The following is a 61,091-nucleotide window of genomic DNA, read 5'->3' as shown; positions in this document are numbered from 1 at the left end:
TCGACGACTGCAAGCAGATCGCGCGCGCGCACGCGCAGTGATGAAATTTTAAAAGTGAAAGATCCTGGGAGGGCGTGGCGCGTGGGCAAATAAACTGATGTGGATTTTAAATTATTTTATCAACTTGAAATACAGGCATATTTTTGTAGACGTGTTCCTAAAAATATGAATATATTTTTACGTTTGCATGTGATAGTTTTAAACCCGTGTTTAGACCCGTATTTCCCCGTGTCCGACCCGACACAGTTGGATATTTTTCACTCGTTTGAGCAAAATTTGCAGGTCAACCGTCCGAACCCGTGCAGGACTCGTATCAGGCAGACAATCGCCATTAGCTAAAACAAGTTTATTATGGTTCTGTTCCCGTTCCTGTGATGGCAAAGACAGTGCATACCCTTGACACAATATGCCGGTCTAATTAGCCGCACCATTTTCTGACCCCATGCTGCGCGCGCACCCAACCTAGGCGTTCGATGTTTACAAACATTGAAGGGGTCTATATACCCATTCTCTTTCTTTCCCCTCGTCTTGTTTGAGTATGACCCGTTTGCTCTCATCTTTTTCACTTATAAGCCCAATATTGTTATTGTGGAGTGTTATATTATTGCTTTCTACTGACCTTCTTTGTCTTCTGCCTCTTTGTGTATTGTCCCTGACTGGAATAAAGCGCTTTCACGGTAATCTCCTCTATTGTCTTGTTCATCGCTTCATATTCAGAAAGATCTATACTGCATTATTTTTTTATCCACTTCATATCTCACTTGGATGGCTACTCTCTATTTTGCTTCTTAAATTTCTCTGACATTCACACATGACCTTTTATTTATTGTTGACTTATTTTTTTCTGTGTATGTGTGTGTTGTTACTTTGGCCAAGTGACTGGCAGGAATCCCAGGTTGAAGCAAGAGGTTGCAAGTGTTTAGATGAATTGAATATTTCACTGACCCATTAGAGTGAGATGTGCTCTATTTATAGGCTGGATGGATGAGTTGGCTTAGCATCAATCGTTTTTCCCCCCAGATCTTGCTGAGTGAGAGTGAGGTGAAGGGGAGCATTATAATGAGAGGCAGAAATAAAATATCAATGAGAACTCGAAACAGAGGCTGCAGCAATGGAAAAGGGGAGGGGATTTTCTTTCTTTCTGTTATTTGAATTCAAACGACCAAATCTACTGTGGACCGAGTAGCCCAGTGGTTCTCAACTCCAGTCCTCGGGACCCACTGCTCTGCACATTTTGTATGTCTCCCTTATTTAACACACCTGAACCAGATCATCAGCTCGTTAGGAGAGACTCCATGAACTGATTTGAGTGTGTCAGATAAGAGAGACATACAAAATGTGCAGAGCAGCGGGTCCCGAGGACTGGAGTTGAGAACCACTGGAGTAGCCTATTCGTAGGTCCGACGCAGAATTCTGTAAATATTCATACTTAAAGGGATAGTTCCCTTTAAAATGAAAATTCTCACCCTCACGTTGTTTCAAACCTGTATGAATTTCTTTCTTCTGCTGAACACAATGGAAAATATTTAGAAGAATGTCAGTAACCAGACAGTTTCTGGGTCCCATTGACTTCCATAGTATATTTTTTTCCTACTATGGAAGTCAATGGGACCCAGAAACTGCCTGGTTACTGACATTCTTCTAAATATCTTCCTTTCTGTTCAGCAGAAGAAAGAAATTCAAACAGGTTTGAAACAACATGAGGGTGAGTATATGATGACAGAATTTTCATTTTAAAGTGAACTATCCCTTTAAGTATAAATCAGCCTTAAAGGCGCCACACGTTTTTTATTACAAACGGTGGGAACCATGTGAGACATATGCAAATATTTGTATTTGCTGCATTCTCGTTTTCTGCAGCGTTTTAGCAAAAGTATCTATTTTGCTGCTCGAGGTGTTTCTGTTGTCAAAATAACCATGTCTTAAAATAATTTCTTAGCAACACACACGGAGAGGAAAGAGCTTTAATGAAGCACGTTTGGCTCTAGATAAAAATATCAGAGGATGTAGCGCTGAAAGATCATTACTATAAAAGACCCTGAGCGCTAATGGTTTGGCTCTGGGTTCGGGCCAAATATCGAGCTCGTTGCCCTCTTCGCGGACAGCATGCCAAATAAGTGTGAACTCATGAATATGTAATTTTGTGTGTCTGTGTCGACCAACAGCATGCACATGAGTGGAATTGCTTTTATAAATTCGTCAACAAGATTTTTTTTTTTTTTTTTGCAACTTGCATATTAGATACAATATTGGACGAATTTCAAACAGGGTTTTGTGTGCTTGAAGGGCACTTCTGGAAAAGAACACTAGTGAACAAGTGAGCAAAAGTGAACAAGTGAATACCTTCACAAAAGGGCAATTTCACAAGCCCGTTAGTGAAGGGTACATGGCAAGCAATTATCACTTCAAGGAAGTAATTTGACAGTTTATGGTAATGCGACCCATGTAGCCTCCATGTGGTTAATTTTGAATGCATTTAAATCATATTTCATAAACTTTTATTTGCAACAACTACGTAAACATAAACGAGGCTGTGAGAGATAGAAGCACAGTGTGTTCAGCTGTTTGTATTGTTGTTCAAAAACATACATTGTTCGGCTCATGAAAATGTCAATCAAAAAAATAAAAAAAACTTTTAGTAGGCAAAACTCCTAAATTGTCAAAGTTACATGAGGACCTTAACAGTGCCTGCAATTGTAAAGACTGTAAGACTGTTCCCCACTGCTTCGTTTTCATCCGCCTTAAATTCAATGACGTCTAACCTGACTAAGGGATGCTCACTTCAATTGTAATTCAACCCTCGCCTGTTAGGTTTTCTATTTTTGCCCGCCAATGAGAATCATTCTAAACAAAGCCAAAGCAGAACCACATTGCAGAGGAACACATGGTGGCTGTGTTTAACTCTATTTTTAGATACAGTTCTGAACTTCCCTAAGCACTTCCCCTCGGGGGAATCTACTCATATGTACACATCAGGCAGATCCATAGACCACAATGCAACCCGATTGTGATAGCACAACAGGAACTCGCAGTGCTTGCAACTAATTTACCCACACACCTTATGATTCAAACAGAGGGAAAAGTACTTTGCAGCTTTAAGTTATTTAAATTAAGCAGTTTAGAAGAGTTATACTGAGATTAAATGGCATGGCTCCAGAGCAGATTCCAGGGCTCAGGGCGTTCCATTTAAACCCATAGCAAGGGTTCAGCCAGTGGTGGGCACTTGTGCAATATACCCAATGACATACATCCGAGTGAACGAGAAGTTAGAGAGGGAACGCCATAAAACACAGGTCTTAAACACAGCATGTGAAGCAGCTTTTTTAATGAATTGGTTAAGTGAATGATTCAATGACTCACTCAAACGGAACTGTGTAACAATGTATAAAGAGTCAATGAAAAATGTCCACCTCTATTGTACAGACTGACAGTCTTTCTGGACCAGTGTTAATTTCGTTGCAGAATAATTTTTGTTATTATTTTCGATAACTAAATAAAAAATGACTTTTGAATGACAAAAACTATGATGAAAACTATTGACATTTTCGTCAACGAATAAAATAGACGAAAATGTTAGGTAGGGACGATTTGGGAAGAGATGCAGTCAGAACTGATGTGATGTCCTGCGTTTGTGGTAGATGCGCATATAACAATTATAATAATTTGTTACATTTATATAGCGCTCTTCTGGGTACTCAGAGCGCTTCACATATGGAAGGGGAATCTCTTCAACCACCACCAATGTACAGCACCCATCCGGATAAAGCAACGGCAGCCATATTGTGCCAGAACGCCCACCATACACCAGCTTACTGGTGGAGAGGAGACAGAGCGATGAAGCCAGTCAGTATATTGGGATGATTAGGAGGCCATGATGGACAGAGGCCAATGGGCAAATTTGGCCAGGATGCCAGGGTTAAACCCCTACTCTTTTTCGAAGGACATCCTGGGATTTACGTCAAACGGATGAGATAATACTCCTGTAAAGGATGATATTAATATTAATACATGTCCATTTTTCATTCCCCAATAGATAGCATGTGTACAGTAGTCACAGTCCTTGACTTTGATCGAAATCATTTTCAGCAGAGTCAGTAGTCAGTCATATAAATGAATTTTCTTCAGCAGTACTAAAGCATCATCTTAATATGATTATGATTTCAGATTTTGGAAATACAAAGAAATCTTTTCATGTGCTTTTAGCATGCAAATTATAAATTCAATATCAGTGAGTAATATAGTTAATATGCACAGTGCTTGTTAGACAAAAAAAAAAAAGATACACCATCTGATATTCCATAAACATACACCTTTAAAATTGTATCTATGTAATATATGTAACAACAAAATTCAAAACTCAGAAACAGAACCGCAGATGTGTATAGAATTTTTCTGTTGATATTAAATTCGATTGAATCGCCTTACATTTTATTGCACTGTACACAGAAGGAAGTGGATTTAATATGGCACCACATTCTAATTCTAAAAATGTCTCTGTGGACAGTCAAATTTATGTTTCTATTAAAGCTGTCTGTCCTGAAATATTGAACTATGATCTAATCCAAAGGGCAGCTCTTCAAACTCAAAATAGCTATAAATATCAGCTGGCAAATGGTGCAATTTAATATAATAATGTGATGTTGTGGAAGTGACATGCAATTTTGGTAGTGCAAGTTAGTATTATTAAAATTACATGTGTTCGCATTTTTAATTTACGATATATTAATGTTGAATTTTGTCTTGACTGGTAAAACACCACAATTTCCCTCATGGGATCAACTTAATAATGCACACATATTACATAGTAAGCATGTCTGTGGAGTAATAAAAGCCCTATGTGGTAGCATTTTGCTGAAATGATTAAAAGATGAAATGACATGATGTATTACTTTGCAGTGATACACCAGCAGAAACTTCAATGCACTAGAGGATTTGTTCTTGCTTGGCACTGCAAGAGAAAAATGGGCATTATACATTTATTTCCGACAAGATACTTCATGAATACGTCATATCCAGTGCTGTTACTGTTAACTAAAACTACTAAAATTAGTTTTACAGTTATAAATAAGTTGCCATAAAATAAACATTACATGAAAAACTTAAAACGGAAATTTGAAATGTTTCCTAAAGTTTAAATAGAAGTAGGAACTAAGATTATTATAACTAAAAATAAATATAAATTAAAGGCAAAAAGGCATTAAACTAAAATTAAAAATAATAATTATTGTTAGAATAAACTCAACATCAAAACAGCTTTTGGTGTCAAATAATTTAAGTAAAAGGACTGACCAATAATGAGGATGCAGTGTTTCAGGGAACACATTTCAAGGTTGTCATGATGAAACACTCATTCATTGTATCATCATATAAGCTTTTTCTTTTTCTTCCCAAATCCTCTCAACTAGACCTTAACCAAACCTCAGGGGAGATCTTCTGAGTGAATTTAAGAACAAAGGTATTGATTTAAGAGCCAAGTAGACCTGTATTGAGTCAGAACCTGAACTAAGAATTAGATCCCTGTTGTTGTGTGTTCATTAATAATAGACTGTATTAGACAGTCTGCAAATAAATCTTTACATATTACACGGCTTAATGCATTCAGGGCTGGAATTTATCATTGCTTAACAATAAAATCTGCTATATTTCTTGCGTGCGATTAAACAGCCAAAAGGCCACTTCCAGAAAACAGAAGTACACAAACAAACATATTTGTAAGGCAGAGTGAAGTTTAGTAAAGCAGTCAGAAAAAACAATGACATACGGTAAAATGGAGTGATTAGTTGTAATGTTTCTATTTATAAAAATACAAAAGGATATAAGAAATCAGGTCAATAAAATACATACACTAAAACGATACCGCTATTCTGTGTTAATGATAACACATCAGATGTTTTGAAATAGTAAAAAAAGAACGAAAATATGAGATGAACGAAACAAGAAATAGAAAATATTATAAAAAACAAATATAGATATGGCTTCTTCAATATTTACATAGCTAAAAAGCCAGTGTATAAACATTCTGCAAATTTGCATGGCATCCCAGTAATCACTGAACTTGGCAGTTGTCGTTTTGTTTTGGAGAAGCGCTGAGCCATTCCTGTTTCTCAGGGGTCTTCTTGAAGCCGCGAGAGCGCCTGCTAGTTTTCTGCACAGGGCTTCCACAGCTGTTTTCCCGTGGACTGTTGGCGAGTGGAGATAGTAAAGCCGCACTGCTCTGGATGGCCTTAGGAGCCTGGACCTGAAAGTATATGAATAATGTCAGAAGAGAGCAACGCTGAGCTGTCAAGAATGCAGAGCAGCAATGTTCATCAATCAATCAATGTTCAAAACAACTCATACTGCAACTCTCTCTGGGTGAAATGCCAAGCTGAGGACAAGTGCAAAATGTATAAATATAAGATGTTGCAATCAATCAATCTTCTGTTCTCCCCTAACCCTTGACTTATACCCAGCATGTACTTTCTGGAGAAGAACCAGTGCTGAATAGTACTTGAAAATTGGCTGTGCTGGAAGCTGACTAATGGTTTGCTCATCTCGGCTCGCATCTGTTTCATTCAAAGTTCAGTTGTTGTTTTTTCTGTCATGTCATCTATTAATTAGGGCTGTCAATTGTATACTAATCTTTAGAGGGAATTAATTACATGATTTATTATTTAAATAAAGTCTAGAATGTGTGAATATATAATTAGACAATATAGATAGACAATTAAGGTCACAGTCACAATGACTTGAGACACTAAAGAGACCTGCCCAGTTCAATAGTCCATAAAGAGACCGGCCCAGTTCAATAGTCCATAAAAAAGACTGATACATAAAAAGTTCTGAAAATTTGGCTTTTGCTAAAAAAAAATATTTCACAAGGTCAAAACACCCTTTATTATACCACTTTTGAATTTAACGCATCCTTACAGATGGCAGAGAAATGCTGAGTTTCTTCATTCAATACTAACATCGCTTATTGCTAGCAGAGTCATAGATAAAGGACTGTAGAAAGTGTTATATTATATAAAGGTGAGGCTTATGCTTCAATAAATAAAAAAATAAAAATAAAAAAAGATTCTGGATTCAGCTTGTACTAGATGACCTGCTCTAACGAAATCCAAAATGAGCACTTTTGCACGTCGTATTGCGCTAATCAGCCCATTTTACGGTGCGGTTTCACAGAGGCGCAAAAGCAGACATAAGGCCGTGATATTAGAGGTATACTGGCCTAATGAAAGCCAATTTTTGAGCAAATAGATCTTTATTAATTCATGCACATCCATACTCTCGTTTTCTTCATAGTAAAATGACAGTGACACACAAAGGAAATAGGTTAGAGTATATAAAAAGTGATTATTATAATTGTTACAGATTGCAATTGCCTCACTATAACTCACAATCTTGCTTTTTTTTTTTTTATCAAAATGAGTGTCAAGTCAATTTTTTATTTGTTAATCAATATTATGCCACAAGTGCTAATGACCTAGCTTAACTTGTACTGAACCCGGATCATTCCTTTAAATTGACACATGGAAGCAGGAATGCAGAACTTTTGTCTCCATAACCTATGTCTTGAATCAGGTATTCAAGTTGGTGAAGGGTATTTCTGGGACATGAGAATAACTCTGCAGCAAGTGGTCTCCACTTCCCTTTGAATTCTTGAAGAATAAAAGGGAAAATCTCCAGGAAATGGTGACCTGGGGTAAGGTGACATGATCAGAGCTACGGAGGGAGTTAAAAGCTGACAGGAGAGCTTTAATGCCTCAGAGCACTTAAGGCTTTCCATGTAATCTGAAATGTCATGCACAGTTTCATCTGGAAATGCTTTCATGGTCAGTAACTTTTAGAGCGACATGAGTTGACTACAGGTACATTTTCTGAGGGTCTATGATGCCCTCCTGTGGTTAAAGACTGAGGAATGCCTAAATATTTTCAGCTACACAATGAGTTAATGACATATAAACCACCTCTCATGTTTGTATTCCCCATTTTTGTTCTTAAAATAACAGAACATTTATCAAAATATCATATTACATATTCAACTATTTTGGTCTACTCTTAAAATTTGGTATAACTGCACTGCTAATACTGTTGGCTGCTTTATGACAAATTACTTGTGTTTTTCCAAATGTGTAAGTTGATTTAAATAAATGCATCTACCAAGTGACTATATGTAAATATAATTCAGTGAATGTTAATGTATTGTTATTTAAATAAACAAATCCTAGTTTTCCCCTAATTCAGTATCAACATTTTACTGACTGTTGACATTGGGTGAAATTATTTTTTTTGCAATCCTGCTTTGATTGATGGCATAAAGAATAGAATTGTAGGAGACAAACAGCCCATCTGAACTGTTAATGAATATCAATTAAGTAGAATTATTAGATCTGGCCATTTACAAGTTACAAATGGAAGGTTAATATATATATATATATATATATATATATATATATATATATATATATATATAGCCTATATAGTTTTTAATATTTTCACCAAAGATTCAAACAAACTTTCATGGAATCAATACTATCATCATCACCATTTTGCGAGTAGATAGTTTACTTTGAAAGATGTAGGTTGTTGTGGTTGCAGGAAATACACACAGGTAATTGTACTCACTGTGTTTGATTTCCTGCCCTCTGCTGTCTGTTTGGAGATTTGCGCAGGATGTTCTGCTAAAACGGAGCTCTGCTGAGCCGCAGTTGTTCGGACGGCCAGACGAGGGCTGCAGCGCTGCACTGCAGTTCTGCGAATGATGAATGGGCTCATCTCTCCAATTGGAATATCTGCAAAACCTGTGCAGAAAGAAGTGATGTTGATCAATGACTTCACTTGTTCCTTCAATTGTGAAAGTTTGATTGATCACAACTCACATATGAATGTGAAGGCTGTGCCATGACGACGTATAACAAATTGTGATAACCTCTCACCTTTCTGAACAAGTTCAGGCAAACCCTCCGGTCTGTAATCCTCATCGTCTTGTGTGGCTTTAGGTGTGGCAGCCGCAGCTTTCAGTCTTTTGGTGATACTGTGCAGGGCTTCCTGTGCTTTGCTGGGGGTGTCATCTGCGGCTCTCTGTCTCTTTCCTGCTGGCACGCTCTTAGTGTCTTCCACTGGCTTATTGTTCTCCACATCACTCTTCTCAGACCTCAGGGACCTCCTGCTCTTGGGTGTCTTTGTCTGGGTGCTCATCTGCTTGAGCTGGTTCTTGAGGCTTTCATTAGTCTCTTCCAGCTTGTGAACTTTGACCATGAGGCTGCAGTATCGGTCCATGCTGTTGTCCGCCTCAAGGCTCTTTTCCTCCAGAGCTTCCTTCAGCTCCTGTAGTTCTTCCTGCAGGCCATCATTGCTGCCATCACCTGTTAACATGACAGATGCTGTAAAAACGATTTTTTACAAAAAAGGGAATCTCTGTACATCTATCTGATATGCTTTAAATTGATATACTGTGTCCAAAAGTCTGAGATCACCAGTAAATATGCTGGTACTTTGAATTTTTATTTTTATTTTAAACATGAAAGTAGTTTTGTATTAATATAACATTAGCATATATTACATTAAACATATCATTTTTTTATGCAATATATATTATTTAAAAAACAAATGAAATGCCCAGAGTGCAAAATCCAAAGTATATCTTATTGAATTTCCATCATGTTTCTTTGTTTAACATTTATCAAATCCAAAAACTGATTATGTCAGTTTAAAACGAGATGGACAAATTTTAAATTTGGCCGATATGAAATCACTTGATTAAAAAAAAAAAAAGAAGAAGAAAAAAAGAGACAGTCCTATGCAAGTTAAGTTTTCTATTTAGTGTGTTATGTTCTCTTGAGTTGTGTCTATACCTTGTTTCTGTGAGGCCTGCAGTGCTGCTATCTGTTGTCCCTGCTGCTGAAGTTCTTCCTGAAGTGCTTGCTTCTCACGTTCCAGCTGTTTGCATGACTTCATCCACAAATTGATCTTACTCATAGCACTGTCCTTCTCTTTGGACAAGCGCACAACCTTAGAGTCAAACTCTGCCTACAGGGACAAAGACCAATAAATAAAAAAGTAAATTACTTTACTAAATATAGAATGACAGTTGTGTCCAAAATAATGAAGAATGAACAGAAAAACAACAAAACCAATACCTTTTCATTTTCACAATATGCCAATTTATTTTGTAATTCCTTTAAGGCAGACTCCACATCTGAATTTTGAGACTTGAAGCTATTGAGGTCAGAGAGATACTGTGCAGCCTTTTCTTCAAACATCATCATTTCTTCCTTCAGTTTATTAATGTCCATCTCATGCTGTAGAGCATAACAAAAAAATGTTTTTTACTGAACTCGATAAAAAAATATATATTTTAAAAACAGTATTGTGAAATATTATTACAATTTAAAATAAAAAATATTTTAAAATTAAAATATAAAACAGTTAATTCAAATTATAAAATAAAATGTCTTCCTGTGATGGCAAAGCTGAATTTTACTCCATTATTCAGTCTTCAATACCAAATGATTCTTCAGAATTTATTTTAATTGATGATTTGGTGCTCAAGAAACATTTTTAATTATAACAGCTGAAATTAGCACTTAATATTTTTTTTTGCAAAAAAAAAAAAAAAAAAAAAAAAAGTGATAATTTTTTTCAGGATTCTTTGATAAAAAGAATAAAAGAACATGATTTATTTAAAATAAAACTTTTTTTGTAATGATGATAAAGTATTTTGCGTCCTTGACTACTTGCTGAATAAATGAAAAAAATAAAAAATAAATAAAAAATGCATTGTTATCATAACACTATGCTAGAATGCACAGCACTACCTTTATTAAAAAAACAACAACACATTGTTACAATATTACATCTACCCACCTGCTGCTGTACATGTTTCAGGTTCTCCTCATGCCTCCTGTTATTTTCCTTCATCTGAACATCATGACTTTCTTGAATATCAGATACATTTTTCTGCAGGCCATCTTTCTCTATCGTCAATGCTTCCAAGCCAAGCTGAAAGGTGCAATGAAAATGTGTGTAGTGTAAGCAGAGACTAAACATCAATGAAGCCAGTGTAAAACATGGTGAAGGACAAATTCTTACCTTGTATGTTTCGATTTGTTTTTGAGACTCCTGCAGTTGACAAGTCAATTGATTATGATTAATCTCCAATATATTATGCTTTTCCCTTGCCTCACACAGTTCTTGCTGATGTTGCGTATGGAGGTGCAAACTGCTCTCATGTAGTGCATTTAACTGAAAGTGAATGCAAATAAATTAATATGTGAAATGAGAACAAGGAGAAAAAAGAAACTGCTAAAGGTAATGCAAAGTACCTTTTCTGTTAGTTCGGAGTTCATGAGCTTCATAGCATCAAGTTGGCTCTCTAGCTGTTGGACACTGTTCTCTAGAGAAGTGACACTTTTCTGCATGACCTCTATCTTGGAAGACTGCATATGCGTCTTCTCCTCCAACTGTGCAACAGTACACTGTAACTCGACCTTGTCCTTTTGCAATTCATCTCGCTCAACCTGAATTGAAGATAGCGCCTGCAGCTTATCTATTTGTGACTGAAGTCGGGCATTTTCTTTGCGAAGCTCCTGCTGCCTGTTTTCAAAGTTCTTCAAGACTGACTGGTTCGTTGAACAAAGCTCTGCCTGACACCTTTCATATTCGAGAACTCTTTGGGCAAACTCTTCGTTTTCAGATTGCAAAGACAGCAACTGAGAGGTCAAATCCTGTGCGATCAGTTCTTTCGATTCTACTTCTGTTCGACAGAGTTGAAGTTCCTCCTCCATGGCACCCACTTTAAATTGGAAGTCTGTGATCATTTGTTGCTGATTCACTGTTGCCTCTTCCACAGATTTAAGCTTTTCAGAAGCTGCTTGATTGGATAACTGCAATTCATCAATTAGGCTGTTCTTTTGCTCAAGTTCTTGCTCAAGTTTATACTTCTCCTCCTTGAGATCCTTTAGCTCAGTGACCATCTCTTCGATTTTCTTGGTAAGCTCTTGCGTTTCAGCCTGTATTTCCTCAAGCTCGGCTTTGGCACTCTCTGCTTGAAGAATGGCGTCCTCCAGATTCTGGTCAGAAAGTTCTTTTTCTCTCTCAAGCTTTTCAATGTTGTCCTGAAGAACATCTGCCTTCCTCTGTGCAGCTTTGAGCAGCTGACTCATGTGGTTCTTTTTCCGTTCGTCAGATTCAATTCGTACCTTCAGTTTTTCAATGCCCTGTCTCATCTGAGCTACTTCCTCCTGAGTCGAAATCAACCTGGAGGCTATTTCACCTTTCTCCAAGAGAGACGATTCAAGGGACTGGGACAGCCTGATGTTCTCATTCTCAAGTGATTGGATTTTGGAAGACATGTTTTCAGACTCTCTTGAAGCAAAATTCTCATTGTTCTTTAAACTGTTTAATTCCCTGAACAAATTTGTATTGCCTTCATTCAAAAGAGCCACTGTATTCTCAAGGTTTTGAGACTGTTGAATTAGTTGCTCTTTTTCTTTCCTCAGGACATCAATTTGGTTAGATGCAGCCTCGATTTGTCTTTTCCCTGCCCTAATGTCCTCTTCTAGTTCTTTTATAAGTTCTCGTGTATTGCTCTCTCTCTTCTCCAGAAGCTCAGCCTTTTCTTTCAACTTCATTAAGGAGTGGTTTTCACTTTCCCTTACATCAGTACACAAAATAAGCTCTTCTTTAAGTCGCCCACCTTCTGCCATAGTTGTATTAAGTTGTTGTTCAAGGCTGTAATTTGTCCTCCTAGCTGCATCAAGCTCTACTGCTTGCCTTTGTTTCTGTTCTTGTATCTCCTCTATGTCAGCTTCCATGGAAAGGATGTGCTTTTCTAAATTGGCCTTTTCAGAACGTACTCTTTTTAGTTCACTCTCAATCTGGAAATATCTCTCATCCCACTCACCTTTTGCCATCTCAAAGTTTTCCATCATCTCCATAACATCTGAGAGCTGGCATTTGGAGGTCTGTAGCTGTAGTTTCAATGAATTGATCTCTTCTATCAACTCTCCAATGTGGTTGCTCAGTTTCTGGTTTTCTTGAGTGACAGACATCAATTTGTCTGTGCTGTTTGTCTTTTCTATTTCCATTTCACGAACTTTGCCCTCCAAGTCAGAGCACAAATGTTTTCTAATTGCCATTTCAGATTCCAAGACTTCAAACTGGGATTGCAAATGTTGAACCTCCTTTTCGCGTGTCCTTAGAGATTCCTTAAGTGCTTCAAGTTCCACAAGTATTTTTTCACTTTCCTGGCTAATATCTGGAGTGGAGTCTGACTCTTCAGGATGATGGATTATGTTCTTCTGTGCTTTGGATGTCATTTCCTGATCAAGATGAAAAAAAAAAGAAAAAAAAAGAAGAAAAAAAAGAAGTTATGAATACAAATCAAGAGAAATGAAATCAAATAGCTTTGTGATATCAGCAGAGCTTTAAACCTATGTTTCACCCAGTTACACTTTGTTTAAATGCAATGATTTAAGCTGCACTCTGTAATTTTCTCATTTATGTCATACGGGCGGCCTGAATGTAACATCACGCAAAAGGAAATTTTCAGTTCACTGACGCAATTGCAAAAATGTACAGGTCAAAGTCATGATTAATTTATTTCACAAGTGAAATACACCTTTAAGTCAGCACTTTAACTGATATAATGCATAATATCTGAATTCAAAACATCTGACATTAAATTGTGAAATACATAGGTTACCTGTGAAGTTTCAGTAGCCAGCAAGGAGGAGGATGCAAGGTCCAATTCCTGCAGTTGCTGCATTGTTTCCAGTTGTGAGGACAAGTTCTCTGCGTGTTGTTTTTCTTCTCGGAGTTTGGCCTCCAACTCATTTTTGATATTGAGCATTTGCTCCTCCATGCTCTGGAGCTCTTTAGCATGCTGTAATTTGATTTGATCTATTTGAACCCTAGTTTGCTCCTCCATGGTTCTGACATTCTCCTTAAGAACATGAGATATCTCCTCAAGCTCCCTGGATTGATTTTGCATTAGCTCCTTCAGTGGTAACTGTTTGATATCCTCATCTGATGACAAGGATGTTTGGGCCTCTTCTTGTGTATTAAGCTGCTCTCCAGGTGATGAAATACTCAGAACAGCAGTATCTTCTTCAAAGGGCAATATAGATGTATTGGCAAATGCCATTTCGGAAATATCTTGGTCATTCTCATATGCGGTTTGCTCTTTATTCATTGTGTCTGCATCAGAGTAACCCTCTGCATCAAGATTCTTCTCAGATAGAAGCTGTTCCATGCGAGTTTGCTGTTCAACTATCTGAGACAGCAGATAATCATGTGCCTTCTTTAATTTATCCGCTTGCTCTTGGGAATTCTGAGCATCTGCTTTCAATACCTGGATATCAGCTTCCAACTTTAGTTTTTGTTCCATAAGATTGTTGTACATTGCTTCAAGGTTTGTCTGCTTGCAATTCTCTTGCTCTAGGGAAACTTTAAGATTTTCATGGGTTACATGGAGAGACTCCAACTCTTTGACTAATGCAGAACTAGATTGTTGTTCCTTTTGTGTTTCCTCCAAACATGCAGATAGCAGGGACACTTCAAGGACACTCTTTTTATAGTCATCTTTGACAGACTCAAGCTCTGCTTGTAGGGTAGACCTCTGAGCCTCACTATCACTTAACTTTGCTTCAAGAACACTGATGTTGCCTTGCAACTCCTCTACCTGTGTTTCATTATCTTCAAGATCCATCTGCAACATTTCAAGCTGTACTTCAATTTTGCTCACGTTAATCTTTTTTTCATTCAATGTCTCTAATGCTTTAGCTTTCTCAGACTGAGCTTCCTGAAGTTTGTTTCTCAAGGATTCAATCTCACAGGATTGTGTGGCTTCTTGGCTTTTCAGAATGGTCAAAGCAGCTCTGAGACTTTCTATCTCCTGCTCATGAGGAAATGCATTTTGTTTCAAGTCTTCAAGTTCCTTTGCAACTTTCTGATAGGAATCAGTGTCCTCCTTATGTTGGTTCTTTGATAAGTCAAGATCTTGCTTCAGCTTTTCCTTTTCGAGGGCAGCCTCCTTCAGTTTTTCTGAAGCATTTCTGACCTCCAAACATTTGCTCTGTAACTCTGCCTCAAGAACACTGATGCGCTCCTCTAAACTATTTTGTTTTTTAAAATGAGTTTCCTTTTCAGAGACATAAACTTCAGATTCCCTGTTATGTCTCTCAGTGAGCTCCTTGATACTTGTCTCTAATAAAGCTTTTTCTTCAGATCTGTCCAGTAAGTTTTTTTCCAGACATAAATTCAGCTCTACAGTAGAGTCAAACTGTTTCTGAAGACTTTCTAGTGAATTCTTTAGTGTGGCTGACAAATGATTTGAGGCCTCAAGCTCACTTTGTATTAAAACAATCTTATCTGCCATGACATCTTTTTCAGCAAGTGCTTCCGTCATTATGGAAAGCTGTTTAAGATGTTCTTCTTTCTCTTGGCAAACAACATCATTGAGCTTTTGAAGGCTTTCATACTTCTCAGATAGATCATTTGCTTTATTTTCAAGCTCTTCTTGTTTTACTTTGAGTTGTGCATTATCCTGCTCCATGCTTGATGCTTTCCTTCTTTCTTCATCTATTTCTTTTGCAAGATTTTCAGCTATTGTCTTCTGATTTTCCAACTCAGTGGCGGTCTGAACTTGTAGCTCCTTTACTGTTTCTAAGGAACTTCTTGTTTCTTCTGCTTCAGAAAGAAGACAATTAAACTGCTCTTCAAGAGACTTATTCTTTTGTAACATTGATTCAACTTCATGAATAAGCTCTTTTTCCCTCTTTTCCACCAAAGACACTTTCTCTACTAGATCTTCTTTGACTTTAGAAAGATCATCATATTTTTCCTGAATATCTGCATTTAAATCTTTTTGAGACTTTAGGTCTGATTCTAAGGAGGCAATATTCTCAAGAACATCCTGCAGAGATGTTTCCACATCGAGTTTTTCTTGTTCTAACTCTTTGTTTTGTGCAAGGCGGACTTCACATTCTTTAGCCAACATGTCTTTCTCTTCTTTGAATTTATCTAGCTCCTGCTCTCGCAAGGCAAATGATTCCTGAAGATGCTCAATCTCAGTTCTGTTCATTTCAATAATGGAGTCTTTTGATTTAGCCAGGTCACAAGCACTATCATATTCTTCAAGGAGCTGACCATGGGCCTGCTCCATTCCTTCAACCTTACTTGTTTCTTGATGCAGTTTAGTTTCAAGCTCGCTCACCTGCTCCTGCATTAGAGTGATTTGTTGCTTCAAATTGTCCATCTCCTTATTATGTTTTTGATTTGTCTCACTAAACTGCTGTTGAAGCTCCTCATACACTCTACCCTTTTCCTCCAGCTCCACACATTTTACAAGCAGTTCACCTTTGAGTGAATCAATCTGACCAGATAGGCAAATCTTCTCATTTTCTAAATCTTGCATCTTTTTCTGAAAGCCATCATGAGCATCACTGAGTTTGGCCTTGTCTTTCTCCAGATCTGCAATTTTACTCAGCATTTCCTCACGGTTGGATTCGGTGTTGTTAATCAACTGTTCCTTTTCGTTTTTCCACTCCAGAAGAGCTTCATACTCTTTCTTCATTTCAGCAACTTCTTTCTGACAGGAGTTTGAGGTCATTTTGAGGTCTTCATTTTCTTTCTCCACAGCACAAATCTTATTAACTTTGAGTTCAACTTCATGAACTAGTTTTTGCAACTCAGCCTGAGTCTTCATATTCTTTGCTTCTGTTTCAGCCAAAGTTTTCATGGCATTTTCCAATTCTTGAGATGATGATGCACTTTGACGTTCCATTTTTTTGCGAAGCTCAGTCAGTTCTTCACTCTGGGTTTGTGTTTTCACTGAAGGTAATGAGTAAAAATTATTAGATAAAGAATTACTTTAGATTTTCCTTGAATTTTTTCTAAAATGTTTTGTAATATTGAAAATGTACCAATGAGATTTATTACACTTTCAAAACATACTTTTTAAATCATCCACCATCGTACGACTTTTGGCAAGGTTTTGCTCAATATTTTGTTTTTCCTCTTCAAGTTGTTTGACCCTCTTCATTCCTTGGTCTAACTGACAACTGAGAGTGTTCTTCTCTCTCTGCATCTCCTAAGTTAAGCAGAAACAAGTCATTTACATGCTTTTGTACTACAAACTTTAGTCCACATACTCCATAAAGTAAAATCTATTATTATTAAATTAAAACAAGCCAACTAATAGCTTTTCTTTAACAGATACACAAAGAACTTACATCAAATTTCTTCTTCAACTCTGCCTCCTTCACTTGACTGGCCTGTAACCCCTGCTCAGACCTGAGAAGTTTCTGTTTCTGCTCTTCCAAATCTTTCTCCAGTCGATTCTTTAGAGCAGTTACCTTTAAAACCAATGGCATTCTGTTGTAATTAACTTAGCCAAATGTGTATAGAGAAATTGAAAAGAAACTAATTAAAAAAGAAAATATACTGAACAGAAATGTGATATTTATAACATTTATAAAACAATATTCATAGTTAAATTTTCAAATGACCTTATCCATATCTGATTGCACAACATTGTAGTCTTTTTTGGCTTGCTGGATCTCCATACTCGTTTTATTTTTTACTTGGTTAAATTGCTGCTCAAGAGCTTGATGGGAGCTTTGAAGTTGTGCAAGTTCCTGAAATGAGTGAGAAGACAAACATTTGTAAATTTCAGCTCATCCAATATTCAGAAATATATATATATAAAAAAACATTAAATTATATTTGACAGTAAGGAGACAAGACCTTCTGACTCGCTCTCTCCTGGTCTTTGATTTTCTGCTCCAGAGATCTATGCACGCTTTCAGCATTATGTCTCTGACAGTTCATCTCCTCTGTTACCTGCTTCAGCTTCATTTCAACTGAAGAACACTGAGGAGCCAAAATCAACCAAAGATGAACTACTACATTCACATGATAACTCATTGTTTAGAAATTTTGTGTTTCTAAACAATGAACCCCGCCCCCCTCCCCTCAACCAAATGACTGCAACATGAAAATACATATAGACGACACTTAATGTTTTAATATCTTCATAAATTATACATAACATATAATCATGATAAAATATAAAGTAAAGTGGCAATTATTTTAAAGAAACAAGCACACTTTTGAAGCAAAATAGTTAAATTTTTTGCATTGATTTTCTTGAAAGTTTGCTTGTGTTAGCTTTAAAATAAATGTTACTTGCTATAATTAAATTTATATATTTTAATAATTTTCTGGGGCCACTGTATATAAGATCATTTATGTTATATAACTTATATAATATGCAGTAGTATGATTTTTAAACAGATCTACATTACCTTAGAAACTGACTGCTCATACTGGCCTGTAGTCTTTGTGAGTTCATCTCTGGACTTGCTCAGGAGTTTGTCCTTGTCTGCCAGATCTTTCCTGGCCATTTCCAGTTGAGTTTGAATTTCACTGAATTTATTGATCTGATTCTTCATATCCTTCTCTTGAGCCTGAAGACGGAGCTCTAACTCAGAAACCCTGGACCTCAGATCTGATCAGTATAAGAAAGCAAAAAAACAGCAACAAAATGTGTTACCTTCAAGGCATATGAAGATTATCACTGCAGTGCTGTATTCAAAAGCATATTCTCAATTACGTAATAAAAAAATAAAATCCATCTGTAAGGTCAGACCAACCTTGATTTATATTCTTAAGCTGTTCCATCTGCTGTGATCCAGCTGTGTCACTTTGAGTGCCTGATGTGAACTGCTGCTGTGGCTTTACTGGTGTGTCATCACAAGACCATGACATCCCAGAGGGTCCGTTTCTTCTCCTAGATGGTGTCTCCATCACAGTCTGAGACTGATGACTGTGTATTTTTTGGTCTTGCTGCCAAGGGAAAATTGATGACCCTGTCTGCTGTCTTGCAATGTCTTTATGGCTCACTGTAGACTGGTTCAGAAGCTTCAGGTGTTACAAAAGAGAGATGGATTATTACCATTTAGTAAATTAAAGGGTTAGTTTTCCCAAAAACAGAAATTTTGTCATCATTTATGAGATGTCAAAACAGTAAGGCTTTTGTTCATCTTCGGAACAATAACATCTTATTTCTAAGTTAATAAAGAGTCTGTAAAACTAATCCATATGCTTAAAGCGGTCCAAATTTTCGCTTTATAATGAACAGATTAAATGTAACAGGGCTCGAGACTAACAGCGTCCTATCGTCCTGGGGACGATAGAAAATGTGTTTAGGACGAACAGAAATATTCTCCAGGACGCCTACAGGACGAAATACATTTTTGTATGTGTGTTCATTTATTACTAGCCTATTAGGGTAACTTGCTTAGAAAATGGCAAAATTAACCGACCAAGCGCTGACTACAACGGAGCGCGTCTTCTCATGCTGTTACTATAGTTACTATCACTGACCAACTACTCACCCTGAGACTTGTTTCGCGGTACATCTATCACATGGCTTATTTTCACAGACGAAAATGAGACGATAACTAAATAAAAACTAGTTTTGAATGACAAAAACTATGACGAAAATCTATTGACATTTTCGTCAACGAATAAAAACTAGACAAAAATGTTAGATAGTGACGATTTGGGAAGCGATCCAGTCAGAACTGATGTCCTGCGTTTGTGGTCGATGCGCACATTTGTACTGTAACGTGCTGATCTACCCAGCGGCACACGGGTTGACATGCGCTGCGTGTCTCATAAAACGTTAAAAAATGTAAACGTCTGGGAGAATGAGTAGAGCAGACATATAGATCTGAATAAGAGTGACAACGCAAAAAAAGAGTCATTGGTGAGTCAAGAGTCAGATGTCATTGGACATGATCCGATGTCTTAAAGTGACAGTGGGTAATAAACCTAATGCGGTCTGTGTCCTTAATATTGATCAAGCAACAAAAAAAAAGAGAAAAGCATTCACTGCTGCTCGTTAATAGCTTTAATAAGGATTCATTATATTTAATTCATACAAATAAATAAATATGTCTGCTGCTTGAAAGAATAAAGAATGATGATATATTTGAGATATGTAGTCACCAGTATTTATTTGTTATTGTTTAATCCAACCAACTCAAAAACGTTTTGAGCTGTATGTATTTTTCTCTTAATTTTCGTATATGTAAAAAAAAAAAAAAAAAAAAAAAGATTTGTTCTGCATGAATACAAAAAAGCATTTAACTCCTGTTATTTTTTATTAAATCTGTTTTTTACCTGTTTACAGATAACTACTTTGAATGGAGCAAAATAAATATAATAATATATATGTAATAAACATTTTAATGATGTCTTTATTATGTGACTAACAACTGTAGATGATAATAACAATATAATAAACATTTTAATGGTGTTTTTATTATGTGACTAACAACTGTAGATGATAATAACAGAAGTACAGAAACAACATGTTTATTTGGGACGGCTGACATTCACTTTAGGACGGTTCAAATTGTTTTTCAGGACGGAGGTGAAAAAAGTTAGTCTGGAGCTGAAATAAACATTGATCAGCGACCACAAACAAATGCTCAACCGAACCTGCTTAATGCGAGAACAAACCTCATTGGTTCTTGTGAAGGCTCAAACATGCTGCATAACACAGGAGAATAAACCTCATTGGTTCTTGTGGAGGCTCAAACATGCTGTGTAACACACAAGAGTGAACCTCGTTGATTTTTGCATGTCAAGCAAACATGCTTGAGCTTCAGTTTACCATATCCAATGTGTGCATTGATTAATGTTTATATGTGAATAAACGCCTAAATTAAATCTGTTCATCATAAAGTGATCATGCAATTCTCTTCAGAAAATTTGGACTAAACCGCTCAATTCAAATGGATTAGTTTATGTAATTTTTATAAGCATTAAAGTGGTAGTTACGCAGACTGTCAAATCTGGGACAAAAATCTCCCAGATTTCATTATAATATCTTAATTTGTGTTCCGAAGATGAAGAAAAGTCTTATGGGTTGGGAACGACATGAGGGTGAGTAAATTACGTAATTTTCATTTAATATATCATCTAGCTACAAGGCTCTTTTCACCAAAATTGTATGTATTTTACTTACTTTTACATGCATGACTTTGATTTCAGCTTCCAACCTTTTCCGCTCCTCAACCTCTCGATTGTACTTTTCCTGTAGGTCACTTATTTTTGAGTCTGAAGATGCAATATTATAATGTTTAAGTATGTTGCATTCATTCTGAATTGCATTTTTATTTTCAATACAATTCATATCTTACCTTGTTGCCAATGATTAGGTGTTGCAGGGGTTGCAAAAGTTTTCTGCGGTGTACTCAACTGCTGGATTTCTGAAGAATGTGAAGTTTGGGATCGTTCCAATTCATGCTTATACCTGAATAAAATCAAATTAAAAATTAAGCCAAGCCCAAGACGAGCCATTTTTGGCTAGTTTAGAATATGTTCTTACATAAAGTTTTTATACATATTAGGCTATATAATAATATTATATAAAAGTTAGTTACACATTTAAAAATAATAATGATATTATATTGTTAACTTTGTCACAACTCACAACAAAAGTCCTATTTGCACTGGATTAGTATTATCTGGGGACCTCTCGTGATTTAGAAATTACCCCCCCACATCTGAATTTCGTGTGGTGCATTCGCACGGGATAGGCGAAGCCTATGATTTTACTCAAATTTACAAGACTTATCTCCTGGATATGATGTCAATAGGCTATTGCTTGGAAATAACTTATTATTATAGGTCTAGCTGTATGTTTTATTATAAACAGAAGAGTGTTCCTTACCGCATGCTGCTATACATGTAATTCATCTCCATCTAAACATTGTTTTTGTTTTTGCTCTTCTGATGGTTTTCAGCTTTCTCTTTCTGCAAATTGTATAGTTGTATGGTGTATAGCGAAAAATTATAAACGACCCCGCCAAATCACAGAGATGCCGATTCGCACGGGACTAAGATTATCACAGGACCTCTGTGTTCGGCGAAATATGGTAGGTCATTTGTGGGGGAATTTTTACTTTACAAATTACAGACATGGCCGATTCACACAGGATTAAGATCACAGACAACCTCCGCAATTATTACAAATGACTAGAGGTCACCAGGTAATACTTATCATGTTCAAATAGGGCTAAAGTATTAAACAGTCCACTTACTTTTTGACCTCTTGCTCTAGTCTATCAGTCTGCTTCTTGCACAAGTTTAGTTGCCCCTCCAGATAATTCACCTGTTGCTCCTTCGTTTGGATGTCATGTGCAAGTTTCTGTCTAGTCTTTTCCAGACTTTCACAAGACTCTACCAAAGACTGGTTCTCCCTCTTAAGGGCAGACGCTTCACTTTTCTCACTGTCCATCTGTAGGGAAATACAATACACAAATAATGGAGATATTTAAATCTGCTAAAATCTGAGGAAATCTACTCTGAAACTTCTCAGGTAACTGACCTTTTGTCTCTGTTTCTGTAAAGTTGCTTCAAGGGAATCCATCTGAAACTGTTTCTGTTGTCTTTCCTTCTTTAACTTGTCAAGCTGCCCTTCAATCTCTTGGATCTTTTGTAAGGCCTTTGCAGGAAGGCCATCCTTCCACTCTTCTACAGCCCAGCTCATACTTACTGAAGATGCTGTGTTGCTCCTCAAAGAAAAACTGGCATGCTCTGAAGAATACAATGAGCAACATTTGTTTTATAAAACTCCCGGTCAAGATGAAATATTACATAATTATATGCATAACCTAACATTGAGATAAACCAGGCTACATATTGGCACAATTGATTGTAAACAATAATATAAATAATTCAACATTAATTATTAAACTGTCGGATAAAAAATAAATAAAAAATCTCACATTTATTATAAATATTGGCAAATCTTGAATTGACTTCACTTAATGAATGGATGGTTTCAAACTTATTTTCAGCTTCATCAACTGCAGTCACCAGTCTGACAGAATAAATTACGATGTTGACAAATTACTGTTCACAAAATAATAATATTTTGCATTTCACACATGTATTAAATGCTGAAGGATCTACTTAAAATGAGGGATTATATTAGATTTTACATGTCAAAGGTGTTTACAAGTACATCAGGACACGTGTAACATTTTTAGACTCATATGAAGTGAAATATAGAAAGAGGACCTCCAGGATGAAAACCGAGTTTAATATTACCTAATTTCACTAATATTTTAGGGACACAGCTGTGAGACATAAGAGGTGCAACGTTATGTAATAAATATAACGTCTTCACCCTATTAGTTTCTTTAAAATAATAAATATTTAGATTTCGGTAAATATATTGCAAGTAACTTAATGTTAGGCTAACTTAGTTATGATCGGAGGTGGTTTTAGGTTTATTTAATGTTATATTTTTTATAAAAACCAAAAATAAAAATGGCATATATGTGTTTAAATCTTAAGGCAGGTAACGTTAACGTAAAGTTGTGAAAAAAATGTTTCATATATGAGTCGGCTAGTATGGCACGCGGATGGTTATAAGACATAAAATTACGTTATAACGGCTTTTAACATTCCACTCCCAACAATGAAATACTACATGCTACAAAAATATATTATCTTACCAGAAATAAAGAAAGAACCCCTTACGGTTACTCTCTGTAGGTTCTTCCCTTGTGTCCTTCTTCAGTTACTAAAGTGGAAAATTCAAAAAAAGGTTCAAAAATTGTTGCTGACTGAATGCAGCGTCGTCATTGGCGCGTTTGGCATAACCGTAAGAACATACCGGCCTCTGATTGGTCATCCCTATCCATTCAAATTTAACTCCACCCACCCATTTTTTAAAAACATTCTTTTATTTCAGAATTTAAATGAATAGCCGCCGGGTGAACCAGTAAACTCTCATTCAAAAGTCCATATAAACAACCGACGACTTGCTGAAAATAACACTTTTAAAAAAACACCAGAACACAAATAAAGACTCAAAGAAATTCTGCTTCCTTAATATCCATATTAATCATGTTTGTCTTTATAATTAGTGACATCTGAAACCGGGCTTTGAGCAAACCTGATGACCATAGTTAATACACCACATATGATTTGTGTTTATGTGTTATGATTTCTAATCCCTTGCTGCTATACACATCTGAATGGCTACTTTTCTGTTCGTGTTTGTCTTCCTGAATGCAGTGCTCTGTAGAGAGATGAATGGCACCATACTGCTTCCAAAGGGCTCTGCCAAACACGTGCTCTGGGTCATAGCAGATGGTATGAGAGCCATATATGGATCTCATCACCATGGTTACTGCCAGGGATGCAACACAGCTTATGAAGAGACTTATGACAAAAACAATAGCAGATGATGATGATTACAAGTCGCTGAATGTATTTAGCGATACAATTCACAGATAAATGTGTTATTTTGATGCTGGTTGCACATCTTAAATAGTATTCCACTTAAAAAAATGTAATCCATAAAGTCAGTGTTTGTCATAAGGAATTTATTACTTTAGTGTTGTCACATTAAATTTAATGTATTTTGCATGTGGCAGTCTGCATCTTTTTTTTTATTAAATTTTTCTTTAGCCCATACGATGTCAAAATAGCACAATACTAAACAAACAAGAAACGTTTAACAAATAAGCAACAATGATAGTAACACTATGAAATGCACTGATTGATTGGAAGTCCAATATCTTAACAGTATCCATGATATATTTTGATCAGTGCAAAAACAATAACCATGCAAACAGACAAGTAAAACAGAATCAGAGTCTTTCGCCTTATTGACAATATATAAATGATTTACATTCGTTAGCTATTGAAAACAATAATATTGTGTTGCTACATGAGGGGGCAAAATGTTGTTAAAAACCTGGTATATATGATATGATTCTTAATTCTTAGCCCTTCTTCTCAGAAAATAGCACATTTGTTCAAAGTGCAGACAATACAAGCAACAAAGTATCTCAGACTCAGGCCATCTATTTACAAAACTCAAAATTAATTTAAATGACATCTCAGATAAACAGGTAATTTTGACATCACTTTGTTTTTATATTCCCAGGAGAGGTATAAGACACATGCCAGTGTTTGATGCATATTCCTCCACGTGTTCCCATTATGTCTGGTCTTCTATTTCCTTTTTAATCTCAGCGATGTACGGGTGGTCCTTACCATGGGCAATGTCCATGATTGCAAGAGCCTGTGATAAATTCAGCAACAACAATTTATAAGCCTAGATGGGTCCAAAAATATATATTTTTTTCTTATAGATTTCAAAAGGACGCCCACATCAAATATTACATTATTATTACATTAGCACTGCTAACACCTTACCTTCTTTAAAGCTTTAACTCCTTGTGTACTCCTCTCAAGTCCTAGGTACAATCTTCCAAGTTTCAGGTACATAGAAGCCACATTCAGTGAGTAAGGAGGATAGTGCACACTAGAAAGATATGTGCATTGGACACAATTAGTAAAGTGGATACACTGTAACTCTTTATTATTTGAATTTTAAACTCAAATAAGTTAGAATGACAGGAATCACACTGGACCCAGCATTACCTGTAGGGCTGGACAATTTTCTCGCCATATTTCATTGCTCCGTCCCAATCCTGCATATAGAGACAGACACCCATTGCCTGATACATCATATGCAGCATGTACACATTGGTTTCGGCAAAGATTGAACCCATTTTCTCCAGGCTTAGTTCACAGATTTCCAGCAGCTCACTGGGGGGTACTTAGCAGTCAAGGAACTTTTAGTCAAAACCACAGGATATTTACACTTCCGTTCAAAAGATCTGTGAAAAAAGTGTCTGAATACAGTAAAAATAGTAATAATGTGAAATATCACTACAATTTTAAAAATAACTAATTTTCTCGGGTTTTTTATTTTATTTTTTACAAATTTAATTAATTCCTGTGATGGCAAAGCTGAATTTTCAGCATCATTACTCCAGTCTTCAGTGTCACATGATCCTTCTGAAATCATTCTAATATTCTTTGGTGCTCAAGAAACATAACTTATTATCAATGTTGAAAACAGTCTGTAGATTTTTAAAAGATATAATTTTAACGCATAACTGCTGAATAAATGCAAGAAAAAGAAAAAAACTTTTCAATGGTGGTGTATATTGTCTGACAAAGGGAGCTTGGTCTAATTTGCTCAGTCTACATTTTCTCAGACTTTTCAAGCAATTGTTGTTTTTTTTTAAATACACTAATGTATGTTTTGTGGCACAATATATCCCAAAGGTTAGTATGGCTTCAAGTGTGGAGACTAAATATATCCCAGTGCCTCTGGATTGCTCTATATTCAAAATATTGCCCGATATCACAGACAAAACTATAAAGATTAAAAAAAAAGAAAAGGCTAATGAAGGATATTTTTGTAGTGCTTTGCTCTCCTGAACTCCTCAATGACATTTCTGGCATACATGACCATCTGTGTGATTTCCTCATCCTCTGGAGGTGTGCTAAGCTTCTGACGGATCTCCATTTTGGCTTTGTCCTAAATAAAAAAGAAGGTGTTATTCCACATATATCGACTTGAGTTCCCTTATTCGTGATAATTTTTATTCATACTGTTATTACATATAAAAAGATGGGTCTCGGGTCCACTTTCAAACAAACTCTGGTGCGTTTCGACAGAAATATGAACGCAACAAGGACCAAAGACATATAAACAAACCAAAAACATGACGTGATGTCACCAGATGCGACCCTAAAAAGGACAGAATGCTGAAGCATACCTGATTTTTTCTCGTCATGGGAGCCATAACAGTTCGGTACAGGCGTCAGAAACGCCTTCTCCTTCGATCTTCGTTTGTGTGCAACAGAAGTATTCCCGACGCTGTTTTGACTCCTTTTTACACATTTTATAAACTCTTCACGAGTTCTCAGCTGGACAAAATGCCATCATATGTACACACATATAACGAGCACATTTATCCAAGCACACAGCATTGTTTTGGATATTCGGTAAGTTCAGACGCAAAATACGTTTTTTTTTTGTTTTTTTTGTTTTTGTATCTTCGGTCTTAAAAATGACAGTGTGAACCAAAGCTAACCAAACCAGGACTAAATGTATTATCATCTTTTTTTGGGTTGGACCAAAAGAACTGAACTATAAGTGTGAACGCACCCGTATATGAAAAGTCGTTTATTAAAGGGTTAAAATGACACTCACCTTTGATTTAGAGGTGCATTCTTTACAGTCACAGGTGAAGAAGTAAGAATCTTTCAACCGTTCAATTCTATCCTCTGTTGGATACAGGAGGTCAATGTAACTGTTGAAGATCTATTCCAGAGAAACAAAGAGGACTGTCACACAATATACAACAATTAAATTAGTAATGAGATGATTATGCAATACTATAATAGATGTCAGAATTCAATACTGACTTGTCAGATAATTCTGCATTTTACATGAACATTTCACATTACAATTTAATGACAATGATTATAATGCTAAATAACAAACAACAAAGGTTTCCTGAATGTGACAATAAAAATCATGTGAGGTCTGACCAGTCAGTGAAGATAACAAAATTTTGCATTCCTGTAAGTGTAATATTTTAGTCACTATTTAGTCTCAAACAATGACAAGACATGCTGCAATACAATACAATATTAAGAACAAGCATAACGTGGCCCTGTCTCACCTCATCTTCAGGGTTGATCTCCTGCACCGCTCTCACTTCGGCTACTGTACCTTTATACGTCACAATCACATTTGGACTACAACTGTGGTTCATCAGAGCAACACTACCATGGAAAGACATTCAATTACTAACAAGTACTTCATATATTTTGGTCAAGGCAGTGGTTTTATGAGACTTACTCTTGAAAAACCGCAGAACCCAAATGAGACAGCTCTTCATCTTCAATGGTGAAGCCATTACAATTCACCTGTGACGTAAAAAGGAGGAATTAGCAAGGACACACAGACTTGGAACTATCCACAAATAGGGTACAAGGTTTTGGAACAAATCTCATGCTTTCTGAAGTGAGAACTATTAAATATGCTAGACTAACCTAGGATCACTTAAAGGGATAATTTTTTCAAAACCCATTATAATTTCATTCTTCCATGGAACATAAAAGAGATGCTAGACAGAATGAAAGCCAAGGTCACAACTCACTCTCATCACATCTTTTATTTCCAAGTCTGTCATTCTCCTTATTTTTCACACAAAAAAATGAGAATTCATGTCATTCTAAACATGACTTTCTTTCTTCAGCAGTTATTTTGAAGAATGTTGATAAGCAACTAAACATTTTAGATACCATTGACATTAAAAACACTAATATATTTCCAAAATATCTTCTATTATGTTCCACAAAAAGATTTTACAGGGTGCGTAAACAGTGACAATTTTCATTTTTGGGTGAACTATCCCTTTAAAATAAACATAGTAAACTTAATTTATATTTTATAAAACTATATTGTATTTATATTTCATAGATACACATTCATACTTTATAAAGTGATTAGAATATAATCAGCTCTTATAATACTTAGTTTGCATGATTTTGCTGGCAATATAAAATAAAGCAATCCTGTAAATATTGTGATTTTTTTAATTCGGCTTTTTTAATTAGAAGCAAAAAAAAAAAAAAAAAAACTTGGTGAGTTCATTTCTGCAAATATATTTTCAAACTGTCATTTTCAATCACTTGATTACAAAATTTTACTGAGTTATTAAAATGTTGCAGTAAAAATATAAGATAATACTTCAGTTATTCCTTGCTTTACTGCATTTCTTCATTGATGCATGAAATTGATTAAATAGTATTTATCCGTGTTTATTTAATGAAAAACATGCAGAGCCCCAAATCTATATGCAAAAAAAAAAAAAAAAAAAAATCACAGTTAACTTTACCTGAGCAAAGAGTTCGGTAAGTGCTGCATTATCAGGAAAATCGAGATGGCGGGAGTAAAAGTGATGTAGTGCAGCAATGTCTGTATCGTTCATCTCATTCTTCTCATCATCCATCTTGTCCAGATCTGACAAACATTGTACAGAAAAGGAAATTAGCATTTCATCTTCAAAAAGACTCCAGTCTTACATTGTTAAGGCTATGCCACAAATTCGACAGAATGTTAACATATAATTGAGTATCAGGACAATAGCAGTAATAGCTCTCTTTTCATCAAACATGCAATGTCTGACTCTTTTTTTTTTTTAACACCAGTTACAATTGCAGACACAGACGAAGACTTCAAGTCCTACTCTAGGCGTCATATATCTGTGGAAGCCAACAGGGCAGATGGTAAGGGTCACTAAACAGGTGTGGAAAGTCACCAGCCTTTTACTGACTTCAACTTCAAACCCTCTTTTAAGCAAAAGAAACAGACTTTGCATTTTTAAACCTTTTTTTTTAAACCCTAAACACTTACGTGCTTCTAATTCTCTAAGAGTCAACACTCTTTCTGAAGGAGTCCTTTCTGTCTGGCTTTTCTGGAAAACAAGGAAATGTTTAAAAGTTAGATGTGACAATCCTCGCAAACTGTCAAACATGCAAAACAAAACCTTGTTTCAGTGTTTGATGAGACCAAACAGTTTTCTGGCCAACTGTCTAACGGGCACATGCTGTGTGACACAAAGCGCCATGTGCCGGCAGAGTGAGTCACGGAGAGCTGCCGGCCCTGACGCATTCAGGAAAAACACATCCATAAAAAACACATGGTAGCACCATATGTGCCAGAGCAGCACTGAAAATTCTACATCTAATTCTAAACTAAATCATCAGCTGTGCACTGGATTGTACCGATTCTTAAATTACTGAATATTACTATTGGTGAACTTTGCATCAGTGTGTTCAGAAAAAGAAAAGCCGTCCGTGTTTTCACACCTGTGAAGGTTAATCATCTTAACAGGTGCAGCAGAAAGAGCTGAGCTCCTTCAGACTCACTCTAGATGTGTCTGAAACCTGATAAATGCTGCCTTCACAAGCAACATATGGAGGTAGGAAGGCAACAAGGCACATCTAAATCCAATGTTTGTGTAACAGCCTGTCTGCTGAAACTCCTTGATCTGGTTGGATTTAGAAGACAACAGAGATGTGTGCTGTCTTCGCTGCATATAATCTCACGATCAGGCGCATTAATAATAATAGCATCGAATGAAGTGGCTAAAAGGAGGAAACTAATGTCTGTTTTATTAGTTTCTAAACCAATTTCCATCATTGACATTTTTAAGAACTTAAATGACTGCCCAAGTTTGGTTTCAGTAAGTTTTTATTTATTTAAAGAAATTAATGCTTTTATTCAGCAAGGAAGGACTCGTTACATGGATCAAAAGTCATTCATGGTGTTACAAAGGATATCTATTTCAAATAAATGCTGTTCTTTTAAACATTCTATTAATCAAAGAAACCTGAAAAAAACATATTATTGTTTCCACAAAAATATTAAGCAGCACAACGGTTTTCAACACAGATAATAATAAGAAATATTTCTTGAGCACTAAATCAGCATGAGGCACAGGAAAAAATTACATTTTAAAATATAGAAAACCATTTTTGATCAAATAAATGCATCCTTGATGAGCAGGGAAAAATCCTACCAACCCTGAGCAAGCCGCCTCTTCTCTAACCCTCTATAACTATTTTTTTTTTCTCAAGGCATTCAGACATGTACAGTTGCAGGGTCTGAAGGCATTGCGAACTTAAAACTGCACTGCACAACATCAGGAAGATCTTTCCTAACGGAGCATGCAACACAAATTCTCGTCCAGGCCCTGGTCATTTCTAGGCTTGACTACTGTAATGCTCTTCTGGCTGGACTTCCATCATGTGCAACTAAACCTCTACAAATGATTCAGAATGCTGCAGCTCGTCTTGTCTTCAACGAGCCCAAGAGGGCCCACGTCACTCCTCTGTTCATCTCTCTGCACTGGCTACCACTCGCTGCTCGCATCAAGTTCAAGGCATTGACGCTTGCTTACAGATCTATCACAGGCTCAGCTCCCTCCTACTTTCACTCACTCCTACGAGTCTACATCCCTACCAGAAGTCTACGATCGGTCAATGAGCGACGTCTCGTGGTTCCATCACAGAAAGCCACAAAATCACTTTCCAGAACATTCTCATTCACAGTTCCATGCTGGTGGAATGCTCTCCCCACCCTCATCCGGAATGTAGAATCCCTGACAACATTCAAAAGACAGCTGAAAACTCATCTCTTCCGTGAGCTCATAAAAAAAAAAAAAAAAATTGTACTTCTTCCTTTAAATTCTCGCTTATCGGGCTTATGCTACTCTGAACAATGCCGGAACTTCATATTTTGAGCACTTCTTGTGTTGTTTCTTGCCTCTTCACGATGACTCGCTTAATTTAGTCCTAATTTGTAAGTCGCTTTGGTCTGCTAAATGACTAAATGTAAATGTAAAACTACATTCAAACTACAAAAAACAAAAAAAAAAACAAAAAACTAATTGGCAGGTGAGGAATGTGAAAGCACTAGACCTCTCTTACTCTCTGAACTGAAGTACTCATGAGTAGAGTGGCTGTAGCTATAGACATTATTACAGCAGAGCAGCTGAAAAGCTGCCTCCTCAACATACTTCCACAGCCAAAAAAACATTTAAGATCTAACAGGCAACAGCAAATAGTTCTAGCAGAGAATAAAATGTACTGTAACTACTACCCTGCAGTAAATTCACTGTAAATATCCACCTAGGCAAAGACTGTTAGCAAGCAAAATATCATTAAGTGTAATAATAATTGCATTTAGTACGTGCATGAAAAGTTACCCGGAAATAGGCGTCTTTAGAGCACTGTTGTTATTGTTAACTAAAACTATTAAAATCATATTAGTTCATTGAAATAAAGCTGATATAAAATAAAAATAATATTTGATGAAAAACTTCATATTAGAAATGCTGAAATACTAAAACTGAAATAAAAATAAAATCAAGGCTAAATAGACATAAAAAAACAAATAGCATTCAATAGTAAAATAAACTTTTCTTTTAAAGCTGAAAACAAAAAGTTATACCGCATGCCAAAAAACCTAGTTGTCCTCACCTGTTTGAGTATTATTCTGGCGACCAGTCGTACGGTTTCTGATGGACACCAGTTCTCTCCGTATGAGCACATGGCTGAGCACTCCAGCTTGTGCATGGGCCAGTCTCCTCTCTGAGGAAAGGACAAGGCCATTGTTTATTTTCACACAAACTGGAAACATATAGCATATTTTCACATTTCATCATCAGATGAATACCACACCCAGCATGAAGAGTCACAGCTGTTCTTTTTGAGATGATATGCTTTTGATATAACCAATCGCATGTCGACTCGCTTCCGTTTGATGAGTCATGCTTTCAAATGGAACGGAACCTCAAGGCGAATACGAGAATTCCTGAGAGATAAGACTTTGAATTAGTCTCAGCCTGCCTCACAGGCTACTGGGCGACGAATAAACTAAATCCTGTGTTCTGGCGAGCAAACAGAAACCGATCCCTAATGCATTTGAGACGGATTGTCATAGCAACAGCGTGGCCAGAACGCCTTTCAGCTCAATTTAGGAATAGAGCAACAACCAGATCCCTTAAAATAAACAGGCTACCCAGATTTTCTCCATGATCGCTGCTTTAATTATATTGGTCTGCTGTTCTTTTTTTTTTTGTACTTTTGCTTTTGATATTTAAATGGACAACAGTGTGTAATTTCTTTGCCAGAGACAACCATTTGTAGCTTCCCTTTCCGCAGTATAAACACCGAAGTGCTATCAAATCATTGTTCTGCTGCAAGTCTTAGATCATTGGTGTGATTCTGAGGCGGGACTTCCTGTATGTCATTTAGCAGGGAATAGAGCGATGCATTTGGGATGAAGTAAAAATGCTTGTCATTTTCACGTGGGAGGAACTGATTTTAATGATAATGCATAAACTTTACATTTTTACATATTACCTTACATTATGACTTTACGTTAGAGGGGTAGTTCATCCAAAATTCTGTCATCATCTTGACATTCCAAACCTGTTCGATTTTCGTTCATCCTCAAAACACGGTCTCTTCATTGAGTCCGTGGAATTACCACTTTGACGCTCCAAAAAATGAATAAAGAGATTGTAAAACGAATCCATATGAATTGAGTGGTGTAGTTCACATTTTCTGAAGAGACATGTTCGCTTTTTATATGATGAACAGATGAATTTAGGCTTTTATTCACAAATAAACAATCAACGGACACATCAGTTATGGTAAACGGAAGCACAAGCATGTTTGCTTGATGTGCGAGAACCAATGAGGTTCATTCTTGTGTTACGCAGCACATTTGAGCTTCCACAAAAACCAATGAGGTTTGTTCTCGCCCGTCAAGTACGGTTGAGCTTGTGTTTATGTAGGCTGATTAACATATATATGTGAATAAAAGGCTGAATTCAGAGCAAGGATACACAGAGGGACAAGCCTGAACTGGAACAGCTTAAAACCGTAAGATGATGGATAGGCTGATTCTAATGCCACAACTTGTAGGGCGCAGAAAAACAGCAGGGACTAGAGAGAAGGGCCTTGTGGTAGAGTGCAAATGGATTATTGATGATCTTTATTTTCTGTGCTGGATTTTCGACTCTGCTTGGCACACACCCGTAATGATCAATTACAGAGCTGTCATTCCGGCTGTGGAATCTACCGAGAACGATCCCTGTTTCTCATCCTGGAGGAACTCATTAATGAGGAACTGAGTCAACTGTGCTTTGTCTTATACAAAGTTGATGAGATAAAAATAAATATTTTAAAGCCTTTTAGAACAGTAAAAAGTAAAAATATAAATAAAAAATTACAATTCAAAAATTACAATTCAGTTTGGGGCTTGTAAGATTGTTTTTACGTCTCTTTAAGTCTTTTATGCTTATGCTTTATATTTCCACAGCATGCAGGTTATGAATGAAACGCTCATTTTAAAATCTTCCCAGTCTACTAAAATTAGTTATGATATCCGCTTTCGTTAACGCTACAATAAGTAAATCCACTACACCAGCAAATTACTTTGACAGCAATGCCACCTCATCTCGACTCGACACGCTTTTCGCTCCGTTTTCCATTGCAGATAGTACCTCCACAATAGTACCTGGTCGTCATAGCGACGCCGCAGGAAACTGCCGTGACGTAATCTTCTACGCATCACTACGCTGATTCTCTGACCAATCAACAGTCTGCCGTGTTTTCACGTCACATTTTAGTATTGCCTCAGCTCGCTCAGAAAAAAGTACCTGGAAGCAGGTACAGGTACAACTTTTACACAGTGGAAAACCAAACAAAGGCGAGTCGAGTCAAGGCGAGCTGGTACTGTGTAGTGGAAAAGCGCCAATACAGAGCTACTGGGAAAACGGAAGTTAAAAAACAAAATTCTAAAGTTGGCTGGGCGCTTGTTTCTCTAGCACATAAGGTCTATAGACTGACGTCACCGTTTTCAATAATTCGCGCTTTTGTATTTTACACGGAGATGATACCGGTATCGTTTTAAAAAACTTGCGTTCCAAGTTTGCGTTTTCAGGCCCCGAAAAATTAACAGTCAAAATGCATAAGTTTTGTGAATATTTCTATTTTGTGTAAATTGTCCAGCATCCCCACGACCCTACATTTGATTAGAATGGATGGATCAAAATTTGTCTCAGATATGTAGCAAAGGGTGGTTGAGTTGTTGAGGTACTGCGCTGTTAACACAAAGGCTGCAGGTTTGATTCCAGGTAAAGTGAGTGCATTAACTATGGAGTTCATTCTGAGACTATGCTACTCTGGCTCATACACAGGAAGAGCACTTCAACAAGCGTTGCTCCAGTGGGACCATCCTCACAATTAGAGCACTGTAGTGTAAGTACTAAGTGTTGGAAAAAAAGCTCTGATATATGCTGACAGAGCAAAATGAACTTTATGAAACAGGTCGTTATGGCCGTGGCTTCAGCGTTACAGTCCACTGTACTGTATGTCTCTGTGTTCCACAGCATATAGGCAATATGATGTGTAAGTAAATAATGACAGAATTTTCGGTTACACTTTATTTTAAGGTGTCATCGTTACAGTGTAATTATATATTTAAGTACTGAGTAATATTAAGCAACTACATGTACTTACTAAAGGTTAGGGTAGGATTAGGTTAAGGGGTTACTTGCATGTAATTATGCATAATTGACTGTTATTACTATGATAAGTAAATGTAACATATGTAACAAGGACACTGTAAAATATAGTGTAACCTAATTTTCTTTTTTTTGGGGTGAACTATTTTTGTAATATGGACAATGGAGCAAATCCACACACAGAAAGACGATGATATAGTTTCCCTCAACAAAAAGCACAAACACAGACTTACCTGACACTCAACATTGCAGTAATAGGCCTGTTTACATTTTCCACACTTCGACAGCCCTTCTTTCCTGTGAATGAAATGACAAAAAAAGTTGTTTTTTTTTAGATGATCCTCAATTCACACTTCAGCATTCCACTATTTCCTTCTATGTTAAAGTTAATGAAAATCCTGTCATTATTTACCCTTATGCCTTTAAAAAAACATAATACTTTCATTCTTTGGTAGAGCACAAAATATTTTTGCCACGGTCACCATTAAGTTTCATTGATTGCACCTTATTTCTGTCATTCTCTCTAAAGATCACCCAAAAATAATTCATCATTTCCTCACCCGTTCCAACCATACACGACTTTCTCCTGCAGAACATAAAATAAGACATTTTGAAGAATGTTGGTAATAACTATACAGTTTTGGTTAATATTGACCCTCATCTTTTTTACATTCCACAGAAACATGTAATTCTTACAGTTTTAAAAAGGTGAGTAAACGATGACAGATTGGTAATTTTAGCTAAACTATCCCTTAAAATCTTGGATTAAATCACGATTCACATGGATGTCTTTATGAACAATTTGAAGCATCAATGGTTACCTGGACTTTCAATACAGAGAGAAATCTCTAAGTGATCATTAAAATATCTTAATTTGCGCTTCGAAGATGAACAAAAGTCTTATAGTTGTGGAACGACATGAGGGTGAGTTAATGATGACAGAACTTTCATTTTTGCACGAACTAAGTCTTAGATAAAATGATTGGAAATGTCCTGCAACCATCACCACAGAGAAGATTTCACCAGAAGGTCCAGTTTTGACATTAAAAATGAAACATATGCAAGGATAAATCACTCACGATAAGATCTATAACAAGCATTTAGAAAACAGATGAGGTGAATTTTTCTTGCATACCAACTTTAACATCTCCATTCTTGTTCAATGGAACAAAATCAAACATCACCTTCATTGTTACAATACAAAAGTACAAAAGTTCAACATTGACAAATGCATCAATCACACCAAAAGCTCTCATTTAAGCCCATAAAATAATAATTTACATTGTCTTGTGTTTACATATGCTTATGATAGATGTATTGCCAATTGTATCTAGTGGATTTATGCAGTCTACTAGATCACATCACACACGTCTCCTGTAAAAATCTACAGACTGACTGCCTGAAAAGAAAGATTTCACTAAACATTCATGCACGGCACTCATTGTCCGTGTTGGAGGTGTGTATAAAGTGGGTCACCCTTCACACTCACAGTGCATGACCCAGCAGCATTTAAACGCAGAAAAAATAGAAAGCATGTGCCAGCCAGCCATCTTTAAGAGGGACCAGCCTTGCAGTGAATGCAGATTAGCTTCCTGTCAAATATGGCATGACCAAAACAAAGTTGATCAAGAACTATTATAAAAGTTAACAATTATTATTATTATTATTATAAAGCTCTTGGTGTACGTGCATGCATTGTCAAATGAAGCATCCGTGTGCACAGCAAGTCAGGAGGATCTAGTCTCGTACACAAAGACACAAAGTGTCAGACGTGGACTTAATAGGAGCGCTGACCTGGTAAAGCAGTATTCGCAGTGTCCGCCTCTCTCGTTCACTGTCAGCACGTAAGCATACGCCGGACAGGCGAACACTAGATCACCAACTTTGAACTGCTTAGTGGCTTTGAGTCCCCGGCCTTTACCGGGGCTCAGAAACCTTTCAGTACCCTCAATTCCCTCGGTTTTCATTGCTCTTGACCTGCTGCTGCTCGCGTGTCACACTTCCTTGCACTCGTCAGAAAGCGGTGCCTCGGTCTCAATCGGTTTTGTTAGTGACTGCGGCAAGTGTAGTGACGCCACTACCACACCACATGTTCGGCGAAAAGACTCCGAACGAGATGCACCAGAAGACAGGCGGCTTACGGCAATGCCCCACACACCCAGCGGTCCTAAAGCCCGTCAGCGAGTAGCGTCCACTACCGGCCTACCTCGATATTTGGCTTCATGGCGCCATCGCGTGGTGTCTAGGGGAAAGTGAGCCATTGAGATAATGAAACAATCAAACTGATCTCCTAAATTAAAACAAACAATCAAACAATTTTTTTAATTGTGTTTGCAATCTTTAATCAAAATAACTTCCCTTTCCTTTTGCAGAGTCCTTTTTTTATAGAAACATATTATTATTATGCATTTTTAAATATTTTATGACAGTTTTTTTTAGCAATATGTGTTTTCGAAACAGTCAGTGGTTCGGAGCTTGAATCGAGTTTTCAACAGTTCAAAGTACAGCGAGCGATTCGATCCAATACGACATTCGAATTTCGAATCATCTCAAAATGGATGGCGTTGGTCTGGTGAACCCATGAAGTGGCTCTAAAGGTTTTAACTGATCTCAGTAAGTTTTTTAAACTCATTTTTAATTCATTTAACGAAGTTTGTATACATTTCGTGCTGCAAATATGATCAGATTAATTAATCTTATGCTTGGATCCACAACATCGTTGTTCTCTTACAAAAAGTATGGAAGTTGCGTAGGGCTCCCGAAACACCAGGGGGCCCTCTTTCTTTCAAAGATAATTTAAGTAGTGTATCACTGTAAACATGGCGGTAATTTACTGTAGGTAAATGTTTAAACTTTAGATGAGTCATATGTATTTTTTTAGGCTATATTTATTACTGACTCGGACATCATGCAGTGCAGTCTTGACATAATGGCAATTGCTTCCCAACCAATCTGAGCAGAAAAAATAAAGAAAACCCGCCAAGAGCGTGAAGAAAAAGAGCAAGAAGAAGGTATGTTTTTGTAATATTTTATGGTACGTTTCCACGGCAACTATATGCTTATAATAGAGGTGTTTGAGTTTTCCGCCTACAGCCGACACCTGTCAAAATGATCAACATTCACACCAGAGATTTTATAAAAGATTCACACGGATCCGCGAAAACGACTAAAAACCCTGTATTCTGCTGCCGGGCCATTAGATGGCGATGAAACGCTACAGACTGAACACATGACGTCAGCGTCTTCAGAGATTCGCGTTTTTGTTGTTTATGTAGAGACAGTTTTCAAAAACTTTGCAATTTGAAACCCGTTTTCAAAAGTTTTTGTTTTCAGGCTCCCAAAATACCGTTGCCGTGTAAATGATCGACAAAAACGTTTTTAGTTGAAAACGGTGTCGTGTAAACAGCCCCTTAGATTCTTATGTTTACACGACACCGTTTTTAACTGAAAACTTGTATGTGTTTTAGCCATTCATTTACATGACATTGGCGTTTTGGGGGCCTGAAAATGCAAGCTTTTTAAAATGGATTTAAAGTGCTAGGTTTTGAAAACGATGCCTTTACCGTCTCCATATAAACAACAAAAATGTGAATTTGTGAAAACAGTGACGTCATGCGCATAAGCATCATAGATACACATAGGCTGCGTTCGAAACCGCATACTCAATGAGTAGGTACTTAATTTCAATGAGTACTTACTTAACGAGCGCTAAAAGAGTAGGTACTTTATAGCCAGATCTCGTTGAGTATGAATGCGAGCCGGACATCTGCCATGTTGACGTTATCATGTGACCTACGACGCGTTATCACAAGCGCAACAACTTAAAAGATTTGAACGACACGTTTAATTCATCTGTCTGTAAATATCATGATATTGATTAAACTTGCTCATTTTGTGGTCTTTTTGAAGAAACTGCTGCCCATTTATTGTGTGAGTACATTTAGGGTTGATTTAAGTTCTTATATTTAACCCTACTAATGTGACCCACCGTTTTATCCTTAACGATATTTATTTTTATTACGAAATCCCAAAATTGTCATCTCTTGAATATGTTGTTAATTTCTTTATTTTATATCCAAACATTTTCATCCATAAGCAAAAGTGGCTTACTGCTTTGCTTTCCTCTTTTTCTTGTTAAATTTAACTCTCGTTTCATCCCTCAGGCCTATAAATAACAGAAAATGCATTTTTTTTAAAATGTATTATATAATTAATTATTTAAGAATATATATATTGATATTCAACCTTATAGGTTTTTTCCTGTGTATAAAATCTCATAATATGTTTGCAAACCCATGATATATATATATAAAAATACATACATACATACATTTACCTCACATTTACTCGACAGCCCTACCTAGAACGGTTTTCCTCAGCGTTTGTAATGTCTGCACAAAGGGAGATTCACCTTTGGAGAAAACTGTTGATTTTATACTCGAAATATTTAAGTATCATTATTAAAAATTAATATTACCCCAGAATGAATTGCATTGCTATCCCAGCCCAAAACATACAATAATAACAACGATAAGTGCTGATCAATTAATTATATTACTTTTTACTGTAAATTATATAATTCAATAAAACAAACAAAATTTCATGTATGTCATATGAAATTAAATAGCTATGCATGAATACACTCTAGATGTGTATATAGTGAACATATCTACATTTTCATTCAAACAATAAATAAAGCATTAATTAATTGTATTTTATTTACTGACAACAATGAGAAATATTAATAAATTTGTAAAAGAATGAATCAAAGTCACCATCACACAATAAACAAATGCATATACAAGTCAACACATGAAACAAAGCTTTATTCAAACTACAGTCATGTATGTAGACTACAGGTGCTGAACCCCACATCCTTCTGCCATCTCAACACAGCGGTTCCCATTCTGCAGATTTATTCTGATGAATCAGCTGACCGCCAGAGGTGAGCCATTCCTTCATGCCTGAGGTTGCTGCGTGATGTGTTGTGCTTCACAATCTGAGGCAATAAGGGCAGGTGGAGTGATGGTGGGTCTCATGAGGGCAGGTAGAGTGATGGAGGTTCTCATGAGGGCAGGTGGAGTGATGGTGGGTCTCATAACGGCAGGTGGAGTGATGGAGGGACTCGTCCATGGCACCATCACCAGGATTCAGCTCTGGGTTCCTCATCCTCAGTGCTCACACCAGCCTGCTGACATTTCAGATCCTACAAAATACACAAGCATAACACAAAAGCAGTCATTTTAACCGCACAATGTCATTTGATTTCAGTATTATTTAGAAGACAAAAACGCTTTTTTCACAAATGCCACCATCATCTTCCCTTGCAGGTCCTGCTCCACAAAAGCTGTGCAGCAAATGCATAGAAATCAAGAATCAGAAAAGTGCTGTAATAGCTCTGTTTGAAATTACAATAATTAAAATAAACTACAACTTAATATTTAAATAGTTGTTGTTATTCATTTCTGTAATGTCACAAAGCCTTTGATGGCAGCATTCAGCTTCATGAGCCACTCTCCACCGGATAAACACACATCTGTTCATCTGACCCTGTAACATCCAGACCAGACTCACGTTACCTCTGTGATTTATGAACTCAACACTACATTTACATGTTGAGGTTGTTTTAACTTTTTATCCTACATAAATGTTCCTTAATTTATCAACAGTACTAATGGACAAATAAAATAGATAACTTATGTTTAGTTACTTTATAGATTTGTTCTACATAATAGCACACATACATCACTCAGATGCCTATTTCATATTTAATCTGCAATTCTTATAGAAGAGTTTCTTGCCAGATATTAAATAGACATTTAGTAATTGTATTTAAGATGTATACGGTTTAAAATGTATGCAAATCCACTTTGGAGACGTATGTGTCCTTACTGGAGCTTCTCTGTTAGCTATACATAATAAAATGTGATTTACAGCAAAATCACAAATATATAGCGTCTTTACATCTTCAACAATTCAACAGTTTACTGTACAGTAGTTCAACACATGCGATCATTTGATTTGTAATACTCACATTTGAGTCTCGTCCGTCATCCTTTCCGTCACGTTCGAGTCTGACCTATCCTTCTTCTTCTTTTTTATGACGTATCCTCTCGCGTGGCCTCCTGGGATAGAAGAGTATCCATCGTTGAACACTCAAAAATCTGGGCGGAAGCGAGTAAGCCATCCGGGAACTTCTCGCCTACTCTTTTATGAATACTGATGTTTCTAACGTACTGCTTCCTTCACGTACTGTTTTCGCCTACTATATAGTAGGAAAGTAGGCATATTCGAACGCACTTAAGTCCGAATCTCGCGATAATTAGTACGTCACCCAGGTAATTCTCGCTTACTCTTTTGGATTCGTAAATACTTTTTCGCTCGCCTACTCTTTTTCCCATACTAAATAGTAGGGAAGTATGCGGTTTCGAACGCAGCCATAGGCCTATGTGTTCGCGGGGTGTCCATATAGAGAGCCTAAGTCCCGCCCCTCCGCTTCCGGCTCATGGGACCTTAGTTCGGAAAAAATATGTATGGAAGTCAATGGCGAGAGATAACTTATCTTTTTATTCCGTCTGAACTGTGCCCTGAACTACACATATGATGTTTGTCAATTTAAAAGGTAATTATGAAAGTCAAGAAAGTCGCAGTTTGTCATAAAACAGAAGAGTAACGTTTAGTTTTATGTGAAAAAAAGGTATGACGTCTCATGTGCGCCTTCTGGGTTTGTAGTCTTTGTAATTACGTATTTTCACAGTCTTATACGTCAGCAGTTTTACATCAAGCTGCGACTTTCTTGACTTTAAAATGTATCTTTTAAATTGACAAACATCATATGTGTAAATCAGGGCACAATTCAAACGAGATCAAAATATTTGTTGTCTCTCGCCATTGACTACCATACAATATTTTTCCGAAATAAGGTCCCATGGTGGTCGACCGGAAGGGGAGGGACTTAGGCTCTCTATACATAGTTCCCACAGGCCGATTAATGTCACGTGACCTCCCCGGAGGCGCCATCTTTGAGGGCAAAGCTGCTGTGTATACATTGTTCTCTTTCATAGGTTCACTCAACGCTGCGGATAGCGCAGTGGGATATTCTCTGAATGTGCCGATTGTCTGAAGCCCTATAGAATCACGCCAATTCATTGGCTGATGGCGCTCGCGCAGTCTGGCTCCGCCCCGACGCTCTTACGTTGCATCATTACATATTCGCGCGCGCGCCATCTGTCCTCAGATTTCTCTGCCTTCAGAACGAAGCGGTCACGTTGCCCTTCGCTCTTGATTTTTCTAAGCTCATACGACTTCTGGATTATTCTCGGCGCTTCTGCGACTGTTCAAGCGGAACTCTGTTTCTCCTTACGGTGAAGTTGCCATGGAATACCGACGCTGTTCTCCGCCATGTGCTCGTTACATCGCTAACGACGACCCGCACAGTAAGTGTGTTAAATGTTTGGGTTTTTCACATGCGCGCGAGGCAGTCATAGGATCGTCTAAATGCAAATTCTGTGAAAATTTGTTGCTCAAAACCCTCAAATCGCGGCTCGCGGTTTTTGAGAGGGAATCATTCGTCCCCCCCTGTCGCGCTCCCGAGGCCTCTCGAGGATCCGCGACTTGGGGTTCGGATGTAGAGCTTGAGGATGTGGAGTTCGAGCAGACGAGCCCCGCTCTTTCTCTCCCTCCCTCCCCTCGGCACGCGCGAGGCATGCCAGTCGAATTTTCTTATGATTATTTGCGCCCCAGCCCGGGAGCACGCGACGCGGTTTCTTTCGGGCTGGAGGATGTACTTTTTACCGAGGCTTCCGACTCCGAGGATTTCGGGCCTACTCTCGCCGACGAGGTTATCCCGCCTAGCGGCCAGGAAGCGCGGCCTACTGCGGCCTACGCGGAGCTCGTTGATGTACTTTCGCGCGCTACGGAGAAGCTCGCTATTGATTGGCCCGACGAGCCCCGCGAATCTCAGTCGTCGAAACTCGACGAGAGACTTCTCAGTGGCCCTAATTCTAGGCCTCAACGGAGAAAGCTGCCATTTTTCAGTGATCTGCATCACGAGATTTCCAGATCCTGGAAGCAGCCTTTCTCTGCGCGCCTCACTAATGCGGCAGCTGCTGATTTCACCAACCTAGTAGGTTCTGTGGAACAGGGCTATTCCGCCGTTCCGGCGATTGAGGAGACTTTAGCCGACCATCTTGCTCCGTCCTCTGCGCCGTCCTGGAAATCGCGCCCCCTCCTCCCCTCTAAAGCACGTAGGACTACCTCCTCTCTAATTGGGAAATCCTACTTGGCGGCTGGGCAGGCAGGCATGTCCCTGCACACTATGGCCATTCTTCAGGCCTACCAAGCAGACGTCCTGAAGGAAATGGACGAGGGCGATGGCATGACCCCTGAAGCAGTCAAGGAGCTTCGTAAGGCTACGGATTTAGCCTTAAGAGCCACCAAACATACAGCACGTGCTATAGGTCGCTCTATGGCTGGTTCCGTTGCGGTGGAGCGCCACTTGTGGCTTAATCTCACGGAGATCCGTGACAAGGAGAAGGTTTTCCTCCTGGATGCCCCCATTTCTCAAACAGGTTTGTTTGGTGAGGCGGTTAACACAGTGGTTGAGAAATTCCGCTCCTCCAAATCCCAATCGGCAGCGTTCAGACAGTTCATGCCCAGGAGGGCTAGGGAACCTTCTGCTCCCTCCCCTGTTCGACCCAGAGAACGTCCCTCTTTTAGACCGGAGTTCTCTTCCAGGAGGAGCGAACCGGTGCATCCCCCACCTACCACGGTTTGGGGAGCCCGCGGTCGCCCGTTTCCCCGTCAACGGCCTCACAAGCGCCTCCAGATGAAGCGGTCCGACAAACCGACGCTCCGGCGGCCCAGAGCCGTTCCTGACCCTCCGGTCGGAAAAAGGAGAGCTCCTCTGCTTCCTCAAGGTTGGGACAGACCGCGCAAGCGTTTCTGCCCACCTCCCAGCTCTCCTTTCCTTGCCCTGTCACCTTCGCCACTCAGAGTGTCTCGAAGTGCAGGCCATTTTTCACCATCTCGACTCAGCCCGGCGCGGGAGGAAGGAGACGCTTTTTGCTTTCTCCCCTCACCCCCGACACTCTCTATAACTGCCGGTCGCATCCTCGGAGGCACTTTTCGCTTTCCTCCGGAACAGGCGGACCTGGTCACCATGACCCCAGCATCGATGCCTCCCATCACGTGCCAGGACGCCAAGGGCTCTCCTGCACGGTCAGCTTCTCTACCCCACGAACGTCAACACGGCACCCTCACTCAGGTATGTCGTCTGCATTACAACATCCCTCTTCCTCTCTCACATTTCTTTCAAGAGTGAGCTCCGGCTCAGAGCACCGTTTTCTTGGGAGTGAACATGGATTCCGTTCTCATGCAGGCCCGATTGGCTCCTGCACGGATTTCCAGTCTGACGACATGCGTGGCCCGTTTTTTGCTAGGCCACCATGTGTCTGTGGGCACTTGCCGCAGGATGCTGGGCCTTATGGCCGCGGCCTCCTCCGTGCTACCGCTGGGCCTGCTCCACATGAGACCTTTCATGTGGTGGATGAAGCTCTCAGGGGTTCGGCCCTCCGGGCCAACCCTTCGTCTACTGAAGGTATCGCGCAGTTGCTTTCGAGCCCTGTCAGTTTGGCGGGACCCTCTTTTTCTTCAAAAAGGGGTCAGCATGGGTGCGGTATTTCGTCGCCAGATGATTACGACGGATGCCTCTCTCACCGGCTGGGGAGCAGTTTTCGAGGGCAGACCAGCATGTGGCGTCTGGACTGGCGAGACTCTCTCCTGGCACATCAACTGCCTGGAGTTAAGAGCCGTTTTTCTGGCTCTGCATCATTTTCTCCCTCTTCTGGAGGGACACCATGTAATTGTCAGGACAGACAACATGGCAGTGGTGTCTCATGTAAACCAACAGGGGGGTTCTCGGTCACGCACCCTGAACAGGCATGCGCGTCACCTTCTCCTGTGGTCTCAGAGCAGATTCCTTTCTCTGAGAGCAGTTCATGTCCCAGGGATTCTAAACCTCGCAGCAGACTTTCTGTCGAGGCAGAAACTCAGGTCGGGAGAATGGATGTTGAACCGCCAGGCAGTGGCCCTGATCTGGGAGGTTTTCAGAGAAGCGGAAGTGGACCTCTTTGCATCTCAAGAGTCATCCCAATGCCCGCTTTGGTTCTCCCTGAGTCCCCCGGCTCCATTAGGGATAGATGCGTTCGCTCACCCTTGGCCAACGCGGAAACTCTATGCCTTTCCGCCCATCAAACTGATCCAGGCGGTCTTGGCCAGAGTGAGAGAGAGCGGAGTCCGCCTCCTCCTGGTAGCTCCGTTCTGGCCGTCCCAGCCATGGTTTTCGGAGCTAATTCCTCTGCTGGAATCTTCTCCCTGGAAGATCCCGGTCAGGGAGGACCTGCTGTCCCAACTGCAGGGCAGGATATGGCATCCTCGCCCGGACATGTGGAAGCTGTATGTTTGGCCGATCAGAGGCTGTTAGCATTAAGCTCTGATGTTCAGGAGACCATTGCGAGTGCTAGAGCCCCTTCTACAAGGAGGCTATATTCTTCCAAATGGAGGGTGTTTGAGACATGGTGCTTAGCACATGATAGGAGTCCAGTTAACTGCCCTGTTGGTTCAGTATTGGAATTCCTGCAGGAGAAGTTTGCTTCTGGAGCAGCTGCTACCACTCTCAGAGTTTATGTCGCAGCTATTGCAGCGCATAGGGAATCGGACGAGATTCCCCTGGGGAAACTAAGGTTAGTTTCGGCCTTCATGCGTGGGGTTAAGCGCCTGAAACCGGCTCGCTCCCCTAGAGTTCCCTCATGGGACCTTTCTGTTGTCCTAGAGGGTTTGACGAAGGCTCCCTTTGAGCCCTTAGAGTCAGCTCCGGAGCGGATTCTAACTCTCAAGGTTTCTCTTTTGTTGGCTTTGTCATCATTAAAGCGTGTAGGAGACTTACAAGCTCTTTCTGTTAGCGAGTCTTGCTTGGACTTTGCTCCTGGCTTGGTCAAGGTTTCCTTGAGGCCGAGACCAGGGTATGTTCCCAAAGTTCTTTCCACAACTTTCCGCTCGCAGGTGGTTAACCTTAACGCTTTCCACCCTCCTCCATTTTCTTCTGAGGAAGATAGGAAGCTTAACTTGCTCTGCCCAGTTCATTCTCTTAAGATATATGTAGACCGCTCAGGCGGTTGGAGGAAATCTAACCAGCTTCTGGTTTGCTTCGGTGCTGGCCGGCGTGGGCTTGCTGCATCAAAGCAGAGGATTTCTCACTGGGTTACAGAAGCTATCTCGTTGGCTTACGAGGTGCGTGGCCTTCCTTCACCTCTTAGCATTAGAGCACATTCCACCAGAAGTGTGGCATCTTCTCAAGCTCTTTTTAGAGGAGCACTTTTGGAGGACATTTGTGTTGCGGCAGGCTGGTCCTCTCCGCACACTTTTGTAAGGTTCTATAATTTGGATCTTGACATGACCCCGGGTTCCCAGGTTCTTTCTGTTTGAACTCCTCTTGGTCGTTGTCTATTTTTGTACCAGTCATGGAAAGCGCTCTAGCTTGGCGAGTTTGGTAGTCCGTTCCCACTGCGCTATCCGCAGCGTTGAGTGAACCTATGAAAGAGAACGTCTCTGGTTACTTGCGTAACCTATGTTCTCTGAATAGGGAACGAGACGCTGCGTTAGCTGCCAAGCTCCTCGCGCTGCTGACAGTTTTCTTTTCGGCAGAGAAATCTGAGGACAGATGGCGCGCGCGCGAATATGTAATGATGCAACGTAAGAGCGTCGGGGCGGAGCCAGACTGCGCGAGCGCCATCAGCCAATGAATTGGCGTGATTCTATAGGGCTTCAGACAATCGGCACATTCAGAGAATATCCCACTGCGCTATCCGCAGCGTCTCGTTCCCTATTCAGAGAACATAGGTTACGCAAGTAACCAGAGACGTTTTACCATACTGTCTATGAGTTTTACAAGCAAATTTCGAATATTTCTTTGCATTTATAATGCTACGAAAATCATGAAGAGACAAAGTGACAGAGATTATAAAGAGACTCTATTAACTAGAGCCCGACCGATATATCGGCAGGCCGATATTATCGGCCGATATTAGGCATTTTCAAAACTATCGGCATCGGCATTTATAACGGCCGATAAATGAATATTTCAAAAATAAAATAAAAACGGACGAAACACCCTTCAACCATGTTATGAGTGTTGGCGTTGTATAGTTTGTCCACCAGAGGGCACTCTACACCGTCCCTGTTGGCAACACTCGTGTATAACGCGCCACACATTCAGCAACCTGCTGATCCAGCCAGAGTCGGGCAGAGAGAACCGCGAGTGAGATCATCGGTGAAGTGTGTTCATGATGAGTTGGTAACGACTCACGAGACATACATTGATGGAATAACAATTAAAAGAACATCCCTATCAGTTCTCTTAACTCAAATAAGGATGACAAAATTCGTGAATTATGTCCAGTTTTGCTGCGGTTAAATAAGCCGAGAGTGAAGCGGAACAACGCGACGTAGGCTATATTCACATAAAATGTTAACACTGCAGTTCACAAAAGTTCATAATGTGCATGTGCTTTAATGCTTTGTCGGTTAAACATTTAATTTTAAATGCTGATGCGCCGTTCTAACGTGTGCGTTTCTCAGCGCGTAACGTTACATGTGAAGCTCACATGCACTAAAAGCCTTTCTACCAGCGCCTGGATACTGGACTAAGTTATCTTTCGAGTATTATTGTGCTAATACTGTTAAATACACACAAGATTTACATAAACAATGTCGATTGTCTAAAGTGAAGGCAAAATTGAGAGAAAATCTGCTTGTCAAATGCGTGTACATTAGACGTGTCGTGCTCAGCTCTTAAAGAGACAGTAGCAATTGTAAACACATTGCCGCTTGTCCTTAAAGGGATAGTTCACCCAATAATAAAAATGATCTCATTATTTACAGGCACTCTAATGTTGTTCCAACTGTATTAATTTCCTTCTAATATTTTTCTAATATTAATAGTTTGAAGAATGTGGGTAACCAAACAGTAGCTGGTCCCCATTGACTTCCAAAGGAGAAAAATATACTATGGAAGTCACTGGGGTACATCAACTGTTTGGTTACCCACATTCATCCAAATAACTTATTTTCAACAGAAGAAAAAAACAACTTGAGAGAGTAAATTATGACAATTTGAATTTGTTGTCAATTTGAATGTGAAATTGTTTTTTTTTTTTTCAAAGGACTAAACGTTTAGTCTTAAAAAAAATCTTAAGTTTGTATTTTTATACATTTTATTTATCAGAACTTTAATATATTTTGATGTTCCTCTGTTCTGTTGTGACAATAAAAGAAACAAGTTTCTTTTTAAAATGCATTATCATATTATTTTAGTTAAAACTCATAACTACAAATAACTAATGTTATGGAAATTTGTTAATGTTTTGTTGCGCGTCTCTGAAAAAAAAATATCGTCCGATATATCGGAATATCGGATTTTAAAACCAACAAATATTTGTACCGGTATCAGCCTTCAAAATCCTTTATCAGTCGGGCTCTAGTACCCATCAAAAGTTTGTACACACCAATTGTAAAGTGTGTCCAAACTTACTGTACTATAATACACATAAATAATATTGCTACTGTATTATAATATACACATAAATAATATCGGCCGATATATCGGTATCTGGCCTTTTTTATCGGTATCGGCATCGGCGCCCAAAAATCCATATCGGTCGGGCTCTACTATTAACACAAGACAGAGAGGTACAATGCGAAAATTTCAGTCATAAATGGTGTGGATCCGTATGCGCTAACAAAGGAAGCACTGAGCACTGATTATGCAGCTTTGCCTTAGATACAGTATTATCATGTGTGCCATTATCTGGTATTGGCTAGGAGTTTTAATACATGTGAGCAATTCCGAGCCTGGAAATATGTGCATGAATATGAATATAACGTATGAAAATAAATAAAACTCGCGTGCAAATTAATTAATGTAAGTTAATGCGGAACTACTTTATACGCGGGTTCTTTAGGGACATAATCTGAGATTGCCATGCTGGAATGTGTGTGTGTGTGTGTGTGTGTGTGTGTGTGTGTGTGTGTGTGAGTGAGTGAGAGAGTCGCGGGCGCGATCGAACAGTGGAAACAATGTTGTTTTTGAATGTTTTTAATATCTCGTCATTTTGTTCATACAGGACATAATTCAAACTGCAAAGTGTTAACTTATATTTGTGTACACTCGCAATAAAAAACAACAAATTCTTGCGTGTTTTGAGGGAGTTTCTTTCCTGTTTATCCTCGCCAGCCATAACCTCCGTCGTTGTTCTGACAAAAGCTTAGTCTTCTCACATTCATGAAGTCTAATGACGGGTATACTGTAAAATCCAAATTTAACTGAACCTCCGACATGATTTAAACATCCATTCACCCAGCAGGAGATCACCATTTTCACTTTTTATCACGAAATTAACTCGCTTCAGCTTCTTCTACTATTGTTCTGCCCACAGAAATGGCGCCGGGTCGGCAAATGCTAAAAAACTATTTTAACTGAACCTCCGGCACGATTGGAACATCCATTGACCCAGCAGGAGATGACCATTTTTACTTTTTAATCACAAAATTTCCGTTTCAGCTGCTTCTTCTCATGTTCTGCATTGTAAGAATGTTGTGTTCTGCCCTCAGAAATGGCGCCGGGTCGGCAAATGCCCGTATGTTGTGACGTCATGTGGGAACAACAAAAACGTGAATTTGTGAAAACGGTGACGTCATGTGCATCATTTGCATACGTGCTCTAGGGGTGTTTCTTGACAAATTGATATCGCCAACTACCTGGCAGCAGTCAAGGCCTGCAGGCCCGTGACCTCACGATCGGTGTTTCCGGTCTCACGCAAACAGCAACCAAACACAATCTTTTTAGTAATTTTTTTGCAGATCCGCATTAACAGGGATTGTTTTGACAAAGTTGTTTTCTGTTTTGATTTGTTGACGTGTAAACATATTGTTAGGGGATTTACAGTTAAAGACCCAAGGACCAGATATGAATAATTAAAGTCCACATGATATCAAAATTGACCATACTTACTTTGTTTGCCTAAATTGATCGTTTTGTGGTGAACAATTCATCCATGCAAGTCAATCCACACAAAAAAATTTTTTGGCTTCGTAATCTTTAAATAAAATCTGAAAATGCCCCTCCCCTCTGCATTGGAGGACCTTCCCTGATGACGTAGACTTGACAGCTTGGTTTGGGAAACGCTTAACCACTCCCCTCAAACCGTTAGTCTGTTATGAGCAGAGATGGAGAGGAGGAGCGCTAGAGTAAAACCCTGCCCTCTGTTCAATATTCTGTTTCACTGGGAAATACGTCACAACACTGGAGAAAAGTCGTTTGCAACTTCCGGTTCACGCGGACTTTAAGACCAGGAGTTAGAAGTGCAGTCAATTTAAGACAAGAGTCAGAATTATAATAAATTAAAGATTTTTTTTACTGAAGATAGTTTGCAGTTTCATCAGGCAGAAGTCAGCTTCAAGACTCAGAAGGAGTTCGTAGGCCGCCCGCCACGCTTGCTGTTACAAATAGGCTATCACAGCACTTATACCTCTAAGCTATGTCCTTGCTTCAGGTTGAGTGGTTCTGATTGGCTAAGAAATAGATAAACACACATTTTCCACACATAAACAGATAGACTGAAGCATATCTCCATCGATTATGCTGCTGACACTCGGACCCTGAATTTAGGCACGTTGTGATCTTCCAGTTCGCAGATCTGGGTTGCTGCCACACGTTCCTTAACCTGTAACCAAGAATACTAACACACACAGACACATAGCTTCTTCAAGGTTGGATTTGGCGAGGCTATAATTATAAGCAGGAAAGTCTTCTCAAAACATCAAGATAACATGTTCTTTCTCTCAATGAGAGGACACTTTAATCTAACAGTAAAGTAAAGACTTTAACTAAGAAATGGTCACTCAACTATAGGTTTCAATGACCCATGTGACCTACAGTCGTCATGGTGAGGTCAAATCTCATAAACTTAGAGAAGTCATTCCACTAATTTGATATTTAGAAATGTTGATTAATACCTTAATTATAATCACTCATTAGATATACATTGAAGCAGCATTGGATTCCAGAATCCACTCTTTCAATAGACCCTTGAACAACCATTCAATTAATTCATAAAAAACAATACTCCAGTCCAGATCTCCAGATTCAACATTGTCCACTGTTTGCCCCATGATGAAATGTAATCAGTTTATGTTAGTGAACATCAAAACCAAAGTCTTTTGTCAAACTTATACTATTTTTAATGTATAATAATTGTAATGTATTTTAATGTATAATAAATGAACACATTCTTGTTCAATTAGTAATGCAAGTCTGAGAAAGCATTTATTTAGCTGTCAACCAAAATTTTGATTTAATTTGACTTAATTGTTCTTACTGCCAGCTTAATGTGTTTTGTCTTTAATCATTCATTTAGACTTGTTAATTGATTAATTATATTTTATTTCTTATAGCCTAAGTTATGTTTTTATTTCTTATGTAAATTCTATTTCTGATCTTCTATTTAACAATAGTTTTTTGTGTTATGCTTTCAACTGCCTTCAGATAAAGCACATGTCTGTTTACTTGAATATTATATTATAATATTAGGGCTGTAAATTTCTGATGCGTTAAAATGGCAAAATGTAATTTAAGGGTGGTTAATCATAGCCCATTACAGGAACCTGCGTAAATAGCTGTTTTTAATCACAGCCGTAATAAATATGTATTTGTTTCGCAGCTGCCTGGAATACTTAATTCTAATTGATCAATCATTCAGCAGGCAGATATTTCCTAAAATTCCCTGTTGTCAGCAATGCTGTCACCAACGGAGGCGTTGGTGTCCGTGCCGGAGACATTGGTGTCCATGCTGGAGACGGCGGTGTCCGTGCACTTGTCCGTGCCGGAGACGGTGGAGACGTGCCAGAGTCGTTGGTGTCTGTTCTGGAGACGGTGGTGTACGTGCCGGAGATGATGGTGTCTGTGCTGGTGTCCATGCCGAAGAAGACGGTGGTGTCCTTTCCGGAGACTTTGGTGTCCGTGCTGGAGACGGTGGTGTCCGTGCACTTGTCCGTGCCGGAGACGTGCCAGAGTCGTTGGTGTCTGTTCTGGAGACGGTGGTGTCCGTGCCAGAGATGATGGTGTCCGTGCTGGTGTCCATGCCGAAGATGGTGGTGTCCTTTCCGGAGACAACGGAGACATGCTAGAGTCGTTGGTGTCTATTCTGGAGACGTTGGTGTCTGTGCCGGAGACAGTGGTGTCCATGCTGGTGTCCGTGCCGGAGATGGTGGTGTCCGTGCCGGAGTTGGTGGTGTCCGTACCGGAGATGGTGGAGACATGCCAGAGTCGTTGGTGTCTGTTCTGGAGACGTTGGTGTCCGTGCCGGAGACAGTGGTGTCCATTCTGGTGTCCGGGCCGGAGACGGTGGTGTCCTTTCCGGAGACTTTGGTGTCCGTTCCAGAGACGGTGGTGTCTGTGCCGGAGACGATGGTGTTTGTGCCAGAGATGTTGGAGTCTGTGGCGGAGACGTGCTGGAGACTTTGGTGTCCGTTCAGGAGACATTGGTGTCCGTGCCGGAGATGTTGGAGTCTGTGGTGGAGACGTGCCAGAGACGTTGGTGTCTGTGCCTGAGACGGTGGGTGGTGTCCGTGCCGGAGTCGTTGGTGTCCGTGCCGGAGTCGTTGGTGTCCGTGCCGGAGACGGTGGTGTCCGTGCCGAACACGGTGGTGTCTGTGCCGGACACAGTGGTGTCCGTTCTGGAGATGGTGGGTGGTGTCCGTTCCGGAGACGATGGTGTCCGTGCCGGAGACGGTGGGTGGTGTCTGTGCCTGAGACGTTGGTGTTCGTTCTGGAGACTGCGGTGTCCTTGCTGGAGATGGTGGTGTCCGTTTCAGAGACGTTGGTGTCCGTGCTGGAGACGGTGATGTCCGTGCCGGAGTCGTTGGTGTCTGTTCTGGATTCATTGGTGTCCGTGCCGGAGACGGTGGTGTCCTTTCCGGAGACTTTGGTGTCCGTGCCGGAGACGGCGGTGTCCGTGCACTTGTCCGTGCCAGAGATGGCGGAGACGTGCCAGAGTCGTTGGTGTCTGTTCCTGGAGATGGTGGTGTCCGTGCCGGAGACATTGGTGTCCGTTCCGGATACATTGGTGTCCGTGCTGGAGTTGGTGGTGTCCGTGCCGGATACGGTGGTGTACTTTCCGGAGACGGTGGTGTCCGTGCCAGAGACATTGGTGTCTGTTCCAGAGACGGTGGTGTCCATTCCGGAGATGGGTGTCCGTGCTGGACACGGTGGGTGGTGTCCATGCCGGAGACGTTGGTGTCTGTGCCGGAGACGATGGTGTTCGTGCCAGAGATGATGGTGTCCGTGCCGGAGACTTTGGTGTCCGTTCAGGAGACGTTGGTGTCCGTGCCGGAGATGGTGGGTGGTGTCCGTTCCGGAGATGATGGTGTCCTTCCCGGAGATGGTGATGTCCGTGCTGGCTTTTAGGCTTTTTGAGGATTAAAAAAAATGAGTGAATGGATTTGTTTCATTGTATGGTGGTTGTGTCCACACACTGCAAAGACACATTTAAATGCATACACCATAAAAAAGTGAATTTTGCATCCGATGACCCCTTTAAGTAAAAGTACAGAAGTACCCGTTTTTAAAAGTACTTAAGTATCAAAAGTAAAAAGTAAATGTCAATGCATTGTTTTATTATTGTTGCATTGTTGTATGTAATACTTACAGTACCTTATGCCTCTGAATCTTTGCCTGCCTACCTTGAAAATGAAAATCAGGTTGATGTCAGAATCCAACGTCAGATTGACGTTAATCTCCAACGTTGGACAGACGTTGTATTGTGATTGAAAATGAAAATCAGGTTGATGTCACAAACCAACATCAGTCGGGTTCTGACGCCAACCTGACTTTCATTTCCTACCAAAATCCAACGTCTGTCCGACGTAGGATGTTGACGTCAATCCGATGTCGGGTTCTGACGTCAAACCGACTTTCATTTCCAACCAAAATGCAACCAAAATCATCCCCTGACTGACGTTACTGCTTTCTACCAGAGACAATTTATATGAGACATGCCACTTCCTCAATCCTCAATACAACTATATAAGGAAAACCCGTAACGGCAAAGATGGCGGCTGTATGCACATGTCCCGCCCCTCCCGCTGGAAAGCCAATCATCTGCTTTTAACAGTCAGCAGCTGACCACTAAGGAGCGAATGTAGAGTGACGTGACATAACTGCCATATTCAACCTGTGCTTTCGCGCTGTGGCTGGCGCTGAGCCAAAGACGGACGCGCTCAGCGCTTGTCATCTCTATCACAACTGTTCAGTGTTTTAACCACATAATGTTTATTTTAGGTTTCAGACATTTAAATACATGTAACTGTTTAAGTGCTGGCACAACACCGGCATTCTGGATAGAGACGTAAATTAAGTTGGTGTCGTGAACGTGAACCCTTGCGCATGCGTAGTAAAAGTATAACCTGTGGGGAAAAAGGCGTTTTAAACCTTATTTTGGGGCAAAGTCATCAAACTTTTTCAGCGATTTTTATCATATTTTACTGCTGTTTCTATACATGCAGTTTTTATGTCCCGGTGACCAGTGCAAAGTGCAGTTCTGACTCTCTGCCCATTCATTTAGATAGGAGCCTGGTCTTGTTAGTCCGAAATAGCTGCCCGGAGGCGTTGCCAAGATGGCGGCCGAGTGGCACGACTTGCCTAAAAGGACTTTGTTTCTACTCAAGGACCTTGACAGAAATGTAGTGTAGTAAAAATTACGATATTTGTCTTTCAAATGTAGTGAAGTTAAAGTAAAAAGTTTCCAGAAAAAATAATACTCAAGTAAAGTACAGATACTCAAAAAGGGAACTGAAGTGTACTTAAAGGGGCAGTAAGTAAGAATTACTCCCATCTAGTGGTGAATTTGTATTTTGCAATCAAACTAATTTTGCTCTCCAGCGCCTCGCGTTTTCAAATGCGCGTTGCATCTACGGTAAGCGATATGTACCAAAAAGCTTTGACAGGATGTCTTCTAATAGCACCTCGTCGAGTTTTCCTTCTGGTGAACTGGTTTGTTATTTCAAACAAACTACAACTTGACACAACGAACAAACGAATGTTACAGTTTTGAACAAACAAAACGTACAACCTTGTTTATAGGACCATCTCTACTTTACTCAATAGCTGCTATTCATCAAAGAGCCTGTTTAACTTTTAACTATGTTCTACTGTCTATATCAGTGTTTCCCAACCTTTTTTCAGTCAAGGCACCCTTTGAAATTTAAAAAAAAATGTGTGGCACCCTACACTAGTGTTGTCACGATACTACTTTGATACTATACTTTGAAATGTGCTGGTTTTTTTTTGTTTTTTGTTTTTTTTTTATGTGCACAAATAAATGACAGGTAGGCTACCATAAGATTTTCTTCTTCCTGTTCCTTTTTTTTCTTCGTTCATGCATGTTACAAATGAATGAATGAATTAAACATTTTTAATTTTATATAATATATAATTTTGTTATAATTGCACAAGATAGCTTGTTTTTACTATATTTTATGTAGCCTAATAATTTCACAGTAAATCTCCAAATTAATGTAGAAACATCATAAAGACAGTATATTTCAAATAATTGTTTAATGGCATCTTTTTATGAATGAAGTGTTATTTGATTCTGATGTCACTGCTGCACTGTCACATGTGGATCCCACAAGCGTCCCATTTTCTCACAACTCTTAACGTTCATTTAAGACTTTATTTAACTAATTTAAGACTGCTCTCATGAGGATACTCAAAGCGAAAGCTCGAAAGAGAAGTCGAGTCTGGCGCGCGTCGTGTCAGCATCACAGGACAGCGCATTCTCTTTTGTATTTTCTCGCTTGCATGGTTAGAAGCATTTGCATGAAGAAGAACGTGATTATATAATGTAACGCTAGCCAAAGGATGACAGAAAAAAATGCTGCCTTAATTGCGTTAAATATTTTTAACGTGTTAAATTGAAAAATATTAATCGCACGCGTTGCGTTGACAGCAGCACAACCGATGTGAATACGCGGCAAGACGGACGTTGTGACAATTCGTGTGTATTTGACTGTAAGCGCATCAATGAAAAATAGGCAGCTTTATGTGGACGCACTGGGAATGAGGCACGGGAATAAAATCACATGCAAGCGCAACCTCCGCAATTCAACGCCAAAAACTTATGATTTGCATTTGTATTATAAATTTGTGCGCATTATTTGTTGTTATTAGAGACTTCCGACGATCCGAGATTGATGGTAAAGATTTGTTTTTTTTTTACACAGTTTCCCGCTGGGAAACGCTGGTCTATATAGGCTAATAAAAAAATAAAAAGCCTGTAATTAAGACCTTAACATTGACTTACCTGTCGAGAAGAAAGCAGGCAACTTCAGCGTCTCTTTTGAAAGCTTTCTCCTGCATTAGCTATCCCGACATTATAGCTAATAACCCTTGTTTTTGTAATCTCCGATCACGTTTCCTTTTACGGTCTTATTGTGGAGTTTTTCGACTAAGAGGACTCGTTATCCTTTGACTTAACCGTGCAGTGCAGCCTTTTAAACTTGCCGGGGCAGTGACAAAAGCGCCTCTCACTGCTCTGCTCCGTTTCTGCTGGTTTCAGTCACTTGACGCGGGCTCTGAACGAAAACGCGTTGTGGAAACGCGTTGGCCTAGTACTTTTTGTCCCTCTCTGCTATTATAGTTTTTCAAGATGGCGGAACTACATGGAAGCCTCCGTGGACCTACCCGTCCCATGTATATAAAGATAATAAATTCTTCGTTTACGAGGATAAGTCAGATCATTGCCAGAGGTATTTGGACACCATTGAGGACATATTTATGAAAAAAAAATATTGATTTTAGATAATAAAATACCTAAAAAGTTACTTATTGTCCCTTTAAGTAATAATATCAGAGGTGGACAGTAACAAAGTACATTTACTGTACTCAAGTAAATGTACTTTGTTACTGTCCACCTCTGATATTAAGCAGCCCTTTGAGTATTAACCACGTAAAGTCTAGAAAAAATAGTCAGAAAAATAAATATATATTTAAATGGATCCGTTTATTGAACCTTTAAAAAAAAATCTAAAAAAGTTTGAGTACATTTAATGTTTTGTATAAATTGGATACATCACGCTTTATTGGCTCATATAGGAGAGTGAAAATGTGTAGCTTACACTCAAAGATGAAAAAACACCTACATTTTCACCTCAAAACTCTTCAAAAATATGTAATTTGGTGCAGATGTTATTTATATAGTAAAAAAGTAAGATTGTAATGTTAATCAATAAGATTTTAACAATAGTACAACAAACCACTTGCATAAAAAGCATATAAATATCAGTCGCCACTCTACATCTGCCAATAAAATGTATTATAATAAGATGTGTTTAAATGCTTAGTTTTATAATCAAAGTTTTGTAGTTTTGATTCTGTGGACAAAACAAATAATGCAATGCTATTCAATGATGGTTGAGATTTTAACACGATTTTTCGAATAAATGAAGTATGGATAAGTAAACCTAAGTTGCTTTAGTCCAGTAAATGTTCAATTTGAAAAATTATTAATTAGTATTAATTAATATTAAATATTTAATATTTAATAATTAATATTCTTTCCTTACAGTTTTTTTTTTCTTTTTTTCAGACAGACAAAGAAGTGAGCTGATTTCCCCACATAATACAGTGGTTCTTTGATGTCTGCTTCCATCTGCTGACCATAGTGCACTGCTACTGTAACTCTTGAAACACGCTCTCCAATACCTCCATCTGCTGGTAAGAGCGAGTTACACTCAGCGATAATTTATCGCTTTGGTCCCACTGGGATTGTTGTTTTTCTGATGTCCTGGATGTTGTACCTAAGAATTACTGAATTATAATTATGTTTGCCACATCAGAAGAATTTATCTATTCAGGCAGAGGAGTTTCTGCTGTGAACGTGGATGTTGTTTTTTTTCAGTATCGATCTGAATATATTTTGGCAAAGAATTGTGTGTGGAAAAATGATTTCAATAATAATAAGGAGAAGGAGCCAAATGGTCAATACCTGAATGACAAACAAAAACTAACCACCGCATCAATTAGGTATTTTTTACAAAAGCAACCCTAAAAACAAAGATGTTTGAGCTTTTCATTTCAAAATGGTTCTAGCTGATCCTACATTAAAGGGTGGATAATGTTAGGCCAGTATTCACATGCAAATCATCAATTAGTCCAATTGGCAAAGTTACAGAACAGCTCTTTGTGTTAAGTTATCATCAGAGTTGAATAATTCATAACAATTGTTCATCATGTAATAAAAGCAATAGCTTTTGGCCCCTAAATCAATATATATATACACTGTGTACTGTATATGTAGTGCTGGGTAGATTCCTTACAAACAGTAATTCAGTACTGATTACATATTACATGAGAATTGTATTAGTAATGTAATCTATTATGTTACACATTTTAGTCAATATAATTGATTACTTTTTGATTACTTTTGATACTCGTTTATCATATTGATTTGAATGCAATAAGCTTGTAACATATTGATATAAAAATGCATAGAGAAAGAAAATTTATTCCAATTTATCAACAACGTGAAATGCATTAAACATACGTCAGGCGTTCTCAAACTGGGGTTTGTGTAGGAACTGCAAAGAGGGGGTTCGGAAATTGATGAAATGCTAATGATTAATTAAATCTTAAAAAAAAATGTTTTTAAATACTTTTTAAAATAAAACAATAAAAAACAAAACGCTTACAAAAAATATATATATTTTACTTATTTATGCTGATCTCTCAATTCTCCATGTAATTATAGCTGCCTAACTAATGACCGTTCTTGTGTAATTCCACAAAACTGGAAGACTTTCCGAACATGTAAAAGCAATAGGCTTTTGTTTTTAGAAAGGAAAATGAAAATAAAAAGAATTTTCAAGATAATCAGTGAATTATGAATAATTTGGAGCCATTTTATGAACATTAAGTAGTCATGTAATAAATAAAAAAGTAACTGAAGTCTGATTACAAGTATTTTAAAATGTAATCTAATAACAAGTATTTAATATTGGGAATCGGTTTGGCAGTATCTCAGACTATGAATGTTCTCAATTATTTTTCTTGGCCAGTTTATTTACCTTTGCTTGTTTTTTCTTTTGTATTTTAAGGGAATACTTTTAAACATTTCAACACAATGTAGAGGCATTTATAACAGCATTTCTGTTTCACATATTATGACTGGGCATTTGTGCTGCAATTTGACTTGGGAATCCTGTGGGACTCCAACATACCTTAGTTACATCTCATGAAGCAGTCAGATTCATTTGTAATACATTTACAAGTTATTCCAAGCTCTTTGGGGAGGATCAAAGATTAAGAAATAACTCACGAAAATTCCCTATTCTTCTCTGTATTAAAATGTCATAAAATCACCCTTCAGATAAATACAAGGATCTGACACAAACATGCACCTAAAGGATTTATCCAACCCTGCAGACCAATCAAAATGTTTTTTTCTTAGTAGTTCTAATCTAAAGACACAACCCTTTATAATACAATCAAGGCAAAGAAGAATACACCTATCCATTTGTGAATAATGCTATCATTTTCGTTTATTTTCTTGATTAATATGTAACCCAGTGTTTCTTGGGATATAACCCCCCCCCCCCCTCTGTTTGGCATTCCCCCAGTCGTCATGTCCCAAATACTAAATCAGTTTTCATATTAGCAAGGGCAGAGCCTATGGGAAGAATAATAATATTTTTTTTCTAATAAAAGGAAGATGGATTAGATAGTCCGGATTGTCATTTTGAATTAAAGAAAATGATAAGGAATGAAAAAAAAAAAAAACATATATAAGTAGATTTATTTCTGAAGGAGACTCAGATATGATAAAATGCTTCAATCTGTGCAGATGACAGAGAAAAGTCTGAACCCTTAAATCTCCCCATAACAAACATGTAGGGCTTAATGCTACACTCTGAGCTCATTTAGTTTGGACCCTGAATGCAGAAATGTTTTTTTTCTTGTGTCTGCAGTTTTTGTCCCCCTGAGTTTCTTTCTCAACCTTGTAGATATTGTTCAGGTACACCCCTTGTATGGGAATATAGGTTGCACTTTATTTTACAGTACATGCACTATGCCTATAAGAAAGTACTAGGTAATATAAGGTAACTACATGGGTTAAGGTTAGGTTTAGGAGTAGGTTCAGGGTTAGTACCTATTTATTACCCAGTTTTTGTGATAGTATGTACGTGGGCACAGGACTTATAAAATAAAGTGCTACCATAATATACATACATTTTCAGCGTCCTCTGTGAAGGAATCACTGTTCACAAACGTACTTGCAAAAATTCCTGTCTTCATTTCACACACTGTTCTTCCACGTTCCCTTTAGGGCACATCTTAGTTTCACATAATTCTAACAGCAGCTGTTGCAGACATGAGTAATGTGCGAATGTTGGCCCATAACGTGCTTTAAGAAAATTCCCCGCAGTTGTAGGCGCTGCTGTGTTATTATGCCGCTCAGATTGAATGCCAAATCTGTGGCCTCGTATCACCACGCTGATCTTTGTGTTCACTATGGAGCTTTGAATTCAACTGTTTCCCTCAAAACAGGTGCACATCTGACCTCAGTTGAAGTTAGTGATGGTCTCACTTCTGCTTTGAATGACAAAATTAGCATGATACTGTTAAGCACCTTTACACCTGCTCTGAAATGGGTGCTGCACATCACATCCAAAGGTGTTTAAAGTCTAAGCTCTTTTTCGGTTTTGGTTAGTGCTTTTTTTTAAACATAGACTTTTGTTTGTTTTATTTAATCATCAAATTATTTATTTGACTAGAGCATCATTGGGTACAAGAAAAAAACAGTAAAGTATCAATCTATTTACATTGAGAAAATAATAATATTTAATTGAAACCAGTGTAAAATCAATAATCTAATACAAGAAATAAGAATGTGGAATCTGGGGGCAATTTTAACACTTGCAAAATATATGAACCCACTGTATTTCAAATATGATCATGCTTCAAATATCATTGCTTTAATACTAAATATT

General features: G+C 38.6%; 2 protein-coding genes across 2 annotated transcripts; both read right to left on the bottom strand.

Annotated features, from left to right (window-relative positions):
- Positions 1-5,527: 5,527 nt before the first annotated feature.
- On the bottom strand, positions 5,528-23,592 carry cenpf (centromere protein F). The gene is made up of 20 exons (XM_081394107.1): positions 23,523-23,592; positions 22,388-22,596; positions 22,101-22,297; positions 21,198-21,310; positions 21,023-21,114; positions 18,639-18,906; positions 18,291-18,493; positions 17,731-17,856; positions 17,493-17,621; positions 17,217-17,339; positions 16,939-17,074; positions 13,688-16,815; positions 11,307-13,304; positions 11,074-11,226; positions 10,849-10,983; positions 10,122-10,283; positions 9,837-10,011; positions 8,919-9,347; positions 8,608-8,783; positions 5,528-6,238 (listed from the first exon to the last, which is right to left on the bottom strand). Exons 2-20 carry the CDS (start codon positions 22,547-22,549, stop codon positions 6,047-6,049), a joined length of 8,097 nt encoding a protein of 2,698 aa, XP_081250233.1. The 5' UTR covers positions 22,550-22,596; positions 23,523-23,592; the 3' UTR covers positions 5,528-6,046.
- A 789-nt stretch (positions 23,593-24,381) lies between these two features.
- smyd2a (SET and MYND domain containing 2a) lies at positions 24,382-37,231 on the bottom strand. Its single transcript, XM_081347998.1, has 12 exons — positions 36,786-37,231; positions 35,225-35,288; positions 31,936-32,046; positions 29,306-29,366; positions 28,788-28,912; positions 27,746-27,813; positions 27,567-27,669; positions 27,092-27,202; positions 26,290-26,413; positions 25,465-25,639; positions 25,237-25,345; positions 24,382-25,102 (listed from the first exon to the last, which is right to left on the bottom strand). The coding sequence occupies exons 1-12, from the start codon at positions 36,956-36,958 to the stop codon at positions 25,019-25,021; spliced, it is 1,308 nt and encodes a 435-aa protein (XP_081204124.1). The 5' UTR covers positions 36,959-37,231; the 3' UTR covers positions 24,382-25,018.
- Between the last annotated feature and the right edge of the window lie 23,860 nt (positions 37,232-61,091).

Source organism: Scardinius erythrophthalmus (assembly GCF_964197995.2).
Source record: "Scardinius erythrophthalmus genome assembly, chromosome: 19".
In the NCBI taxonomy this organism is placed as follows: Eukaryota; Metazoa; Chordata; class Actinopteri; order Cypriniformes; family Leuciscidae; genus Scardinius; species Scardinius erythrophthalmus.
This window is presented reverse-complemented; position numbering and strand designations above follow the sequence as displayed.

Excerpts from the sequence above, each read along its gene's own strand:
- smyd2a (XM_081347998.1), bottom strand. The coding sequence starts at position 36,958 with ATGAAAACCGAGGGAATTGAGGGTACTGAAAGGTTTCTGAGCCCCGGT. Across the intron at positions 27,814-28,787 it reads TTACCGAACTCTTTGCTCAG|GTGAATTGTAATGGCTTCAC; the intron begins GTAAAGTTAACT and ends TTTACGTCACAG. Across the intron at positions 27,203-27,566 it reads AGATCAACCCTGAAGATGAG|ATCTTCAACAGTTACATTGA; the intron begins GTGAGACAGGGC and ends TCTCTGGAATAG.
- cenpf (XM_081394107.1), bottom strand. The coding sequence starts at position 22,549 with ATGAGCTGGGCTGTAGAAGAGTGGAAGGATGGCCTTCCTGCAAAGGCC. Across the intron at positions 22,298-22,387 it reads TACAGAAACAGAGACAAAAG|ATGGACAGTGAGAAAAGTGA; the intron begins GTCAGTTACCTG and ends ATTTCCCTACAG. Across the intron at positions 17,622-17,730 it reads AGGAGAGAGCGAGTCAGAAG|GAACTTGCACAACTTCAAAG; the intron begins GTCTTGTCTCCT and ends CACTCATTTCAG.